General features: G+C 33.3%; 1 protein-coding gene across 1 annotated transcript; it reads left to right on the forward strand.

Moving 5' to 3' along the window:
* Positions 1–26,167: 26,167 nt before the first annotated feature.
* On the forward strand, positions 26,168–39,452 carry LOC148617795 (1,25-dihydroxyvitamin D(3) 24-hydroxylase, mitochondrial-like). The gene is made up of 10 exons (XM_088585357.1): positions 26,168–26,306; positions 29,106–29,447; positions 31,968–32,158; positions 32,636–32,832; positions 34,403–34,603; positions 34,817–34,995; positions 36,393–36,556; positions 36,879–36,957; positions 37,477–37,674; positions 38,052–39,452. Exons 2-10 carry the CDS (start codon positions 29,196–29,198, stop codon positions 38,151–38,153), a joined length of 1,563 nt encoding a protein of 520 aa, XP_088441483.1. The 5' UTR covers positions 26,168–26,306; positions 29,106–29,195; the 3' UTR covers positions 38,154–39,452.
* The last annotated feature ends 32,637 nt before the right edge of the window (positions 39,453–72,089 follow it).

A 72,089-nucleotide genomic window follows, 5' to 3' on the forward strand; every position in this document is an offset into this window, starting at 1 on the left:
TGCTCGTCTCGGTGTACAAAGTTCATGTATAGAGCATGTACCTGAAAGAGACAAAAAAATCGAAATCAATGGGATTAAAAAAAGACTAAAAGTATCTTTATTTTGTGTTATTAACAAGCGATAGAATTAACAAAAAAAAAAAAAAAAGAATAGAATAAATTCTTATAGTTTATAGGAATTCGATCGGAGTGGAATGTCTGAAACGCAAAATATAGTTGAGAGAACTTTAAAAATGTATAGGAAAGCATAATGCTAATAGATAAAATGAATGTAGAAAAGGAAGCCATAAATATTTTTTATTTCGGAAATCGCAAATGAGCAAATGAAATGAAAATCTTCATCAATGAGCGGCTTTCTAATGGGTGTTGATGAAAGCCCGATTTTCGGAAGAATAGAAAGTTCGAAATACAAAGTTGTGATATGTCCAAATTCTGCTATTGGTACATGTAACATAAAATCATACATGTATATCAAAATGCACATTTTGATTTATCGCAGGAGAAAGTTGCAATGTCCCCTCTCTAGACAGACGGAGTGTGCATATATGTTGTGGTTGCATTTCACGCTGCGGTGCACATGCATGTGCAAATTTAATTTACCGGTAGTACTGATAACCAAATGAATTAATCTTTTCGATTTTTCAAGAAATGTTCAAGATGTTTCAGTTGCTACCAATCAGAAATTATTGTTCATTTTGCTTTACTGTACCTGTGTTTCAATATGCAAGCAGGCCAATCAAGAAACGAAAAGTGTCGACAAAAGTCGAATTCCGACGTTACCAAATGTGCCGTAATAGCGCGCGTAACGTATATATTAATTATTATAAATGTTATTTAATTTTTCATGAACTTAAATTAAATGGCAAATTTCAAATATTAGTGGTAAGTCACAATATCATCCCTATCCCCCCCCCAAAAAAAAATACTTTACAAGAAATAAAAAAAAAATGGTTATCATACAATTTAGTGTTTAATAGGCGAAAAACATTGTACGAGTCCTTTTTGATTCGAATAATGGTGAAACGCAGTTAATGCACCAGACATGACCGTTCACATATCACCAATTCAGTACGAGTACACTTCTGTTCTGTATTCACAGACACTAAACTGTAACCTACTTTGTATATATTGTATCTTCTAATTTATACCATAACATTGTTTCAATTACACAGCTATTTTGAAAATATATGTGAAGTAATTATCCGAAACTATTACTGAAAAGAAAAGAAAAAAAAGTAATTGTATGATTCTCTTTCTGAACGTCCGCATACTTTTTTTTTCTGGATAGTGAAACACTGAGGAAACATCCAGTTCGAAACTTCCAATTAAGAACGGTATGTGATGGTCACGTGACTCACATTGGTTAATAATTATTGATTTATAATAAAAGAAAATATTGTCTTAAAGAAATACTGTTAAAAATATTCATATTGACCAACGACGATTTTTTTCAGTCTGCACGTGTAATTTATAAAAATGGTGTTCTACTGTCGACACCAGTAATGCTTCTTCATGAAGACATGAATTTGAAATGAAAATCTGTCTGCACGTGTAATTTATAAAGGTGGTGTTCTACTGCTTCTTCATAAAGACATAAATTTGAAATGAAAAATGCCTTACACTTTCAAAACACATATGATGGCAATTTTGACATTTATTTTATTCGTGGTATGTAGTCTAACTTGCAAGCAATAATCATCTCGTCATAATAATCATCTGCGTTACGATTTCGAAGTAATATAGCCTTTCGTGTTAAGTCGATGAACATGAGCGACATATACTTCAACAAGAATCGGCATGGTCAGAATAAAATAATTTTCTTGCGAAAGTGAATATTGAGCTTACACCACATATGCTCTTCGACAATCCCATAGTAAACACGAAAGGGTCTATAGCGGTGGTGATCCTAATCGGCGTACTTTTCCAAAACATATTGTTTAATTGAGACTATGATTTAACACCGACAACAAAAGTCTTAGAAAATCTCGGATACACCCTCAGATAGGATGACCGTGTCTCAACTGCGATGGATTCTTAGTATTAATTCGTTGATTGTTGAGCCCGTTTAGTTAAATCAGACGAAATTCAGACGAATGAAATGTCGGTCGGGCGGACAAGGTGATTCTAATATATCACCCGCTCTGTGAGTAGGGGTATACTGAACCCTTTATCTTATTCTACTATATAGTTTTAAAAGAAATATTCTGGTCCCCATATTGGTTAAGATGAAATTAATATTGATTTAGGCAATATCAAATATTCGACCAGTTAGTCAATAAAAATATGATTGCTTAAAGGATGTTCGCCGGGCATGCGTCAATTTTGTCAGATTTTCGCACTCCACTAGTTTTTTTTCCATTTCATAGCATTTATATTTTTCCAAAGACCCCAACTTTTTTTAATTCCATTAAACACATCTGTTGTAAATTCTGATAAATATTAACGTCGCATTTTGCGGCGCGGCCGCTTTGTTTGTGACGTGATTTATATATGTAATGTACACTGGAAAATTAAAATCTTGCAATGGTAAACGTCTCGTTTTTATCCCCTGCTGTAAAGTGACACAACGCGAAGTCTTGACTACGATACAACATCTTAAGATTTATATGGAAAATGTAGAGAAATCCTTTTCCCGGCAATATTTCAAATGCTTACATCATAAAGGAACACATTGACCCATCTAATTTGTTTTCTTATATTGTTCTAGCATATATAACTGTCTTAAAAGATTTCACAACCCTTTTAGATCAGTTATTCTGAAATACACCAGAGAGCATCCTCAAGTTGTCCATATTGGCCAAGTTATTTGTCCTCGACTAACTAATATGAAAACCTACATCATACATAGTATATAAATATTTGCAAGTAGTTTTCAATTCAAATTAAATCAAATCATAAATACAAAAAGACGTTTTTTTTTATTGTTTTGTAATTCGAAAAAAAAAATATTAAAAATTGTATCAAACAATTTTTCTGGCTACATTACCATGAAGAATTTTATTTCGCAATGAAAGGTATTTTTCAATCAAAAATATATTTTTGCACTATGAAGTCCATACAACAGCGTCAAATACTATTAGCAGCATTATAATAAAATATATGGGAAGAGCTAAATCAAAAAATTAATTGTATAGTAGTACAACAAGTACTCAAAACCAAATCGATCTAAATTCATCGCCGAGTGCAAGACAATAAGTAAAATGTATATTTTGCAATATGTAACACTTTAAATTTGATAAATATGATTGAGAAAATGTGAACTATCGCGACAAATAGAATCCATGAAATCGTACGGTGTCGACAAACGTTAAAGATAATTCGTTCAGCAATTGCCATGATGGTTTCTATAAACGCATGGTGATTAGATTTGATCGAATACTTACTTGGTATGAAATAGTCAGTTGATAAAAGTTCTTGAATCTTTTAATGGATTTGAGTACATGCAGTTTTCCTGCATTCCAAATAAACTCAATATCAAAGGACTGTTCACATCCTTCGAATAGTAATTTGTATACTCAAATGTAAAAGTAACTCCTTGCGTTCATCGTGGTTGACAACTTATGCCCTTCTTCTAGACTTCGAAACAAATTTAAGTGTTCGTTCCTGAAGTAGCAGTCTTTACAATATTAAAGGAGGTGATTCATGCATCTCACTTTTATTTTTTTAATTCAGAAACGGTCAAAAACCATATATCGTCTTGTTTTTTTTTTCGGGTGTGCTACTTTTGATTGAGATAAAAATTATGAGGATAATACATGACATTTGTAATTTGCAATAGTTGTCGTTCTTCATTTTGTTGAATTATCTAAACAAATTATATATACCAAAAGTGTGGCACATTTGATACACATTTAATACACATTTGATACATTTTATTTACTTCACCCTTTTGAGAAGAAAGTAAACTAGAAATAGAAACGACGAAAGAAATAAGTAATACATTTGAAATAACACTGGTCTACCCCGGACTTGACTTTTTATCAGCAACTCGGCGGATGTCTCTGGAAAAGCAGAGGACGCTTTACCCTACCGTTGCACCTGGTCCATGCTCCCGTTTTTTAGTGGAGTCCGAATTCTTCATTTATTTGTTTTTACTTTGTATGTATTATTTTAGTTACTCTATGGTCTTTGTTGTGTTTGTCTGTTTTCCATGTCTGGTCTTCTTCCCTGGATTATATTCTTTTGATTTGCGTCAGAATCGTGGTTCCCTTGATTATTCATGCAATATTTAGAAAAATGAATAGATATGATGTAACGCAACACCATCTTATACCTTGTATGAAAGTGGTAAAGACTACAGAGATCCCCCACCTTTAAGTAAGCTATGAAAGGCCCCGACAAAAAAGTAATAAACCCCAATAATACTTTTCTAAAATAAACTTATACGTCAAATAACGACACGAAGACACATCAATGACTGTGGACAGGCGCATGTCTGCGATTTGGTTAAAATAGTTGTATAAGGCCTTAACTAACCATCCTCCTTTAAATTTAAGGTCAAAAATAAACTGAAACAACAAATAAACACACCATAAAATTCACTCAGTAATATACCCAATACTCCTTCATGGAATACCTCAACATACAGACAACATGAGATATCCAATTAAAGAACGCTCCCAGTTACTAAAAGCTAGGTCAGAACATATTAAAGAATGACAATACAGTCAAAAGTTCCAGCATTAGAAATATTCGGTCACTAAAATTCCAGTAAACACAATTTAGAGTAGTAAATTTAAGTACTGAATAGGAAGGATTTGATGTAGTGCAATACTAGAAAATGACTTAGCTTTTTTTACATAGGATTGCAAATAAGGATTGTTATCTGTATTTGTAAATATAGGGTTCAAAGAATAGAAAATGATTGGAAAATCGTATCCATTACGAATAAATCTACTAAGGCAGTTGATAAATAATTGGGTTTCGTTTGACAGCTTGCTTAAAAGTCTATATTTCCATTTGAAAAACTGGAAGAGCAACACCATCTTAAATTAATTACCTGCAAGAGCTATCATATTTTTGTATCAAACTTTTGTAACGGTAAAAAAAAACTTAGTAAATGTTTTTAATAGTTTGTGAAATCGATATCCTTGGTACAAAAGTTTTTCTGTGAGGAATCTGTTGCGTTCATTGAAATCTGACACTTAATTACAAATACGAGCAAACCGCACCAGTTGTGAAATGTAAATACCATAGGAAGGCGCTTCGGGAATATCACTATATTGGAGTTAAAGTCGTCTTGTTTGTCATAAAAATTTGTATGAAGGATGCTATTTTTAAAAGTAACACACTTTTTGATTGGATAAAAAAATTGTGACCACCATCTAATAGACGAAGTTCATTTCAAGCATATATACATAAATACTTAAATAAGCCCTGTCACATACATTGGGTCTCATCTTATGTCCTAGTAGACTAGGGACGACTAATCTACGTGCTGAGTAGTTCCATAACTTCCGTATTTGTACAGCATTTCACTTCCTTCCTGTCAGAATTAGACCTTGGTGAATATAACGGTAAAGGATAAATTCATATAGATTACGGTTATATATTAGTGAATACCCTACATGGATCGGTGATTATTTGTATATGTACATATTCTTTTCTGTGAAATAAATGAAAAGAAAATATTACTTCTTTCGAATTTTGTTCATCTGAAATTTATAGTGACTATTAATGTCTGCATCTTCATTTATCTCTCAGATACAAATAAAATTAATTATAGAATAGAATGTTGTAAAACTCAGGAATATTTCATAGCTTCAATGCAATGAAATAAGCGAAACTTTTTATTGATGAAACACCTTTCAATATACAGAAATATGTTATATAGTGCAGATCAATGATGATAGAAATTAAATCATTTAAGAGTTCGTAAAAAAACACACATACTACAGTATTTACGCGCACTTTTTATTTCAACTAGTCTTTACCTTTTTCTAATCATGTTATCTTTGTATTATTTACAAATGCCTGATTCTTATGTTGTCTTTTAGATAAAACCAACTGTTACGACATAATCTACCTGAGGACCGAAAATCAATTTACCACAGTGATTTACTAGGGTAAATAGTTTCTGCGATCACTGTCACGTGACCTTTCAGAGGCCACTGAGTACATTATATGAAACGTTTAAAGGGACTTGATCGTTCTTACTATTATACAATCTTTCAAAGCACTCCATTAATATATTTGTGTACGAGAGTTCAGTTCGTTCGTCTTCGTAATATCTATAAAACAAAAAAAAAGTATTATTATGTCAAATCTTCTGATTAAGGATAAACCATTTAAGGCATATAATACAATAATGCAATCCATACTTAAAATCGAGGGCGTTCTCGTTATGTGGGCTTTAAACTTAGTTCATTCATACTGGAAAGCACATTATCCTCTAGAAAACATTTACAGTTGCCAAACATATGAATGAACCAGACTGAGTGCCATGGATTGCAGGTGCACTCATTTTTAGTGGAGTCTGGGTTACTCTGTTACTGTTGTTTCTTTGTACGTGTAATTTTGGTTTTTTCATGGTTTTGTTATATGTTTGTATATTTGCTGTCTAGTAGTTATTCTTGCTTTATAGACCGATTTCTCACTGGTTCCCTTGATTTCCCCTTGACAAGAGTAGGCTATTATTTAATAGTTTTCAATGTATAAGTGAAAGAGTAATCAAGGAACCAAGGTTACAGCGGTAATCAAAAGAATGTAACCCGAGGACAAAGACCAGACATGTAAAACAGACATACACAACAAAAAGTAACTAAAATCAAACATACAAAGTAACAAAAGCAAATGAGCAACTCGGACTCCACTAAAAACTAGGAGCATGGACCAGGTGCACCGGTAGGGCAAGGGTCCTTTGCTTAATATATATGAATTTCATATATTTCTTGGTGTTGTATGAATTAAAGAAATGCTATTACATTTTTAAATTTTTCAAGTATTCAGTTTATACAGAATAGAATAGAACGTTTTTTAAGCCGTCAGCGGAAAATGAAACGCAACCTGCACGATCATCTGATTCATTCCATATGTGTATCACAAGTAACCAGCTTTGTGATTGGATAAACAATTTGGTCCATCATCTCATAGACAAATTTTGTAATGTGACTATGACGTCGTCAACAGTTTTTTATATAATCGATTGTTTGCTTATTCAGTTTAACTTTATTTTATTTTTACTTTTAATTTTATTTTAAAGACGTTTGACTTTATTGCCAATATCCGTCTGTGCGTCCACATCCTTTACGATGACTCAAGAAAGTTATCTTTTCTTGATTTTTGCATTAGTACATTGAACCGGTATATACTTGAAAGAACTATTTTGTTTTTGTGTTAAATATATCGTGTCAGAATTTCATGTCTTAAACGCCAAAATCAAAGTGTCGATTCTTAGGCGGACGTCTGTTCAGTTATTTTTATCTGTCTTTAATTTCATATTCTTTTTAAACAAAGGACCTAACTTTTTAAATCTTTTAACAAAATTATTGATTTCTGGTTGCTATAACAATCTTTTCTATTTCAAACTCGGTAACCATTAGAACAGATCTGAAATTAAAACTTTCACCACCCACGTCATATATTTACATTTGAAATATTATCAACTTTTTGTTGTCAATTATGTATTTATACCATAAATATACCTGTAGACAAAGTAACGAAGTAAAAATACAAAACATAATTTAGAATGAGAAAGAAACTAACATTTTCTGAAAAATTAAAGCTTTTGAAATAAATGAACGATTCCTTAGTATAACATAGCAATAATCTGATTACTGGCTACCCGTTTAGCTATATTGTATCTAAGATAACAAGACTTTCAGAATATTTTGATTAATTACCCAAACTTACCACTTCAGTATACAAAATGCTACTTTTTACTTTTATATGTTTACAAATCAGTTGGCGAAAAATAAAAACACTAAAGAAACAAAATGCACTTTAAAACGTAGTGGGCGTATTGTAAGCATCCTAAAAATAATCATCAAAATAAAGAGCAGAAAAAAGTCCCCAATTAATGTTGCAGATTTACAACTTGAAACGTGCTCCACAAAGCAACATTTATTATTTATTTTTCGGTATCTATTTCCTTCTAATTAAAAGCATGTATACAAATCAGTTATTAATATTTGTTTATTTCAATTAGTATATTACATTTTCAATGTCATTTTGTACTTGAAAGCCTTGTACAATCTAACAATTGTCATAAATATAATGTTCAATATTCTAATGTGAATAGTAACTCTCACGAATTCATGTTTTGTTTATACGCTTGTACACATATCTGAAGCTATGAATCATTTCGGTAAATCACCAATGCCAGCATTAACACTACAAAGCTTGTCAGTGTCAATTTTGATTTCTTTAGACTTTATTTTTCCTACTTGCCAAGCAAGGCATGCTAGAAAACATGTATTTGGACTACGTGTTCAAGAAGCGAATATGCTTGATTAAAATAAATCTGATCGACTTTTAGAAAGTTCATGATTAAAGTTGTAATGGCGCGTGCGATTTCGAACTTCTACAAACACCATTAAAACAAATAAGAAGTATGTCATTTTGTGGAATGAATTATATTTATCCTATGAATATCAGTGAATTTTGGAATGTTTCTTGTGTAACTTAAATATTTCGATAATGCACACTTGAAATATGGACTTGGACCCACTTTCACCCCATCCCGGCCAATATGTCTTAAAACTCTTCTCGTGCACTGTGACCCTAACTTTTTTGACATAATATCAATTCGTCAATAACAAAATAAGCCAGGTAATGTCTTAAAACAAGTGCAAAAATTAGAAACATTCCATATAAGAGTTAACTTCTAATTGATTCAAAGCAAACTGGTTCGTTTTCAAAACTTTATTTTCTTTGGGATTATTTGAATCGTGGTGTGTGGACCAATCGACGTTAATGACGTTACAGCGCCAAAGTAAGTTGTACAAAATAACTTTGTTTTGCTCAAAAAAGAACCAACCAATCAGCAAGTTTGTTTCAAATCGAATTAAATTATTCGAAAATAACAATAATTGTTGAGAAGGCCTATTTAACAAACGTCATTATAGACTGATAAACTAAATAAAACTGAGCCGATAACGCTTAAAGATTCCGACTTCCGCACGCTTGCTAAATTTGTTTATGTCTTTCATCACTCGAAATCATATTTTGGTTATTCGGTATATATCTCTCATACAGAAAGCGGTATTGGTTTAATGAAGTATTTTATTGTGATCTCTTATGAAGGGCGATATGTTTTATATTTGGCGTTGTTATTTTGAAATTGCTAACTTTTGATATGTTCAATACTAAGATTTAGAGTTTAAAGTTGCATAGCCATGGATACATGTATGCTCAGCTTTTGTTGCTTCCATCACTATCACTACTGAACTTCACTGATCGTTATTACAATGTAACGGATGCCGCTGAATCAACAGACCACACTTACCCTTCAGGGGCACCTGATGTCACTCTCAATTTTTCGTTAGAATTCATATTGCAGATATTTTGGGTCTTTGTGTGTGCTTCATTATTTCCCTATCTTTTGTTTTAAACATATTAGTAATTGTATTTTATTATGTTGTCTTCATTGTGTATGTGGATCATCCCGGACAAAGTAACAAAAATAAATGACTCCAACTCGGACTCAACACAAAACTGGGAGCTTAGACCATGTGAACCGGTAGGGTAAGCAAAGACGCTTTTATGATTGAACATTGTACCTTAGTTTTTTTCATTCAAAATAGTAGGCTAATAACAGCATAAAATGCAATGAGTCTTAAACGAATACAATATTTGCTACGACCCGATCATGTCTCTTGAAATGGAAATATTTTTACAACTCTTGAATGGTATGAACTTCATATATCAATGAAAGACATTATTCAACTTCCGCATCCCCATTCCAAATATAATCTCCATTTGATTTTCAAACATTAAAACAATAAATCTTTTGACTAAATATAATTTATACGTGAATAAAAAATTGCTAAACCGGTTTCCCCATATTCCTCATCCTGATATCCAATGCTCCTATCTAAACGAAATATTCATTCGTTATCTCTATTTCCCATCCCCATATCATGTTTTCCCGAGACCTGGAAATATGTAGTAGAAAAAGGAATGGATAATGGTGAAATTGTATCAATCTGCGCCATGAAAACAGATTTGCTCAACGTGTCATAGTTTTTCTTTCCTCTTTTGTCTACCTCAGACGACTTTTTATGAGCAACTCGGTGGGTGTTTCTAGAAAAGCAGAGGACACTTACCCTACCGGTGCACCAAAAAGTTTTCAATAAATGTTGAAGTGACTTAAGCTATAAAAGTTAGATGAACAAGAGCAAATGCAACGTTTATAGTGCTATTACATAAGGTAAGGCTATCAGAAATAAGGTAAGGCTATCAGAAATAAGGTAAGGCTAACAGAAATCTATGTATTTTGAATTTTCTGCTAATCCATACCTGCCAAGTTATCAGTTGATTTTGTCATCAAAGACATAAAGATTAAGAAACAGGAATACTATATTTTGCAGTAAGAAAGCTAAAATTAGAAAAGACAATGGTTAAAACAAGACAAGCAAGTTAATAAGCACAGGCATCAATAATTTCATTAATTTCATAAAAATTCCTACCTTGCTTACTTGTCCGGAGCATCTTTTTTTGTGGGAGTTCATATTGTGAGTGCTTTAGATTTTTTCCTGTGATGTCTTTTTTCCCTTATCTTTAGTTTTATGTGTTCTTTTTTAGGTTCGTTTATGTAGAACGTCTCTGTTTCATATTATTACGTTTTTTACGTATTTGAATCATCACTTCAGTATTTTTTGCCGATATATATCTATTCATGTCAGACTAAATTATTAAAGATTATTTTAATCGGGTAATATTGACAATCCATTTTTGTAGATACAGGGCATTCAAAATACCGGTTACCTGGTTTTCTTTCCAAAATACACATAGATAAGGGGAACATGAATTTGTTAAAACGTTCGTTTAAATCTGTCCTGCATATTTTTATGTATATCACTTAAAATCCTAATAAAACATAAAAAAATACAAATTAAAAATATAACAACACATAATAAAACAAAAATCAAAACAAAGCTTAACTTTTCATGGTAACATTTATATGTATAAAAGATTCCAAGGACAAAGACTAGAGAGGAAAAATAGATACACACAACAAAAAGCATGAAATAACCACAATAACATGTACAAAGAAACAAAGGTAAATGAGCAACCTGGAATCCACTAAAAACTGGGAGCACCAGGTGCACCGGTAGGGTGATTGTTCTCATCTCTTCTGTTTAACATTTTACGTTGTAAAATTTTACGTTATGAGTAGTCGAAAAGAACATAAAAAAATCGGTTCTCAAACTAAAACTAGCATGTTCTTATATACCAAAATAAGCTTAATTGGTCAACAAACTGAAATAGATAAAGCAGGTCCATTACTGCGCTTTAACTTTTTTATTTATAATAAATAGAACCAGTATCGATTGACAAATTAGGGTCCGATAAGGTAGTTTTGTGTTTTTTTAAACTGATACCTTGAAACCTGGCAAAACTAATCCCTAAATAACCCGAAAACACTACAAAAGTTTCATCGTAGTCATCATGAACTCGTGGATCGTTACGGTGTACCCATCTGCGCCATTAAAACTGATTTGTTGAAGGTGTCATAGTTTTCTTTCCTCTGTCGTCTACCCGGGACTTGACTTTTTTATGAGCAACTCGGCGGTTGATTCTAGAAAAGCGGAGGACGCTTACCCTACCGGTGCACCTGGTCCATGCTCCCAGTTTTTAGTGGAGTCCGAGTTCTTCATTTGCTTTTGTTATTTTGGTTCCCTTGATTACTCTTCCAAGAAATATATTTTTCCGATGCAGTCGGTATAGTTTCGCTTTTTACCCTTTGACCTTAAAGACGCTCCTCTATGGAAATGCAAGTCACCTGATCGCAAATCTGTTTTTGGATAGGCCAAATACTGACAACTCAGTGACGTTCGAAAAAAAAACTGTATAACAATTTAAAATTGCGTGGCATGTGTTATTTCATTGAATGAAATGTTGAAAAATATTAGTAAAAAGAAAACATTTTACTGCGTCGGCTATCTTTTTTAAAGATAATAATTGTTTTATCTATAAATGCCATATTTTTAGTGAAACAACAATGTATAATGTTTTTAAGTCGAGTTTTAACTGCGCACTGGGAAAAGAAGTATACAATGTCGAAAAATCGTAGGTTTTAATGCTATTATATTCTGAAAAAAATCTTGAATTGAGGGTCTCCAGAAGATCTTTCGAATTTTTCTGGATCCACATTGAATTAACATCACTACGGGAGTAAGGAGTGTTGTGGTAGGACCGCAGACCCTCTTTGACAGCTGTGAGTATAGAACCTAAAAGTTTTTAAAGAGGTTTGTTGGTACATTTTGCAGATCCAGCTATATAACGTTGTTTGTATGAATTCTTGTGGAGTTTAAGAATCTAGTACATAGAAGGTAAATCACAATCATCGTCGTTGATAGAGACCGAAAGAGGATAACACAGATTTATGGGTTTCCACTATCTCTTCTTTGGAGAGTGTAGTGGCAATATAGGTCTTATCACTGCTATTATTTTCTACGTCTATAATTCTTTACAATCTTCAATTTTCAGCTCACTAAAATTTGTGATTTTTTTTTTAATTCTTGGACCAAGTCCATGAATATAACTACGATAGGTATGTGGTGAAAATGAGGAATCATTGATTGGAAGTGAAGGTAGATCACACTTAATTTTTCTAGTAGATAAATTTTCTTAGATTTTTCTGAATAAGCATACTTTAGAATTTAGGTCACCAAACTTGATTTTGAGATAATTGAGCCTTATTAAAGCCAATATTCTACTACATTGTTTTTGATTATGTAGGGAATTATTTAGCCAACTTCTAAAAAACTGGGAGATAGAATTTATTATAACTTTATATTAAGAACACTTAACTGACATTCTTTCATATTTCAAAATGAAAATTGGGTCAACGAACTCTATTTTTTGCAATATTAAAACACTACAATTCCCTATACATTTCAATAGAACATTTTCACACCAATTACCTCCCCTTTGAAAGAAAGTTCCCGTCAATTATCTTACCTTGAGGGAGGTTTTTAATTTTACCACTCCAATATTTTATTTTAAAAAAACAAAACATTTGAAATAATTTATACATATTATTTTACATCATTTCAAACACTATTAGTTAATTGAAAATACATGTATTTGTATGATTTTGCAAGATTATATAAATGAATGCTCCGTGTAATAGGTATGATCTACCTTAAATTTAATAGAGCATTGAATTCGCGTGGATGTTGAAGCAAGCCAAAATCAGAGGCGTGGAATATTTGAGGAGTTAGCGACTTTTAAGACTTCAGTCTTTGATTTAAAATAAGGAGAGAGCGTCAACGACGTCACATAGATGCCACGAAACATGAATGGCTCAAAAATATATATTACGTCGGAAGTGTCGTACCATTTCGGAAATGACGTATGCAGTAAGGAAGTGTTTGTTTGAACTTTTACGCAGAAGCACAGCATATGTTATAAGAAGTCTCACATGTTCTCGTTTTTCGCAAAGTTAAATGTTATTAGAGTGCAAATTACTTCGTCCTTCATACCTATTTATCATGCTAGGGACGGACCGTCATCGACTTTCTATATGCACTGTATGTAGACGCTCTGAAATACGATTTGCTCAAAGTGGTTCTGTCGGAAGTGACGTATTTCGAAGATGACGTAGTTAGGAAATTATTGTTTGAACTTTTAACGCACACGCTATTTATGTGTTATAGGCAGTCTCGCATATTCCATTTGGTGGAGACATATGCAATATAACAACACTGCGGTGCACTATGATCTTCTATGAGTACAAATAGCTCCGTCCCTCATAGGCAAAGCTTAAAATCACATTATGTTGACAATGATTCCAGGTGCAAAAATATATCACACCTTTGTACACCACTTCGTCAAAATAAACGCCCTTAATTAACTCTTTATCAATAAGCATGTACAAAAATGCAAACATGTTTTAACTTGACATGCACCGAAGAATTTTAGTTTATTACATGTACGATATGCCTGTAGTGTTTGGTGCCTATTTTAAAGTAAGTTAACCATGTGGATATCAAATTGTCATCTATAGCAGTTCTTGTCGTGTTCTGACGTCATAGACATTAATATAATGGTTACCTTAGTTCCTTTTTTTCTCACACGTCGCGACTTTTGCTACTCATTCATACCAGTAACTGATCTAGTGTTTTTGTTTGAATTTTTTTTCCAAAGAGTCAAAGATTCATTATGTATTATCATTAGCATTTAATTAAAAACATCGTCCTTTACCTTGATTTTGATTAGTTTTGTATTTTTGTTCTTTATTTCTTATAGAATATAAATTATGAACTTTGAAAGTACAATATACATGTACTGTATACATAATCATATATTAGGGCCTCATGAGTACATTATTGTTAAATAAAGTCGTTTACAATAGCTGTGACAAACTAAATATGGCCAGAAATCAATTTATGTCTATGTATCAAATAGGACTCCAGCAGAAAGCAACAGTGGCTGATCCAGAAGCGATGGTAAGGGTCTGTGGTCGGAACCCTTCTCTTGTCGGTAAATTTCGTTAAGTCCGTGCAAAATTATGGCTAAAATGAGGAAATAATAGACTGGAAGTCCCTTTTTCTGAAACCCCAATGGAATAAACTCCATTTGCGGAATTTCTTAGTCCGCCCTGATGAATCTTTAAGACGTCCTATTTAAAAAAAAAAAAAAATCTGATTCTTTTTTTCCACGAGACAATTTGTCTAAAAATATTTTTGGTAATGACTCGTTTCACTCTGGATTTTCTCTTCTTGCCCCTATAAGTGAATGTTTTGTTTACGTGACATGGTAACGAACAACAAACTTGTGTATCAGATACTGATACATATAGGGTATGTTCATCTTTTGTTAATATAATTAACATAAAACTATTATGGTCATAATCACAACTTAATTGATTGACATGCAGTTTCAATCCTATAAAATACATGATATTTTTACGTAAAATTCACATCTTACCGGTTTGACAACTCACCGAACTTGACACCGGATTTTACTTATTTACAGTAGGATGGTTGTCGCTGGTTGAACATGACATGCTTTCCTTCCGGAGCACTTCATGTCATTCCCTATTTTTGTGAGAATTCATAATGCAAGCACTTTAGTTTTTTTTCAAGCTCCGAACAGTGTCAGACCTAGACACTGCATCAGATAATGCAAGATTTTTGCAAAATCGGGACAAATAAATGATTTTACGCGACGCGGTTGTAAAACGACGTTTGATTTGGAAAATGTCAGAAAAATTCTAAAGGCCTGCTTGCAGCGGGTAGTAAGAGAGTAAATGAACGTTTGTCGATGCGTGGACCGTGCATGTTTTTTTGTGTGTGTACCAGCTTGGTTTCTTTTTCTTCTGTTTTTATTTGTAATTGTATTTTATTATGTCCGCTACATTGTGTATGCACTGTCTGCTCCCTCTTTATGCACTATAGTTTTGATGTCTCTGTTTTGTTCTTCTATTTTGATGTTTCAGTATATAACTTAACTGCTACATGTATCTTCCATTTAGCTTTTTTCATCAAAATATATTCGAGGACAGATTTTTAAACTATCCAAGAGATCTTGAGAAGGAATACTGTCTGGCTGGTTGACGTCATGCATACAGCTACGCCAACATATATTCAAATACAAATGTTCCTTTTCTTAGTGTGGTACAAATCAAATTTACTATATTTTATGTTTTGAATTATCACCTACTTCATAAACAAGACATCCGCAGAAACATGAAAATGCTGACGTAAAAAAACTACGTAAGAGGCTATCCGGGATGTATATGCTTAATGAGTTTCATTAAAAAAATTGGAGAGAGTAAATAACAAAAATATTATCACTTGTGCCAAGAGCGCTTGAGGATTTAACCCGTGCGCGGAACAAATTCCGTCATTAAATCTAGGCGTTCTTCGGCACTCGCGATAATATTTTGGTTATTCAATCTCTCCAATTAATTATCCTATAAAGTGGACCATCATACAGCCTTCTGTTCATCCGCTGATGATATCTCTACATACAGAAAAACAATACCGGTTCTAAGATTCATTTATAATTTTAAGGATGCTTGGAAATAAAATGATCTTTCAGTTAGGGTGCACTATACAGTTACATTAAGGCGCACTGTTTCGCACAAACTTAACACTTAAAATTAAAAGTTGAAATTTGGTGGATATATTATTTAAATTTAGATAAGCATTTATACCTAGAACAATGTAATACTATATGTTAATAAATATGTAATTTCATACTGGCCCTCTTATAGGTTTGAGGTCTGTCATATTGGTCGAGGCGGTCGTATTGGTCCCGAGGCATCGCCGAGGGCCAATACGGCTGTCGAGGCCAATATGATTGACCGAAACCTATAACAGGGCCAATATGAAATTACATATTTATTGACAATTTTATTAACCAACTCAACTAGATGATTGTAGAACAGTTGTTTTTGTGTTTTGTCAAGAACGTGTAGGTTTATTTGCATTAATCAGTCTTAAATATCTTTTTTGTATAAAACGGAAGATTTTTTTGTGTTTCTGCAGCTTTTAGTCCAGGTGATCAAAGTTCCTGAAATAACACAATTCTGAAAGAACATTTTAGATATACAATTGTGCAATTGAAATTATATTCTGTTCTTTTGATTTAGGCATTACAATAGGGTTGCCAACTGTAATAAATTATTGGTTTGCATATCATAGTTATGTTGGATTCCTTTTTGTTTTGTTTTCTATGTGCACATCCTTTGATTCTAGTTTGTCTGGTTTATGTTACATAATGTATGTTTTTATATTTGGTCTGAAGCTCTTTAGAGCTTGTGATTGTATTTGAATGATATGCCAAATCAAAATCAAGTTTTCTTACCTTATTCTAAGTTTTTTATTTGTTTGGTTAATTACATGTTTAGATACATATGTATAAATAATCCAGCAGGATAATGAAGTGATACTTTCTAATTTAAAATGGTAGTGTCAAATGACCGGAAGTTATGATGCCGTATTGGCCCTGGTTTGATCCATATTAGCCCTCTTTTGTCATATTGGCCCCGTACAGATGCCTGGTTTGAATTCATATCAATTGGTCAGTTTTAGACATATTTTAACGTATTTTGAGTAGTTGGTTAATAAATGTTATGATAAACAGGTGTAACTTAAATGAAGAATGGTATCCGGAACGTTTCAGTCCCCTGCCGTATTAGGTTCTCTCCTCTGCATCAGATGGCTGATTTTCAAAATACCTTATTTCGCACGATTTTTGGGACTAAAATTGTGAGAGAATGAATCGAAAAGGGTCTTATTATTTTTACCTTTTTTCCATCTACTCCATGCATGTTTTCATCCTGTGGTAGTGTATAAGTGCCTGATATTTTATATAACATAGTATTTGGCTGTTAATTTTGGAAAGGCACCCATAATTTGTACTAAATCTCAGTCATATTTTTTCAGTATGTTACCATGGCTACTGAATTTTATAACAATAATCACTAAATAACTTACAAATGACTTTATGTGACCTAACATGCTAGCACATGACAATACACCTAGCTACCCGAGAAACCTAATTACACCTTAAAACACGTGGAGTAGAATACGTATGTAAAAGTCGAAGAGCTTTTCTCAATTTGTTTCATTTACTTCATACTTTACTTTAATAGTGTTTATTATCAAATATACGTTCTTATATAATTATTCTGTTATTAAATCAGATATAGATTTTGTTTTAGCCACCTGTCCACATGATTGCATGCACTTTTCTTAACCGTGTCCTTGTCCGTATTTGTGCAGATTTTAAGTTTTTTTTTTCAATACTTGAATTAGGTCCCACTATATACATAGGTCACTGCAGATAAGTTTATGACAATTTGTGGAAATAAAGCTATATTGAGACACTTAAACAAGCAAATCCAACATTTTTTTCCTGTAAAAAGTATATATTTTTCAAAACCTTATATTACATGTATGGAGATCCATAAAAATAAGATAGATATTCTTTTCTACTTTGTTATGAAAATCTGTAGCCATGGTAACATAATGAAAATATACATCAGTTTTCATAACAAATTTTGGGTGCCTTCCCAAAATCAATTGTCAAAAAACAGGTTTTCTAAAATATCAGGCACTTAAAAACTGCCAGAAAAAGTAAGTTGGCATGGCAGTATTGCAAAAAAAAAAATAAAATAAAAGTATACTTTTTTTCCGCTCATTTGTTCATGATTTTAATTCTTAAAGTTTGTGTGAAATTTTGCATTTTTGAAAAACAGCCTGTTGGTGCAGGGTAGAGAAACCAATCCGGTGATGACCTGAATCTTTCCGGATAGCTTTAAGCATGCATTTTACAGGTCTTCACCTTCACAAGTATTGTATCTATTTATGTACGATTGCTATACTACTCACAATCAATATTTCCACCAAGTATCATCTCTTATTTTTAAGTTTTACAAAATTAGACCGGGTCAGTTTTGTGTAAAAAACGGTGCACCTAATATCCCATTTGTACAGTGCAACCTTGAGGAGAAGGATTTGTTTTAACATAGAAATATTTTGTATTTCTTGGAAAGCTCTGTATATGAGGATTACAGAAATACCAAATTTATTTATATTGAAGAATATATATTGAGTCAAGAGGCAATCTAATACTTGCCCACCTCCATCAGATTCAGTGCATTTCTACCTTACACTTAGCTGTATGCATGTAGGTCATGAAATTGGCTATTTTTTCAGAAATAGTTTGATTACAATAAATTACAAAACATAATAGTAAAAAGACAAGGATTCGCAAACAAGCATAGCTTAAAGTCCGTCTCCTGACAATTTGGTTAGCACATGTTCTATTGCACACTCACATGTTGTGGTACCAGTATCGTATTGCATATCCCTGAGCGGGTGTACGTCAAAACATGGATGCCATAAAAATATAGTGCATTTTCTTTTTGCCTCTCTACAAACTAATGTTTTGTCAAAAGACATGAACAATGACTTAAAAAATAGAGCAAACATCACACTGTAAGATGAAGAACTTTTTTAAAAGAAAATCTAACATAATATCATAAAAATGTTCCACTGAAAAGGTTGGTTTGGTGAGTGCAAAACGAAAGTGAAAGTAGGGAAAATGGCTATTTATAGTTCAAGACTACTTTTCTGTCCAATCTTCGTGGACTCACCCTATTTTCTTTGCGGGAAATTATTTTTTCACATGTCCTTAGAAATGCTACATAAGTGAGAGTTTTATTGAATCAATTTACATGTTTTTTAAAAAATCCTAAAAATATGCACTTCACTATAGAAGTCTATGGGAAAATTAATACGATACTGAGACCTTGTATACTAAACATTTTTAACATTCGTTCAGCGTGAACAAGATCCAACATACCTGTATTAGTTCGATCAGCTTTGAAACTCTCTGCCATACTTTGATTTGATTGTAATCTTCTGCTTCTTACAAACATTGTAAACAACAACTGGAAAACTTCGCGCTTTAAACTTAATCTTCCGTGCGCTTGCTTACCTTGTAAATGATAATAAGAATTACAAACACTTTTCTGATCACGATTAAAGAGCGCTTGTGGCGCCCTCTTTATCAACACGTTATTAATTCAGCCATTTATTGATATCAATAAATGTTTAATAACATGTTTATAAATATTTATTAACATGTTAATAAATTGAACAATTTATTGATATCAATAATTAATTATCAACATGTTGATAATCATTTATTGATATTAATATATATTTATTAGCAGGTTAATAAATATGTAAGATTTATTGATATCAATAAATGCCAATTTATTGATATCAATAATTTATCCTTTTTATTAATTATTCATTTATTAATATCAATAAATGAATTATTGATATCAATAAATGGGGAATAAATTCCACAACGGCTTGCCATACAAATGTGTCTGGGAAGATTTTATAATCCGATATTCATGATATCAAATTGTCATATATATATATATATATGAACAAAGTCACAAGAATAAAATTTGTAGCAAACGTACACATAATAAAGACAAAAGTACAATCACCACATCACTATAAATTCAAGCAATATCAAATAATATGAATAATTAAGTAGCTGTCTTTGTAAGAATCATGCAAAATCTTAAAAATGTGATACACCCAAACAAAGGCTACATATTTTTATTCTTGTAATTAGGTTGTTTTATGGGTCTATACTAAGGAATGTGTGATTATTCATTCAAATCTGCCTGCTCTTAGGAGATAATCCACATTGATAATCCAGTAGATTCTATTGTATTTGAGTGCAATTTACAGAATTATCTCGCTTAATTTTGAAATCTACAGTGCATTCTATATAATTTTTATCTCCTAAGAGCACAGGTTATATGAAAAACCACATGTTAATTTCTGTTTACTATGACATTTCAAACAAAATATTAAAAATAAAAATATGTAGCCTTTTTACCCATGAATCACATTTTGCATGGTCCTTAGGTGAAGTCCTACTTAATCAAAAATCGAAGTGCGGTAAGAAAAGTAAAGTTGAAAGTAACAAATACTACAGCGAAAACGACGGGTGGGATTTAGGGAGAGTTCCGAGGGATCTAACTTGCAAAAATTATTCAATCGACCGTTTTAATCTCACAACTGAAGAGTTCCAAAAGGGGGAACATCAAAGCTGGCGGATAGGACAGTAAATGTGCCACATTAAAATTAAACAAAACGACTATAGATACATTTTGATACATTACAGAATTACCGTGAGACTATACGTAAATATTGGGGGAAATAATATTAGGATATATATGTATTGGTTTTTCAGGCCATTGGATACTCATTGAGAATCACAAGAAAAGTCGTGCCTACATTGTGCGAAGCACAATTTGCTAAAGTTGATTTTAACCTTAAAGGCTGCATACTTTAGCTGCATGGCGAGCCTATGGCTTTCCCGTCACCGTCTGACATCGAATTCAGTCTTCTCTCTATAGCGCAACAAACCTCTAAATGACAGAACTATGTTTCCTTGTGCTCCTAGCTGTTGCCTATATATTGTTACAGATTGAAAACATTGATTTTGTAATGAGACAGCGACAACAATGAACCATTCCACAGAAGACATTGATTTCGCTCCTTATTCAGGCTAGATACCTTCGATCAGTATACTGTGCGTTTTTTTCCTGGTAGCCAATACCTTATTTCCCATTCATTGGTGGCCATTACCTTATTTCCCATTCATTGGTAGCCATTACCTTATTTCCCATTCATTGGTGTCCATTACCTTATTTCCCATTCATTGGTAGCCATTACCTTATTTCCCATTCACATGGCACTGACAACTATATAACACGATTCAATATTTTTCCTGCCTATTATTTTCTACTACCGTACATGTAGTAAGCTGATTCTCGGCTGTCTTAAACATCGTAAGCTGATTCTCGGCTGTTTAACAATCGTAAGATGATTCTCGGCTATCCAGAACATAAAGGAAACGCATACAATAATATGGAGCATTCTGGAGAGAATCAGCTTACTTCCGTCGCACTTAAAATATAGGACGGTAATTTTCCGATAGGAATTACGACGTCGTCAATAAAACGAGAGAACGTCAGTTTTTATGGTCTGACAGAATATTGCATCACGTCATGCACATTGAGATCGATTCAATATTTTCTGCTTCGACTAATTAAATAGAATCTTTTGTTGAGCTTTCCCGAAAATGTTATGTGATATGAGACTTGTTTGCCTACAAAAGATGGATCTCTCTAAATATGCATGCATTCCTAATACAGTGAATCCTTGCTATACCGAACCTCTTTTGGACTTTAAATTTGGTTCGGTATAGACAGGTGTGACATTGTCGTCAAACAGGCCGACAAAAACGATTTATACAGTACATCACAAAAATAAAATGCTTAATAATAATTTTCGAAAGATATCGTAAGATTCGGGCTTCAAGTTTTCCCAAATTGAGGGGTGACGTACATAAACTTGACCCAAAATGTAAAAGCCACCGAGTAAACTGGTACTATTAAATTATACTTTTCCTAATGTGCGTACTGCAAAACATGAAATTCTTCTTGAAATAGTTTTGATTCAATGAATTCCACTATTTATTATTTCCGATTGAATGAATGATTGATTGATTGTAATTCAACGTCCGCTGACTCACATATTACATGTGTTTTAGGAAGAAAGACATTTTTGTTAATAGAACAAACCCTGTTTGGACATGCTCAGTGCCGGCTCGCAAAAGCTTTAAAAGTATGTATGTCGCCAAACTCGGTCACATTATATTCCAATTCTGAATATTCTTGGCGAAAAAAAACAGAGACTACCAGCTTCAAAGCCTTTGGGATAATACGATCAAGAACTGAGCTGACGATTCCTGCTGTCGAGGTAAGTACAAGCACGCAACCATGGGTATATGCATGCCCGGCAAAAATGTCGCCCATTGGCCATGATAACTTGTGTGCGGTTGTTTCTAAAAAAGCAGAGGACGCTTACCCTATCGATGCACCTGAGTTCATTCTCCCAATTTTCAGTCTGGAGTCCGAGTTGCTCATTTACTTTTGTTTATTTTTATGTGATATTTTGGTTATTTTATGTTCTTTGTTGTGTGTGTCTGTTTTTCCTTTCCAGTCTTTATCCGTGGTTGAATTCTTTTTATTTCCGCTAGAATATTGGTTCCCTTTATTACTACTTAAACCCAACAGCGTGTGAACGTACGTTAACAGTCAGTGTCAATTCCATCCTTTAGAAATAGATCGCGCAAAACAATAAAGCTACCAATCTGGATTTATTTTGAAAAGTCATGAATTGTACATTTATAACATTGGATGAATTGCCAATGTAAATGCTAACAGAAATACAACCAAACTTTAATTTCTTTTGCATGATATGACAACAAAGTTTCGGTGAACTTCTTCCGCAACTATTTATGGTTGATTGAATATAAATACAGGTGTGCCAATATCCGGCCAGGATTTATTTCAGTCGTACCAAAGATGGTCGATCGAGTTTTTTTATATTTCCTACTGTCATATCTCACTTTGGGTTCAACGAGAAATTTGGTCAAAATCCAGCGTACGGTAATTAGGTGTAAAACAAAGCGAACTAGATGATATTTCCTGCTCTCCCCTAGAGAACATATGAAACCCCTGAAAAATTATTCTGATGAAAGTGCTAAATAGGAGGTACACAATGACATCATCTAAATGAAATGAAGAATGCGTGCAAATTTTATCGAATTCCATTCAGCGGTTTCACAGGCGTTGTGGATTGGCAATCCCCATGCATCGGTCGACGGGACTACGTCCATGTTTTGTATCAGAAAACCCCAAAAGGCCTCAAGATTGACACGGAAAATAGGAGGTACACATTGCTATCACTTAATAAACTTGTGTTAGATGGACAGTATACCTCTCGATTGTGATACAAAAAAATGGGGGTTAAAACAACAAAAGTCGTGGTCTATAGTGAATTACTTTTTAAGGAGGTAGACCTAAGGTAAGGGACACAACTCTTAAAAAACGTTAGGAAGGATTGTGCTCAGCATTTTACATCAATCTTATGTAAGCATATAATTAACTTGGATTCATTTTATTCTGCTTCAAACGAAAGCTTGAGAGACTTTGGTGAAATTGAATATAATACAAACATATCACTGATTTCATGAGTTATGCCCCTTACCCTGCGTCTACCTCCTTAAATGCATTCATTTTTGTTTTGTAGAGTACAGATCGAAGTATAAAACAACAACATTAACTTTGAGAGAAATACCGTAACGGCCAATGACCACAAAACCATTGTGATCAGACAATAGGAAGTCATGAACTCTTTTTAAAAAACATTATTAGCTTCAATTAATGAGCATCAACGCATTTACTGGAGTGGCGGAATCCAGGGATTTAAAAAAGGAAAGGGGCATGTTTTTTCCTTCAACCAAAAATGTGAAATGATGCAGGAATAAAACTCGCTATCGGATACAGTGTAATGTTTTACTAACAAAATTTGCATGATTATTAATTTTACAATGTAATAAATTGTATTATTGTTTGGTCCTTTTCATGTTTTGATATTATACAACTTTATGAAAATTTAAAAAAAAGTGCAATTTTTCGAAGGGGAAGGGAGCGGGCAACCCCCTCCTTTGATCCACCTATACATTGAATTACGAAGTAGCCCAGTATTCACTCGTTTTTTTTTTTTTATTTTAGTGCTCTTGTCATTGATGGTTATAAAGTCATTTTCCACAAAAAAAATATGTAATATCCTCATGCAATGTTTTTACAGTAAAGTTTGTCTCTGAGCTGCATCTTTCAAAAAATAAATCTTCATGTGTAGCTACTATAAATGTCAATATGATATTTCATGTAAATATTGGTGGAATAAAAAGTGGTATAGTGAAATCTCTCTGAACAAAACCCTGAAAAAATAGAAAACATGTCTAAACAAGACACTTAAAAAAGACCGTTACATGTGTAACGGTTTAAACCTTGGTAAACCATCACCGGTCTCCAACCAACCAATTTTAATTGTGTAAGTATTTGTAAGAATCAGGCAAAATGGCAGAAATCAGAAACTTGCACGTCAAAACCCCACCGATCTGACAATAAAATGTCACTCAAGGATTCTTTCTCTATTTGAAAAGACCTTTATTTGATCTCAGCATCATTGGAATTACTAAGAAATTTTTCAATAGAATCTTAGAAAAAGAAGGTTTTTGACAGAGCTATCTACCCTTGAAATGTTCATTTTCAGTGCATTTCAATAAAATTGTAACTCAATGATTCAGCATGATATGGAAAATCTTGTCGGTTTTCCTTGATTCTGTTGGTGCAAATAGTCAAATTACACTATCAAAATGATGTTTTTTTTCATACAATGTTTCACCTACTGCCTGATTCTTACAGGGACTGACACTTAAACCCAAAATCGGTTCGGTTTTAACAGTGTTCACTTGGTACATAAGGAATACAAAAGTAATTTGTAAACATAATAAATATAAGTCCATCTTTGTGAAATGTAGTTGAAGCACTCTGTTCATGGGTATCACTTTTTGCAGTTTTAGAAGCAATACAATACGTCGGAAAAAACTACAAATAGAAGGGATTAATAGAATATTAAGTGATACTCGCACGAAATGGGTAATAAAAAGGTGACAAAATATTCAAAGTGGTCTAACTGAAAAAAAAATACATTTTGGATTTTGCTGAAAATTTCATCTACTCTCAAGTTATCATACGGAAACTGCCGTGGGATGGACAGACGGACCAACGGACACGCAACTTGTCGGAATGTATCACATAGTACCTCGCTAATTCTTGTAGCGGGGTATAAAAACTTACTCTCAGTGTCTGGTTTTATACAATTAGCCTTTAGACTTTGCAACTGCCAATTTAATATTAAATACATAGAAAAGCCCCATTCGTTCATGTGCTTGCACATTGTACTGCAAGTGAGAAAATATAACTATAATCGTGAGTAAACTCAAAATAAAAACAAAACGTACGATTTAACCTTCAAATTCAACATACTTCAATGTAAATCAAATATTTACATAAACTTCTCTTGATTTAGGAATAATGCGTCCTTGTAATAAGGTCATTTTAAATAAACTAAGATTAACACGAATGTACCTTGTAAGATAGTTCATGTCAGTTTACTTTAAGCATATAAGTTTTAACTTGAAAGTTGTCTGTTTTGAAGAAAAAAAAAGAGTTAAAAAAGGAAATGAAAAATGTGTATATAATCCATGTGAAGAGAATTTTAAATTAAACAGTCATACCGAACTCGTATGTACAACTGAATTCTTTACCAGTGTACCGTAGTAAAGTTTAATACACGTGTAGATAATTTATTATAAGTATGAACTAGCATACATCTCGAACTTAACATCAATCAGTTTTGGTATTTGAGAGAAATAAAAGGCGTTTAAACTCCAAAGGTTAGCTTAGTACGTTTAGCCCAACCAATCAATTGGAAAAGCTAGTTAAGTTCTTTTACCTGACTCCGCCCATTTCAACAGTATTACTGAATGAGATTTCCTATATTATCAACGCCTCCTGTGCTATATATAGCGCTAGTATTCGTTCTTAACTCGCAATCAATTGCTGTTTAAGCGTCGAATTAACGTGCTAAAGATTATAGGATTTTTTAAAAGAAAAATTTGCGTTGAACTTGTGTGTTTATTAAATATTGTGAATCTATTTATTCTCATTTTGAGGTAAGCATGCTTATGTTGTTGATTTATAGAAACTTCAGGAGGTTAAGCCATGTAATACCTTTCATTGTAGCTACTTAACAGGAAAAGCATTGTTTTTTTTCCAAATAACATAACATTCAAAGTGCTTTATTATTTTTATTTATTTATATTTTGTATTTGATGTGGACAGCCTTTTACATACTTAAGCGAACTCTAGTGAAGTATCGGGCGTGCAGCGCTAAGACTATTACAAAATAACTTTAAGAATGACTGACCTTTGGAAAGTTTTCAAGTATTAATTTCATATTTATATGCAATAATATAAATCAAAGTCGGTTTTAACCCAATATGTAATTTATTTACAACGAGGTATAAACTACTCTTCGGTTGCACTATATAGCTCTTTCATACTTAATGTTATGATATATAACTGAGGAAAGAAAGATAGAAGCAATAAATAAAATTGTTTATGTGATTTTTATCTAGATAATATGTTTCTACCTTTAAAATTTTTGACGCCAATATTTCACAGTTTTTATGCACGCAGTTACTGCACTTGCAACATTTGATCTTATTCTGGTAACGTAAGACGGATTTTAGTGGGTTAAAAATATACCTACAATCGTTAACGTGACCGGTAAATAAAATTTAATGTCAAAAACAATTTTAGTTGTCTAAACATTTAATATACTCTAAGATTATTAGATTTACTGAACATCCGATGAAGGTAACCAGTGCATTGTAGACATCGTTCTACTTAAAATATTCCTTGTGTATCCTGGTATATGTCCTTGCACCTGCCAAGTGCGAAACTTGCTTTAAGCATCATTGATACAAGACAAAAATCAAATAGAAAGGACCAAAACCTAAACTGAATATAGGCTGCTCCAACGTTCTCTCTTATCTCCAATCGAAACATACTAGTGGCAGACCCAAAAGGAGGAGGATTCCGAAAGTTGGAACCCCTTTTTATAATTTTATGGATCCGCCTATGCGTACTGCCACTTGAAGACTTGAAGATTAATCTGAGAATGGAAATAACTATGCAATGATAAATTGAGGACTTGGTTAACTTTTTTAAATTTTACAGCCATTAATCATAATTTCCTGGAGACTGTGCAAAGTTGGCGTTTTGGTGTATACAAAGTTCATGAATCACTATGAAAAATACACAAAATGCTAAACCAGATTCGTGAGACTTTTTTTATTTTGAAGCTAAGATGCTTTGAGAGGACTTGCTTAGCTTCGTGGTATTGTGGCTTCAGTAAGGAAATATACAGGCATGCTATTACGAAAGTTCATTTTAAAGATGAATAACTCCATGTGAATGAGAAAGCATAAATTACAAATAAATGATTACACGCATTTCAATGTTATGGCTCGAGTAACGTATTTTCGTTTACGTTACATAAGTAGGCCGCTAATGTTACAGGAATTTAAAACTTTAATTGTATATATTGGCATCTTTTCAAAAACTACCTTCAGATTGTCACTTTACGAGTCTCGAATTGTAAAATTGTGTAACTGCTTAAACAGTTTTTGAATGCTTTGTTATCTGTTTTATTCATTGACTCCAAAAAGGTGGTTTATTAGGTCAAAATTAACGAACTTAACACCAAATTAATTCTCAAGCAGGTTGAACTGTACCTAGTTAATTTAGGAACATGTTTTTCAACTACAGTGCAGAATTAATACGTTACGAGCGGGTCAAAATAGGACAACCATTAATGAAAAACGGTAAATTTTGTTTTTAACTACTGCATTTCTCTTGAGCGCAATTATTCCTCAACAAAACTGACAAAGCTAATACTTTTAATTCCATAGAATAGAAGTAACAATATGTTGTCCAGGTTGTTGAACTATTTTACCCCCATTTGTTAACAGTACGAGTTATTTAAGGAATTTTGTACGTTACAGGGATCGAAATTGTAAAGTACATAATGGTCATGATCATTTAACGACCGTAAACTTTTATTTGTATGTTAGTAACCCTATGTAGATGGGACCAAATTTAACGCATTGTTTTGATCTAGTGAAATTTAAGGTTAACAAAAACAGATAAAAAGACTTGTGACAATTTCCTGCGTGCATAAATACAAAATGTTCGTTTGTAGAGTGACCTAAGTAACCCCAAGTGAAGAATGTACGTATATACAAGGATATTTTCAACAGCTGGAAATAACATATATAATCAATTTCATCCGAGCAAAAGTAAATAGGTTTTTTTTATTTTTCATTTAAAACGCTAAATTTTAGCATAACAAAGTTAAAAACTCATTAAGAACATGTGTTGCTGGTATAGTATTACGATATTCACGTAAAGGGCAATTATTTAGTATTGTCGCGAATGAACTTACGATTGAACCCTAAAATGTTCTCTCCATTGATTTTCTTATCCCTTGTAATAGCAGAAAAAACACTTTTCCGGTACATTGTAAACTTCATAGAGAATTAAACTTATTTATCGGCAAAGGTGAAAGATTCTCATTCATGAATTTTTCGTTGCAAAGATATAGATTGTATAGAACTGAGATTGTACAAACATGGCACGGGTGCAAATAGTTTGATTAAATAGCGCACGCACTGACCTATCTTACGCGCAGGTTATTTTGAGGTTGTACTAGAAGTACTACGCACGCGGGCGTATGAAGGCTTGGAAGCATACACGATTAACTTCTTGAATGATATTTTAGTTGAAATACAGAAGCAGGAATTATTTTCGTTAGAGCTATCGACTAAGAATGTGAACGGAGTATTGTTGGATTTTTATATTTTATTTGAGACTTCAAGTAATGAGAATTTTAATTCTTGTTTTTACAGAATGAGAAATTGATCAAATCAACAAGTTTTTAAAGTGGAAAAGTAAACAAACGGAACTTTGAACAAACTATAATTCAACAAATACTAAATATGGCGGAACACGTAGTGAAAAGAGTGCTTTCGACAGCCACGAACATTGCTTCAAAATCATCCAAAAGACTTCTGACCCACGACACAGCGTCTGCTCCTGCAAGTGCATCTTCTACAGTGTCTGCAGCTTTAAATGAGATACCACTAACGAAGACCATGGACGATCTACCAGGGCCGAAGGGGTACCCTTTGATTGGCACAGCTTCAGAATATTTTAGAGGAGAAAATAAAGGTCAAATGCACAAAGTTCAGGTATGTAATTACAAAGTACATGTAGTAAATGGAAGAAACATTTGAATTTTAAAGGAAAGGGGCTAGAACTAAATTTAAAATCAAAAGACTAAACATTGGTATGCCTCATAATAAAAATCTAAAGTTTAATTATGGGTAATAATAAACAGATAAATATACAGTGTAACGAAATTTAAATCCCGAAAATAAATATCATATCCCGTTTTTCCGACGTTTATCAAATGTGTGTTCCCTAATATTGTTTACATCTGAACAAAATTCTAAGTAAGTGTTTCGAAACTTTAGATGTCATTATATCTTTTTATTTTCTTTTAAATTTATGGTATTTAACGATAAACACGAAAACTTTGTAGTTGTACTTCATCGTGTATCCTTGACCAACTTTCGTGAATGTGCTTGATCATTTTTGTCATAACTTTATACTACCGTGAAATCTTATCTTTATGCAAAGCAAGGTGTCGTTTGGCGAACTGATATAGTTATGATTTCAATTACAAATAAAACATTGCACTGTACTACATTCTTATCGTACGAAACCACTCGGTGCATTTCGTTCAATAAATATATCCATTTCTGACCTAGAATTAAAAAAAAAGTTGTAGGTACAAGAAAAGATTTATGACAGAAATCTACACAAAACCAATCTGTTACAACTGTGTTTTAACTAGACTTTGTAACAACCAGGCAAATTCTGTTTTGAACATTTCAAAAATATTGGTGAAAAATCAAAATTTAAAAAAAAAAAAAAAATACACGACGCATTTTTTTGTATGATATCTTAAAGTCAAGAAAAAAAAAAACTAGTTGAATAGTGATGTTTAAAAATCTAATTAGGGAATATTTAAGAGCTCTTAAATACGTAAAGAATCTAAAGTGTGGCATATATATTTAGCTATCAGATATAAGAAGTCTTCTTATTGACAACCATTGAATTATTGGGTCAGATCAAATTTCTGCAAAACCAGTACATATCAATTGATTTATTCATCAAACACGTTTAAAAATTTAGTTCTTCTTGTATCAATTACTTAAGGAGGTATTAAGTGACTAATTTTGGCGAGATGTTTAAAGAAAATCTGAAGGCAACCTGTAACTTACCACCTGCACGCATCACATCGTGAAAAAAATGATGAGCTTTCAATATGTTGTTAATCTAAATCTGCGCTTGATATACTTGTATTTATATGAAATGTTCCGTATAATTAGGAATCAAGGTTTTGGAGAATTTTAGATGATAGAATGGGATGATACAAATTGGGTCTTTCAGGCGATTACGATCTAAAAATGACCTAGAAAAATATTTTACAACCTTGCTTCATTCTCCTCTAGTGCAAAAAATTTCATTTTGTTTACATCAAATATTTACCACTGAATGTTAAAATTTGTTATCGCGGTTGTATGGCGCGTACAATATACATGCACTCTGTTCGTTTGATGGAAGAAAAGATTTTTTGACATTATCGCTTTTCTCTGCACATGCAAGAATAGCTGAGATTTTTCCGGATTTAGCATCATTAATTTGGCATCTTTTAGCGTTCATTGAGTTCAATAGCATTCATCATGTTATCACAACTTTTGTTATCTATATAACAACCATGACAGCCAAATGCCTACAAACAACCTGCTACTAAAAAGATCTCGCATTGACCCAACGATCTTGGTTTTAATGACGCTTGTTTCACTTACATCTGCGCCAGTTGACCAATTCATTCTTAACGATAAAAAAATATATAATATATAATATTTTCTGATCTTATATTGAACCGCTTTTTATCCTATAATGGCTTAGTATTAATGATTAAAACAACTCTGCTTTCTTTTGTCAAAATTTCTACTGTTCGAAAATAAAACAGAGTGTCGGGCATTTTAACACGGGCATAATGTCACGGTAAACCCTAAATTATTTAGTAAAGTATAAGCTTTTGAATTTAAGACCATTAGTAAAAGCATTCAAAAATCTATTACGAATTCATCAAATTATCTGCTTCATACGCAAAACACATGGCAGCGAAGAAATATTTTGTACTTCATAAATCACGTTTGCTATGCTATAAGTACCACCATTACCTGTGGTGATTTACGATGATTTTTTACATTCCACATCAAACCGAACGCAATTAGCTTTAATTCATGGGCTACATTACTGGTATATCATGTTCCAAGAAGTTATAATGTTATTGGTGATAACGGCTGTACTCTTCTGTATGCATTAAACGGCGCGTTAAGAGTTGGTTTATATGTATTGATACTGTATTTATTAAAAGGGCAACCTTGCTATCAGAATGGATCAGATATTTAATGTACTAGTATTACTTCCTCACCTTTATAATATCAATGCAGTCACGTTGTTCTCTAATATGTATTTGATAATCAATGGTGGAGGGGTAGGAATAAAAGAATGACACACCCCTGTTTCCTAGAATTCGACTTTTATTCATATTTTTATTGATTGGTAAAAAATACTGTTTTTTATAATGCTATAAAAACAACGTCTGCATTATAAATATATTTCATTTGCAGAGAAGATTTCATGACAAATATGGACCTATGTTCAGAGAAAAATTAGGACCAGTGACAAATATTTCGGTAGCAGATCCTGATCTAGTCGAGGAGATTGTCCGAAGCGAAGGAAAGTTCCCTAACAGGCCACCCTATGCTTCTTGGACCATGTACAAAAAGATCAGAAAACAGGCAAATGGCCTCATGACTGCGTAAGTTCATAAAATCAAATATTTTTATATGATCTGTGTGTTTTCTATGAATTTCATTGCTATGATTAATTTTCAAGTTTTAGCAATTGCCTTTTCTGAATTTGATTCATCCTGAATGTTCTTGAGAATTTGTCTGTTTAGGAGTGTTCGTGAAATACCTTTAGATCATCTGCCATGAAATGCTATCATTGTTCTAATTCAATTTATTTTTAGCCTTAAACTTTGAGTTAAGCAGTATTAATGACTGTTTCCAGCCAAGCACGATCACATTTTGTGCTAGTGGTTTTGATATATGACATGACCTTTTCATCTGCCTAGTTATGCTATATGCGTTATATGTAGTTATAAAAGGGAACTTACATGGAAATTTAAAAAAATTATATTATTGACTGTACCATTCCAGTTTTTTCAAAGTGTGTTTGTGTGTCAATGGTACTAACAAATTTCTTTCAACATCTTTTCTATTTTTTATTTTAGGGCTAATGTTGACGAGTGGAAAAAGTGCCGAACTGCTATTAGCCGTCACATGCTTCGTCCCAAAACGGCTTTGTCCTATGTTGAATTGATGAACGAAGTTACCAACGATTTCATCGAACGCCTTGACCAAATACGAGATAACAAGACGAAGATTATTCCTAATCTACAGAATGAACTTTCTAAATGGGCAATCGAATGTAAGATTTAACAGGAAAAAATGGGGAAAAGGGCTATTGGGTTGGAATCCTTCCGACACGTAAGGAGCGAGAACTGGCATACATTTATAATTTTCTATTGTTATGTTACAAGTACATACGATGATTATGTGTTTATGTTTTGAGGGCATAAGCTTCAATATATTTATGTGTTTTATTTTATTTGTGTGTGTGTGTGTTCTGATCAATTTCACTTTCTTGGCCAACATACACTGTTCTTCGTCGTCTAATTTAAGATCCTGGTGAAAGTATTGTGAATCGAATGCACCAAACCCTACATAAGCCATCTTTTTTCTAGATTTAATTTTCATATAAATTGTTGAAAAATAAGACTGAAGTGTCAACTTCATGAATGAATTGGGGTTTTGTACTGTGAGTGATTGGGTGTATACAGAGCAGTCAATTTGCTAGTACAAAAGTAACTCAGAAACAATCCCGGGTTGAGATTCTCCCCTGCGGTGAAGTCAATAGCCAATCAGACGTATCTTTTCAATCATATACAGCCTTACTATACAGGGTCGATTGGGGGAGGAACGTGTCCCATAAATGCGTTTTCTGTATAGATATAGAACACTATTTACGATCGCTGATTCTAACACATGATATCTAAATTGTGAATTACTTGCTGCGAAAAAAAATCGTGAAACGGTCTATAAAATGTAGACAGTTACCGCATATTGTCGGTAATGTTTGACCCGTTGGAGTCCCCTAACAAGTACAGAGATTTAAATGTTCTGTTCGGTAGGATATCGTTGTATTGTATTGGCATGTCATAACATCAATCGTGCCGAGGTTGAGCCAGTATGGAATTTTAACAATTGCATTACCCAAATAATACAACTTTGATATGACTTTTAAGTGCAGAATGAATACGTGACATACAAAATTGTTTTTAAATTTGCTAGCTGGTTCCGATTTTTGTCTAAAAGGTGGGAATTGGAGATACTAGCTTTCTCCTGATATCATTAAATGTGAAGTTACTGAATATGATTTTATTCAGTTTTGTTAGTTGATTATAATACCGGTCAATGATGGCAAATTAAAACCTAAAATTAGTTGTCTTTACGACTATGACGAAATCTAAGAGGATAACATGATGCGTCAGATATTCATAATGGAGTGTACATGTTTGGCACTAATTTCATTCTTCATGGTAAACTTTGAAACGCTCACATTTCGTTCATAGTAATCGAAGCTTCATTTTTTTTCGACACAGTTGTTATATGTATTAAGTTCGCTTCGACATCACGTGACACTGATGGTGCTTAACTATGGTAACCTAACCAATGGAGACCTTACAACATCGCATTTCATTGGACAAAAGTTATGACAAACGTGAAAGTGCAGGATCTAGAGATGACCTTTTTTCAGTCAAAAACAGTTTTTGTCTTTACTTGTTGAACCAATTATAAATAAATTGAAATACGAAACAAAGCATTCCCCAAAATAAACCCAAATCGGATTTGGTATTATAATAATAATATCTACTGAAAAAAAACGAGAAAATGCGTCGTCTATCTTTTTTGAAGATAGTACTTGTTTATAATTGCAGCAATCTCGGCGGTCCTACTTGAATCCAGACTAGGATGTCTGACAGAGCATGTATCGGACGAAAATCAAGCCTTCATAAACGCTGTTAGTGACATGTTTCGGACTGGACATCAGTTGATGGTCTTTTGTGACATTCACAAGAAATTTAATACAAAAGTATGGAAAACACATGTGAACGCATGGGACACTATCAACCGAGTTGGTAAGTATCATTTTTAAAACAACTTGCGTGTTCATAAAGAAAAAAAATAGATTCACCTGCGGTTGCCTTCATTTCGGATGTGACTATTCCGTGCCACTATCTTTTATTTCCTTACTTGTATTTGTAAAACATTTTAGTTCTAATTATTCAAGTTTGTTGAAAGTTGTTAATATATGTGGTCAAAATTAATAAAATTTTGTTTTATCCTTAAAGGTGGCCAACATATCAATAGAAAAATGGCGGAATTATCAGCCAAGTACAACCGCCTTCAAGCAGGCGCTAACGATGGAGAAAGTGCTTCATTTCTGGAACATTTACTAGGGAATGAGAAAATATCTTTAGGCTCTGTTTATGCCAACACTACAGAGTTGCTTTTGTCTGGCCTTGATACGGTGAGTACATACTGGTTAAATTCATAATAACTCGCTTAATTGTTAACTCACCAACATGGTACTACCAAACGGGGAAAATTGCAAAAATAGTCTCTTTCGTCAACTGTTTCAAAATTGTCCAGGCAACAACTAATTGAAACTATATTCATATTTACTTCGATGTGCGATCAAAACCAGAAGTTGATACATTGGATATTGTCTTTATAACCATCTTTCGACCCATAAACCATGACAATAGACCATGTTTAATATGGTTTTGCTACCGTTAATATTCGCTAAATTACGGGTTCTGGGTTAAGTAACTATCATAGGCTTATTTACAATATCGATGTTTTCATTTTGGTCCTGATGTAAAATTTTATGGTGAAAATTCAGTCTTCTGCCCTTTTATCTCAACAAAGTTCATTTTAATGCTATAAAAAAAACATTCTAAACCTTTTTACTACAGTTTATTATCAAATTAATAACACATATGTCGTGGGGACTTGGTAGCATGGAATGTTATTTGTGTATTATTTACTCGCTTCTTAATTATTCAGGGACGTATTTCTCCTTAATTTCACGTTTTTTTGATATTTTTATGTTTACTTATTTTTAAATACCCAACTTTTATAACACAAACTCACCCGGAAATCTATCGCTTAGCATTTTATTACCGCGCTGAAATCATAAAAGTATCATAAATATATAAAGTATGTATTTTACTGGCAAGAATGAATGGGTTAAAATCATGAAGCAGAAAGAATCTTTTATGATGGAAATATTTACCCGCTCTCGTGCCATGCAACTTTACGAGGTGTCGAGTTACCCGAAGCCTTACCTAGGCATTCAATCGACAATAACCGGCAAACTCTCCATTGTTTCCAAGCGTTAAAGTATATGTTTTGTTGCGGTTTTTTATAGGTGGTGGTCCAATGCTTCGATTTTAATAGATAATCTGTATTCATAAAGAATAAATTGTTCTCCAGCTATGCTATCGCACAATTGATGGGTGTATATTACCCACTGAAACATTGTTGCACAAGGAAAAAAGCCCACCGCGTAGTTCAGTGGTTTTGCATCGAAATGTAATTCTATAGCTTTTGAATTATGTCCATTGAACCAAAGAAAACAAATACATGTATGTCATTTCTTCTTATGAGAAAATATAAACTAAAGGGTTTTATTTTTCGTAGTCTAATAAAGAGTTTACGCCCATCGGACATTCAGCGATCTAATGATTTTTTTCAGGACACGTCCAGATCACACAGTATATAACAGCGAACACATGTGTTCTTAATATACAAATTTGCTTATGGCTATTGCTATATGATTTTATTATTGATTTCTTATATTGTGTTAGCTTTTTTGTCGTTTTCTTTGAAATTTGAAAAATTTATTGTTTTTTTTTTTTTCAGACGTCGAATGCAATGGCCATAATATCATACCTTTTGTCGAAAAATCCAAGGGTCCAGAAGAAGTTCATACATGAGGTTGACTCAGTCCTTCAAAATCGATCATGTACAGCAGACGACTTGACGGAAATGACGTACACAAAGGCAATCGTCAAGGAAGCCTTAAGGTATGCACACTGACATAATACACACGTCACCGGTTTGCCAAGAAGGCATTGAACCTTTGAATACCGATCGATTCGAATTTAGGTTATGAATTCTGGACGAAAAATGATGCTCTTGGATACTGTTTATACCAGTTCATGAATTTATATATTGTGATCGATTAATTGTCGACTTGACCTTTGAATTTGGATGATTTTGATTTACTTCACACTGGCAGGATATTATCACCACCACAACACACACATTTAGTAATTTGAAGTGTTTGTAAATATATATGTCTGTTTCAAATTGAAATGTCTAATTCGGTTATTTTATTTTTGCCAGGTTATTTCCGGTTATTCCGATAAATGCCCGCGTCATGACAGAAGACACAGTTATAGGTGGCTACCTCATACCCAAAGGGGTAAGTCATTTATTATACAATGCAAGCTTTGCAATTATGGTGTCTGTCCGTCCGTTAACAACTTTTTTCGTTGTTTTTTCCCTGCACCTTATCACAGCCACAGGATATTTTGATAGCTTTATATTGATAATTCATATTTTAGGATTGAAATCCAGACGGAAATGATATCAACTTTCTGTTTGAGGGCTTTGTTTAAAATTTGACTGTATGGCTTGGTTGGGGAAACCGTTGTACACTTTCGTGAACTTTGCTCGGACTTATCTTGTTTTTTTTTTAAATCTTTTCGAAGCTGTCCACATATTACCAACTGAACAAGAAAATATGGGCATGACTGACTTGCTCCATCTTCAGTTCTTCTAAATAATTTCTGTTCTGTCTTTTTTCACAACAACTGTAACTTTTTTTGAAGATACCACAGTTAAATACACTTGATGAAAAAAAAGTTTTCCATATAAAAAATATTTTTATTTTGGTCCATCCTTGTCAATATTCTTATATGATTGAATGTTTCTTTTACAGACGTGTATTCTTTTAAACACATTCACTATGTCCAGGGATGCTAAATATTTTGTAAATCCTGACGACTTCATGCCTGAACGATGGGAAAGGGAAACAAACATATGGAATCCCTTCAGCAATTTACCATTTGGCTTCGGTGCTCGCAGTTGTGTTGGTAGAAGGATTGCCCAACAAGAACTGTATTTAGCAATGATAAAGGTATTTTTATATCTTTTTATAACTTTCAGCGGCGAAACAAACTCAATCAATGTTTTCAAGTACTTCTGTGTCTAAGAATCATGCAAAATGTTTAGAAGGCGTGGCACATGAAGAAAAATTACACAGAAATTATAATGCATCATCCAAGTATTTACAACTCTCAATCTTCAGAATTATCCATCGAATGATGCTTTAATGGAAAATATATTCAATTCAGTATGCTACTTCAAAACCATTTTTTTATCAGATTTTAATAAATACTTTCCTTAGCTACATGTAACTTACAAACAGGAGTTACAAAAATACAAAATTTGGGCAACACACTCGCTCATAGTAAACGAGCCTTTGTTTCAAGTTTATTTTGTATTTCTTTTCAGTTCGCTCAACGTTACTGGTTAGAGCCAACAAGAGATGTTGAACCAACACTAAGAACAGTCTTAACGTTTGACGATTTACCGATCCAATTTCAAGATCGGTAGTTCGATTAAGTACGTTTATTATCGGGCAGTTGCAATCTTATTTATTTAAGCAGGGAGCGAGTATAGACTGTTTCCAGTAGGAAAGATTATTAAAGGAAAACGGGTATAGACAGTGAGATGTTTGCGTGGTTTGATGGAACTTTAATTTTGGATTTCTGTAGCGTAATTTAATTGTATTTCACTTTATTGGCTGTTGTTAGTTTCTTTATGATTATGTGAAATCCCCTTCAAATACCTCTGCCTTACATGGCCAATAAACCAAAAAGATCAATCTTGCACAGACAAGAATTTCCAAGAGTAAAATCATTAACTCACGGTAAAATGTGTTCAAGATTTTGTCTTGGTGCAAAAGTGTACCAAGATTGACAAAAAACATCGATAACATTTGTGATTTCATTTATAACGGGTATTTTCATCATTTGTGATGACATTTAGTTTTTTTCTCGCCACTGTATCAATGCAATTATTTGACTTAACCTCTGTGCCTTATATGTTGACAAAATATTCCTTTTGTACGGAATGCGACTCATAACTGTATCCGTCAAGGATCAGTTATTAAGATAATATTATATGTATTTGGACACTATGAAAATAATTAGCGTTTGCTTTTAAATGCAACACATCAAACGTAAGCGGTATGGATCTTGTTATAAGCATAATAATTATATTTTTTGCATGTTTTTTATTATAACTTTGGACTTGCAACGATCTTTTAATTAGTTAATAATAAGTATTCACATTTTTGTACGTCCATTTTATTCTACAACGATGTTCGGTCAGTTTCTAGTTTTATTGACATTTATGTAGGAAGAGAGCCATTCATTGTTTCTGAACGAACAAACACAAATTTTCGAGTGTGATCAGAAAATTTTGAACGAAAAACAAAGTTTGAAATATCATAACCTAACTATTTTTATAGCTGTAAAATAACTTTAAAATGACTTACAGTATTCGAACAAAAGGGCCTTCTAGGTTTGAAATCAGATGATATGAGATAGAGTTTTATTGACAATTTATGAGATTAAGTTATTTATATCATTCAGACGGAAAGGCACGGGTTGGTACTGATAAGCAATTTCGTTGCCAAACTTTCATGGTATTTTTTTTTTCATTATTATATATGTTGTTTATTTTTTATCGGTAGTTTCGTCGCAATCGTCGTTACATGTTAATTTATTGTTATTTCATCATTGTTCCATATCATGTTGGTAAATGAATTCATCTAGAGCACACCACGTGACAACACGATACAGGAAATGTTATACAGATCTATGTTGTTAAATAAATACTTAAACTGTATTATCGTGTTTTACAATGCCCATGTCCCGCTTCTTTGTCGGACATTAACCAGGTGTCCCAGTTTCCAGACGTGCTGTCGTCTAAGTCGAAAACAGTATTAATACATCAGCAAAAATATGTATAAAAAAATTAGGTTTAAAAACAAGAATTGAACTCAGAGACATCAGAATACAGACATGGGAAACATGTGAACACAGAAAAAAAGGGACATTCCAATACACAAAGCACTGAACAGAATATATAGTTAAAGATAAAAGACAAAACAGCACAAAAACCCTTACTAATATGAACTTCCTAAGAACAACATAGAAATCAGGTAATCTGGAAGGGTAAGCAGCCATCCGGTGATTCGTCACATTATATGTGTGCAAAATCCAGTACATATGATGTACATTTTGTACATGTAACCATCAATCTTCGATCTTATATTACATTCATGTACCATTAATCAGGCTAGTGGCTTTCAAGATTCAAGAAATAAATTCAGAAAATAAAACATGCAAAGCAATTTAAAAAATAACACAAACACACAAAATAAACGACAAAATATAAGAATGAACAGGGAAACAACCAAATACTGTAGGATTACAATTACATCACTTTGTTTATGAATGTAAACATCCGTTATTACGGGAGTATATTGAACATTTAAATGCTTTTATGGTGAATATGTCAAAGAAATAACAAACCTACCGGGAGGAAAAATGTCAGCTGAAGGCCACCCATGGAACCTCGATGAATTAAGAGGAAATTCACACATCACAGGTCAGGCTGCAATTGGCCCGAAAACAAACAGCATTATACTCAAGTAGAGCGAAATAGTTACCCCCATATACTCCAGCAACTTAAAAGTAAACTGAAAGTGAAAACGAAACAATACACACAGAGGCCATAAAGTCCTGACTTGGGACAGTTGCTACAAATGCGGCGGGGTTAAAGAACATGTACTTTGGCGTGATCACAACCCCCCTTTTTATAAGTCATTACAAAAATGCACAAAGGACTAGTAGCAGTTAACTGACATACCAGCTCCAGGCCAATTTAAACCTACACAAAAGATGTGCCATCACCGTTCTGTCTATATATAAATGTAGATCATGTGATATGGGCGGCATGTAGTAAATTTTTTCCCGCCAATTGTTTTTGTTCCGATATATATACAATGCAAAGTTTAACTCGTTATGATGTCAGATAACAAGGGGTTGTTCTGTATTGAAAATAGATGCCCCAGAATATATGGTCAAGGTTCCCTAACAAATCAACTAAATTACATGTGTATAAACAGATCAAAGAGTCATTTCCCATTTATTTCAAATTTACAGCGCTTCCTAAGTTATCTATATCCTTTTTAACCTTTCAGTAAACAGGCATATATTAAACTATACGAAAACGTTGATCTCGAACGAATAAAAAAAAATGAAAAAAAAAATTTGCATGTGCCACCCACTGCCCTTGTCTTCCATGGACATCCTATTATTTGAAAGCATGTTTTGTGAAAATTAATCACGTCAAGGATAGCAAAGTTGACCATATAGCCGATGGATATGAAATGGACAAAGAAGTAAGTATACCGAGTGTATGTATACGGGAAACATACGAATTACATATGCATGTTAGAATATCTTGCTATCACAAAAATAATGTAGACCGAAACATATAAAAAAGATTCGACGTGACATATTATATTTTTTTCTATGTATAGAGATAAAATTATTCCAGTCTTTTCAAATCCTACTTAGAAAGAGATGTTTGTACCAAAATATACTGTGACCACAAATTCAAAATAAACTGTGACCACGAATTCAATATAAACTATGACCACAATTTACTGTATTATCACTTTTCTTATGAAAGGCATCTTAAAATATTAAGCGTCTTGTACTCTAAAAACACTCATGATGTCTGGTAGGTGCATGTACCAACCAGTTGTGAATCAAATGATGTATTATTTTGCTCTTCAAGCTCGGACCACTTACTAATTTGTTCATACAATGCTAGAAAGGAGCATATAAGGGAAAAAAACGCTGGTAAATAACCTGAAAAATTAAGAAGATCTTTCATCGTGAATATACTCTGTATGACTTTTTAGATCATGCTTGTATGGAATTTGAAAGAAGATTCCCATACAAACGGCTACAAATGATGATACACGCAGGTCAATACCTTTCACTAGGAAAATTTGACAGACGAACGCATATATCTATAAAATATAAGAAGTCGGATTTGCAAGGAGATTTTAAAAAGGAAATAGATAATGGGTATGTTCCCAGTACCGTTCATTAAGCTTTAAGAGAAGTCTTTGTAAGAAACATGCAAATTCTGTAATATGTGATACACCCCCCCCCCAAAAAAAAAAAATACTTTTATTTTTTGTTACTAAGTTACTTTATATATCTACATGACGAAATGTACAATTATTCAATCAAATCTGTCTGCTCTATTTAGAAAATCCACACTGAAAATGCAACAGCTTCTGTAGTTTTTTTCTATTTTAGTATCATTTGTCATCTACAAGATTGAAAAATCAATACAGGAAGTTTTAAAGTCGTCATCATGAACTTTTTATGAGCAACTCGGCGGGTCACAGTTTCTTGAAAAGTATAGGACGCCTACCCGACTGGCGCACCTGGTCTAAGTTCCTAGTCTGAAATTTGTTTACGTCATATGATATGTGTAAAATATTCCCATCATCCGTGGAGACCCTTAATATTTCCGGTGTCTGTACAAATTAATCTGACCGGCTAAAACTGAAAAGAATGTTGCTAGAGATGCCCTTAAGAGTAAAAAATTTTAAAGTATGGCGAAGTGCTATAAAGTTATCGACCATTTCTAAAGCGAGGGGAAAGAGAGAATGGGGTTGGGATTTTGTAAACATATTTTTTCAAGTTGCTCATTCATTGAAAAGAAATTTCCCAATTTTTTAACAAGGCAGATTTTCAAATAAAATATTGATTTCGCTTAAATATAAATAAAAATGTTGCACTTGCGAAACAAATATTTTCATCCGTCTCCCCATTTTTTGTAATGTCCTTTATTATTTTTATGAGTCTCGCACGCATGGTACACGTATGGTAAAGCTCACGGTGCTCGCTACTCCATATTAATAAGTATAGAAAAAAAACATCCTGAGTGCCCGCTTGTCTCAACGTCAAACATACGGGATTGTCTATTAATGCAAGATTTTACACTATTAATTCAGATGTTCTTCGACCCAGACCCCACCCCCTGCCGAATTTTATCGCCTCGTTCGGCTCGACCGTCATTTCTGCCTCACTAATTAAAATAGTACATATACCTATTTGAGGCCTTCCGGAATAATCACTTCTTAAGGAAGACATACGGGGTAGGTTTTCCCCATACATGTACATGTGCCATACAGTTACGTCCTTACGAAGTTAATAATTTACACTTTTTAGTGATAGAGATAGTTATGTAAACACATATCTCAGGTGTCGAAATTATGCTTCCGGTTTCGGAAATTGATCTTGATTTTGACCAATCAAGATCAAGATTTCAGAAGAATTTATCGAATAGAAAGATAAAAAAAATGATGTTCATAGTTTTTCCAAGTTAATTAATGTCATGATTCAAGTTATACTTTTCTATCAAAATTATTTATTAAGTCGTTAATGGACCCTTCTGTAGTAGGTTGGTGAGCATGCTCAATATACACTTCCGCGAGGTAGGGCTCGGGTAGAACAAAAGAATTTTCCTCGCGGAAGCGTATATTGAGCTTGCTCTACGCATTCTCATCGACTACCCCAACGTTAGCACAAAAGGGTCTATAGTGTTAGCGACTTCTTGCACTCGTAATTTCTGTATGAAATATTCGCATATGATTTGCATTAATGTGTAGTTATATACCACATAATCCAGTAGATCTTCGCCGTGTTCACCGCCACAGTGTCATAGTTCTAGCTTCATACGAGATAAAATGTACCTCTTAAATTTTATACACGTGTGTTCTACGCGTGTTTCTTGCTTGTATGAGAACGGGAAGTTTACATGAAATGATCAGTTAGCTTTGAACATTATCCGATTTCCGATTCAGGGTCTGAGTCTAGTTACAAGACTATATAGGTCATTTACATTGGCACGCCCCAATATTTATGAATATTCATTTTCAGCTGCTATATTAAATCTGATTCATAAACTGGTTCCCCGTTAATATCATAAGCGACCAAAAGATGGCTACAACGTATCTTTTTCAAAACATATCATACCGTTACACATGTCTATGCGTGTTTTTTTTTTTTTTTTTTTTTGCTTGCATTAGAACAGAAATTTACATTGAAAGATAAACTGACCGGTTATTATTGAATTTATGTAATATTACCCATTTTCCGATACAATTGATTATATTAAGGTCATATATATTTTACCAGGACACCGATATCTATAAATAACCATTCAGGTCTGACGGTTACGAAATATTAAGGTAACCAAGATTTTAGCGGAAGTCACCCGATTTTAGAGCATACCGCATTTGTACCATTTCGGATGTTTAAAATATATTAAAATCAGTGACAACGAATATTTGACGATTAGTGACTTTGAAGACTTCAGTCTTTGATTATTATGCTATACTGTATTTGTTTTACGGTGAGGTATAATCTTCCTATCACTTCAATATTAAGGTAATATTTCAAGGTCTGGAGTTGAAATGAGGGTATTTACTGGTAGTTTCCTCTGATTATTTTTGATTGATTTATGCGTGGTTTGTTACGCCCCTTTTTAATTTGAACTTGATTCTCTTTTTATATAATTGTGTATTTTATTCTGCAATTAGAAGAGAAGGGTTGAGCCTCAACAGTTGTCTCTCTGACATATTCACCATATCCCATCCACAGTCAGGAACCTCTAGCAATGCAAATGTCAGGCAAATGTGTGTTAAAATTTTCCATATATCCACCGTCGCATTAATGGACAATTTGGAGGTTTTCTTCTTCATTACCCCAAGGAAAAATACCTACCCTTCTTTTAAGGCATTCTTTCCTTTTGGTTTTCAGGTCAAACCATTGAGAAAACTTGTACCATCAACTTGAACGTTTATGTCAACTAAGTAATGTAGACAAGATGTACTAATATCGGAAGTCTTGCATTTTTACCGTATTAAGGAATTAAAATTGATCTTTGATTACGAGTAGTGATGATTACAATGTATCGAGTTTCAAAATGTTAATACCAAAAAAAGAAAAAAAGAAATACCAATCACATATGTTTCAAATTTCGATATGCTATACTCTTGTTTAAGGAGTAATATTTCATCATTATTTAATGACTTGAAATATTCAAATTATCTGCACCGTCTGTAGTGGAGTGTTAATCAATTATTTCTATTGCCGAAAATATTTAAAAATCGAATATTTTTTTACAGAGAAACCTGTCTAAACCGAACCCTGAATAATGTGATGACCTGTTCATATTAGATTTCTTCTGAAGTCCGTTCATATCAATTATGATATATATTGAACCTGAATTGTCTTTTGTATTCTTTTCCCCTGGGTATCGAGCTTTCGGTTATTATTCCCCTTTTTATCATTAATGTCATTTGCACTTTTGATACAGTTAGTCTAATTGTTTCTGCAAATAACAAGTAAAATAATCAGCAATCATAGCATCTTAGATGAGACTTTGGTGATAGAGGAATCATATATTTAAACTAGTGTCGTGAAGACTGCTGGAAACACAACACATAATATTGTAACGTAAGGTAGCGTCAAGACAACAACGTCGCATTAGAATTAGAATTACAAGTAAACGTAAAACTACACTGTCGTTGACCGCAAACTTATTAGCTATTCGAGAAGGACACAAGAGAACTGTTTCAAGACCATGCCAATAGTTCAACGACGCAAGATCTTCGAAATTAGATACAAACACTGAAGACATTGCAGCACAGTTTGGAGGTACTCAGCGAAAGAAGAATATACTACTGAATATCAACGACTAAGTTGTAGATGCAGTTTCTGAAGATGAAGTAGCTGTGTAAATTCAAAATTCAGATAAGTACATGTATGATTTAGATTCCATGATGCGGAAAGTGCAAATACGTCTTTCCTCTACATCGTCCGAGTTCTATACTGAATCTACAGTAACTCATTGTACCTCATACGAGGTCATAAGAGGTCGCTAATCAAGAAGTCAATAACACCGTTACTAAAAATTGATTTTAATTTGAAAAAAAAAAAAAACTTCGATTGCCTTAAAATTCATTCCAATGGAAGATTGAAATGTAGGATTTTAAGACATTTGGTCAATGGTCAAAATATCCATTGAATTTGGATTCGTCGATACCTTTCGCACTTGAAGTGTTTTTCGTTTTTTGTATATCTATAAACTGTGTAATATCCAATCATGTTGATGTCATACATTTTGATTATTGTTTTCATCATTTTAACAGTGTGATTGTAAAGCTGTGAAGCTGACATATTGACCCTACTCTCCTTCGATGTCAAGGAAATTGAAAGATTTATTTTTCTATAGTTCTTGGCTCAGTCTATTTCTGGATATACAGTGAGAAAAAGTGACATGTACGTCAATAGCAACCACGGTCAATATGATATTACATATTAGAAATTCTTGCATTTCAAAATCGAGAAAAGTGTTCTAAAACAACATCAAAAGCAAACAAAAACCTTAAAAATTAATATTTTATCACTGGTTAGACACACAGTACTAAGTACAGATTCCTCTAGGTTTGATAAAAAATAAACGATTCCATATCATCTTCTTATTATATCGCAGAAGATGTAATTAAAACACTAGAAACTTTTTTTTTTTATTGAAAACATATTTGCCAAGTGTAATGGACGCGTTTTTACACAAACGGTCGGTAGCCTTTGACTTGATAGTTTATGAGCAATTCGGTGGGCGTTTCTAATATAACAGAGGACGCTTGTCCTACCAGTGCACCTGCGCGGTCCATGCTTCCGGTATTTTGTGGAGTCTGGGTTATTCATTTGTTCTTATTTCTATGTACGTGTTATTTTATGTATTGTGGATGTCTGTTTTTCCTGTCTGGTCTTTATCCTTTGATTTCTGCTTGAATGTTTGTTATCTTGATTACTCTTGAATACGAACTTTCTAGCTTCAATAAACAATTAAACTTTCCGCATGACAAGAGAGCAGTAAGTTGTAAAATGTGAAAACGTTTTATGGTATCATTTAATAATGATATGCCTATGTTTTATTCTTTCTAAAAATCAAATATTCAAAATTCATGTCAATATTCCGGTGTTTTATATAATATTTCCATTGCATAATGTATTCGCAAATTATTTATGTCTTCTTTTCTTCTTTTTGTTGTATCATTTTTTTTTCAAATAATGCTTAGATATTAAATGGCACATGTAAAGGCATTAATTTTCAAATGTTATCACAAAGACAAATTTGTAGTGCTAAAGTTCTGCCTAATGCAGTTCCAAATAAAAAGTATAACAAGAAATACCTTGTTTTATTTACGTCAGTATACGTTATAACCATAAAATCAAAAACTTCTTAAATCCGACTTGTATAGTGTCTGAGCGGTTGATAGGGCAAAAAGGAACGGAATAATGAGGTATGTGGATATAGGGCATCAAGGAAACTATTTACTGAATAATTATTAATTTCGTTTTAAGTCGCTAATAGTGTTAAAAAGAAATTGAGGCTAGTGACATGACTTTATCGGGCATATGCATTAGCACGCCCCGATATTTATGAATATCCATTGCCAGCTGGTACATCAGGTCCATAAACTGGTTCCCTGTCAATATCATAAGCGACCCAAAGATCGCTACAACATACCTTTTTAAAAACATATCATACACATGTCTATTGGTGTTTTTGCTTGTATTAGAACGGGAAGTTTACATTAAACGATAAAATAATCGGTTAGCATTGAATTTATGTATTCAGAGAGAGTAATCAAGGGAACCAAGATTATAGCGAGAATCAAAAGTATGCAATCCAGGGACAAAGACCAGACATGGAAAACAGACATACACAACAAAGAGCATAAAGTCATAAAATCATACATACAAAGTAACAAAAGCAAATGAGCAACTCGGACTTCACTAAAAACTGGGAGGATGGACCAGGTGCACCGGTATGGTAAGCGTCCTTTGCTTTTCTAGAAACACTCGCCAAGTTGTTCATAAAAAAGTTAAGTCCGGAGTAGACAAACGAGGAAAGGAAAACTATGACCCGTTGAATAAATCAATTTTCATGGTGCAGATGGATACACCATAACGATCCACGAGTTCATGATGACGACCATAAAACGTTTGTAGTGATGACTTCAATCTTGTAGCAACATAACCCTGTTCCGGAAGCCTCTTTGTTAGAGTTCTAGCACGATACAAAAAGTCTGCGTAGTTTCGGCAAGCTCTGGCATAACGTATGAGTTGTGATATGAACACTCAATACGCAGGTGCTGAGGGATGTTGCCACAGACGAAAGGAAGGTTGACAATTCAGAACGAAAGTCATCACGTTTGTCGTAAAATGTGGTCAATAGTTTTCCTTTATCATCGATTTGTAAGTGTGGGGCAAGATATGAGGCTAACCTTACAGTGTCTGTAGTATCCTTTATTTCAAGTTCGTTGGGGTAGATGATCAAATCCTCCAAATTATGATTGTTTAAAGATAATACGTCATCTATATAGCGGAAACTGAGATTAAAAGATCTAGCCAAACGATATTCTTTCTTTCGGATCAAATCAGCTATAAAGTCAGCCTCATAAGAGTGAAGGAATAGGTCAGCAAGTGAAGGATCACAATTTGTTCCCATTGGAATGCCGACCGTTTGTTGAAAAACACGTCCACCACACTGGACAAATATGTTGTTGATTAAGACTTCCAGCATTTTGTAAACATCTGCCTCTGTATATTTGGATGATGATTTGGAATTATTTCTTACAAAGTATGAGGAATATCTACTAATAACTATATATTTTTATCTAGGTGTACCAACTTTTTTTGGAAAAACAACGACACAGGCGTTCGTTACAATTGATTATATAAAGGTCATATATATTATCCCCAATATCTACATACAGCCATTCGGGTCACAACAGTTACGAATAATATCAAGGGCAGAAGTCCCCCGATTTTAGAGTATATCGCATTTGTACCATTTAAGATGTTTAAAGTATGCCAAAATGAGTGACCGTGAATATTTGACGATTAGCGACTTTGAAGACTTCAGTCTTTGATTATCAATTCGAAGTCACCGAACTTTTTTCCTGTAGTATTAAAATACTAAAATTCTCATAACATTTCTTTAGTTCTTTAGAACATTTTTCAGCCAATTATATTCCCTTAAAACGCTTTATATGATTGATATTTGTAATTTATCATTCAATGTTTTATGTCAAATCTTCTTTTTTACATCCTTTTAAACATTACTAGTTCATTGAAAATATATATGTTTGTTTAAGTTTCTAAGATGACAGAAAAGAATGCTCAGTGTAATTGGCATGATTTACCTTACGTTAAAACTGGGAGAATTAGAATTAAGTAGCAGTCTTTTTTTTTTAAATCAGAAAGGTGATTCATGCATGTCAAAACCCCACTAAATTAAGTTTTATTTCTTGTTCAGAAACAGTTACTGGTCACATAACCAGTTTCGGTTTTTTATTTGGTTGTTGCGCTTTTGAAATAAAAGTTATATATTTGGAACATGAAATTGGCACTTTGCAAGAGTGTCGTTTTTGATTTGGTTCCATTTGGTTGATTTGAGTGAGATGAATGTGTGATTTTCTCAAAAATGAAGAACTGAATACAGAAATGATTATTATTAATATGTAAATATATAGCATGTGTAGACTAAAAAACCATCGTTTGTTCTGTGGGTTTTTCTGCACCATGAAAACTAATGGTATATTGATGTTGTAACAATGTAACGAAACAAATAAACTATCACTAGCCACATACTATCGCTTCTTTAAAGTTTGGAGTATACACGGAAACTGCTTCACCTGCACGTAACAACATATTTACTAAATTGTGTCCTTGGTATTAACACGCAAGCAAGACAAGGCCAAAGTCGATACGAATGGCGCTTACGCTATTAACTTTCGGTAACTGACAAATACTTTTATCTATAATTTATGAATTTTGTTTGTTTTTTTTCTGTTGCTGAAATTAGAATTAGATGAAAAATAATGTACATGTCAGCGCCCCGTGCAGGTCCGGGTGTTAAAAGAATAGGCCTGCATCAGCGCTAAGCTTGTCGTATAAGGCGACTAAATAGTGCTCAGAAACCTAGCCAGGGGCTAGGCGCTCTGCCCACAGAGTAACTGGGATGTGTGCCCCAGGTGGTGGAATTGGGTACCCCTGGCGTGTTGCATGCTGGGGTTGTCAGGATATAATTGGGAAAACCTGACCGCACACCATAGTGGTGCACCGTGTTGGGAAAGATGCCACGTTCATCGCACGTTAAAGAACCCTGCTGTGGTATTCGATAGGAGTAGGAACCTTTGCGCACCGCCACAGGAGGCTAAATTGCCCAACCTTACCCACCCCCCCTTTTTCCAGTGGCAATCAAAATTTGTCGACCCTATGATCCTTGTGACCCATCCTTTTTTTCTTCATTTCATGTTCATTTTATCATCCATTTCATGTTCATCGTCTGAATATAGCTGAAATATTGCTGCTCGGACGTTAAACCCAATAAACAACAAACAAAACATGTACATGTCAGCAGTTGAATAAAGAGCTGCTAATTTGAATTAATATTTTTTAAACGCGAAAATATGTATCTGCGAAAATGGAATTACCGTAAAATATATTGGCTATTCTGGTAATACAGATTTCAAAACCAAGGTCATAATAAAATGGCTGAATGTGTGTGTGTGCGCGGGGTATCACTACAAAGTGCCTAAATGTGTAGACTTGCAGGAACTAATTACAGAGTACCTGAATGTACATACCTACGATTACTACAACAAGTACAGTACCCGAGTTGGGCCATACTACCCATCTAACTGATATTAGGTCACTGTGACGGTCCAGTGTGTATGTCCAATAATGGTAAAACATCCAATGGTGCGCATTATTTCTGAAAAAAAAGCTTTAATCATTAAATGTAAATTATTTTTATTCATCACATGTCGCTCTTTAACGTCGTACGCCGCATATAAATGAAATGTGTTGCTACAAGATTTCAAGTCTTCACCTCAGAGTTTTATGATCGTCATCTTGGCTCGTGAATTATGGTGTATTTATCTGAGACATTTTGTTACCGTGTCAGGACATGACATTTTATAAGCAACTCGTTGGTCGTTTTTAGAAAAACGTAGGAGGGTTAACTTAGCAGTGCACTTGGTCCATCCTATCACTTTTTTAGATGAATCATTTTACTTGTGTTTCTTTTTACGTGTTGGTTATTTCATGTTCTTTGTTCTGTGTACCTATTTCTTTTGTCAAGTCTTTATCCTTGGAATATATTCTGTTGATCTTCACTCGAATTTTGGTTCCCAGAACTACTTTTTCAAACACGAACCAATTGATGACATTTCTCTAAACACCTTTTAGCAATTACAAGTTGAATGTGGTAAATATCACTTGAGATGCTTCGCAAGTAATTGAGTTAACCACAAAATGAGGTGACAAATATGTAAGTTTCTGTGCTATATATGTCTATTTTTACATATCGCCCAGCACGTCTTATGATGCTTATGGTCATGTAGTTATATATTTTTTTTTGAAACGTGCATCACATTGCACTAAACCGAAAATATCATTACCCTAGTTTATATGGGTCAATGTGCTCAATTTTTCATAATCATTACAATTAAGCTGTACATAAATTAATGAAGACTTCGACTGAATGATAAAGCACTGAAATTGCACTGACATACTTTATAATGTATTTCCGGTTTTGAGTGGGGTTTATAGTGAAGGGATTGTCCATACGTCAAGCAAAAAGAAGCATTTTATCAAATGGGAGAGTTGTAGTATTTGTAATCAGATGTTATATGTCCTTTATTAACTCCATGTGTGGGATATTTGCGAAAACACAATTGCAAAAGATTTTCAGAAACTCCTGTTTGATACAATTAAGCTGAGGCAAGAGACATAGGCATATCAAATTATCGCTCTGGAGCAATAACAGTCACATCTAATTTGGTTGTAATTATCTCGGCTCTCAATACATGGATTTAATTCAGTTTTTGTGACATCTCTTCATAGCGATCTTGTGAGTCGTCAGGTACGAACTAACTGTTTCCTGGGAATTTAATTTTTTTTAACTATATGGAATGATAGAGTAAATTTTGTCACAAAAATCTCGGCCACCAAATGATAGAGTGATTTCAAATTTGGTGTGTTGCTTTATATAGATAGAGTATACGCTGTAGGCTTTTTTGGGTGCTGCCCGATTTTAACTTCCTTTACGAACGGGAATATACCTTGTAAGAAAGCGTGTAACTTCATGTTGGATTATGATTTTATGGAAGAATCGATCGAACTTCTTTCCATACTGTACACAACAAACATTTTGGAGATATATCCGCCTTTGGAACTTAATTAGATGCTGAAAATACATTGAATTGTGCTGCTTTGTCCTCTGAAAAATTATAATGTAAAGTAGAAAAGATTTTTTTATTTTAATATATATGTATGTAGCAACAACTTTAACGAGGCCTGCTAATGTATGTGGTGTTAAATAGACTATTGAAGACTAATTTATTAACATATTTCAAATAAACGATTGTTAACAAATTCAATAATGGTCCCTTATGAAACTGTGTTCTTTTTTTTTTATTTTTGCACTCCGTTACTTGATCCCGGTTAACACTAAAGAAGTGTCTTGAATAATTTGCATAAAACAAGACTCATTCATCTTCATAAGTAATTTTAATTCGTTCTTTTTGTTATAAAGTATTATTTGTTGGGCGATAAGTGCAACTGATGGCTCAAAGAAAAATTGAAGGCAATGGATAAGAAATATATTATTGGAGTATTTTTGTGTTACGAGCTTGAAAGATTGTTTCAAAGTAAAGAGTAATGTTAATTTTCAAATTATAACAATGTTTTGTTATGTTATGTTTTGTTTGTATTGTTTTGTTTGTTTTTGTTTGTTTGTTTGTTTGTTTGTTTGTTTTTTTATTATTATTGCAAAATTGGAACAGGGTTGTAATCGCTTTATTGACTATCTTGATATAAATGAAGAAGTGTAATTTTGTTCCATAAGCAAAAATGACTATTTTGTTAAAATACAAAGCTACACAAATTACTATTACCAGTGTATGTACCCCATAGTTTCTGAATTTAAGGAAGTAGACCTAGGGTAAGGGACATAACTCTTAAAAATTATTGGAACGTTTGTATTCATCATTTTACATCAATTTTATGTAAGCATCTAATTAACTTGGATTCATTTTATTCTGCTTAAAACTAAAGCTTGAGAGGCTTTGGTGAAATTGAGTATGATGAAAACATATCACTGATTTCACGAGTTATGTCCCTTTACCTAGGTCTACCTCCTTAATGTATTCTGAGGATGAAAGTAACTACAGTACAGTTTAGATAAACTGAAGCACTTTAGAAGTGAATAAATATTTCAGTTTATGAGGCTCAAATGTACTGGAATTGATATGAAGGTGCAGATGAGATCAGTTCTAACCTCTAACAAAATCTCATAGAACTGTCAGAAGAACAGTTTGGCAGTTCTAGCCGTAGAGCTGGTTGTACTAATATAACTGTTACCGTAGAGCCGGCTTTGCTAGAGCTGTCAGAAGAGCTGACTCTAGAACAGTTCTGTAACACTTTTATCAATATCCTAGAGCTCTTCCGACAGTTCCCCTGAGAGGTTAGTATTGATCTTATCTGTACCTGAGGAGAAATCTGGTTTGGGCATATGAAGGATTTGTTTCAGACAGGTTTAAATGTAGCAATTTACCCAATAAAACGATTGATTAAGTGTCATTCCCTGTAAGAATCAGGCAGCAGGTGATCATGCTGGACCTTTGAGTTACAATTTCACTGAAAAGGAACATTTCAAGGAAAGATAACTCTGTCAAAAACCTCATTTTTCTAAGATTCTATCGAAAAATATCTGAGCAAAGCCAGTGATGCAGAGATTAAATAGTGTTTCAAATAGAGAAAATATCCTTGCGTAATATTGAATTGTCAGGTCGGAGTATTTTTGACATGCATATTTCTGATTTTTCCCATTTTGCCTGATTCTTGCAAACACTTACACTTAATTGATAGTTGATTTGCTTGTGATTTATTATTCACAGAATATATAACAAGAGGTAATCAAAAATTACACAAACATGCATCAGTTAATTGTCTTATATTACAAATATTTGTATGATGAAAATAAAAACGAACCATCATATATATATATATATATCAATCAAATTAATTTCACGAAGCATTTATGACAGTGATCTAATATTTTTTGGAATGGAATTGTAATAAGAAAATGACCATAAGCAGATAAGCTATATCCTAATGGCTCTCGGTTTAGATATTTAGATTAAGCTAGCTTAGATGTTCTAAAATATTGATCAATTGCTAGGGCGGATATTTAGCACGTGGAATATATTTAATGGCACTGGATACCATCCATACTTATTGATTATGTAAGAAACCACAAACAACTATTAAGTACCATTCTGGGTAAGAATCAGGCATTGAGTGGCACATCATTTTTCTCAGTTTGGTCTTTTTTGCCTCAAATATATTTAAATACATCTAGAAAACATTTGGAAAGCTATTTTACTTTATCCTGAAGCACTGGTGTCGCAGATATTTTTTGACTGCTTATATACGGAAAAACTTCGGTAAAATGTTCCCGCCATTTTTCCATAATGCATTTCAACTATCAATATCTTAAAAAGGAAAACTTTACTAACTCTTTGACAGTAATTTCCTGAAGTTGTGAGGTATAAATGCTTGAAAAATGCAGTAAATTCTCTGTGTATTTTTACTTCATGTGCCACACCTTGTACACATTTTGCCTGATTCTTAGACGGAGAAGTACTTAATAAAACCAACACAAATAAAGTGGTAAACACATAAGAAAAGAATGAAATAATAAAGCGATAACGAGTAGTTAAACCACACACACAAACACACATTTAGATATTGGTATTTATTCACAAAAATTCTCAATCACATATCATAGTGACAAGAATATATCGGTTGGAAACATTTATAAGAGATATTTGTCAACCAAAATTCGCCCACTAATGATATGATTTAAATGCTGCCCTGTCTTAAAACCAGACAAAAGCTTTTTTTGTTCGTGCATTTCTTAATTCAAAATTATATTTTTATTGGAAATCATTTAGTTGGCCTCATAGAAACTGCATTTGAAAAAAAGTGCTACAAAAGTTGCACATTGGAGATATGAACACTTAGAATTTAGATACGTTCTACTACAGAAAAAGTGTGCACGGGTAGGGTACGAATGATTTAATAATATTAAAATAATATTTCCATCTGCAGTGTCATTTTAAGCTGTATATTCTTTTTCTATACTTATAAGTACAATTTAAGTTATCTCATTGTTATTGATATGTCTTATTAGTAAAGATGGCAAAACATATGAAAAAATACTCGAGTACAAGGGCCACATTATTTGCTAGAACTTGGATAAAACTTCAACGTTGGTGAAAAATTTTGATATTTATTATTTATTATGTGGTATTTTTATGATTATTTTTTGTTTAAGTACTGGTTATCGGGTAAACAATAAAGTGAGTTTAATGAAAGTTCAATTAAGGTTACAGACCACCAATTCAATCAATGAGCATTTGGAACTTATGCAAAAATAGTCCTACGCAGAAATTACCCCTGTTCCTCATAGTGCTGTGAAAGAAGTTCTCAACTCATTTAAAAAATTTAAACAGTTTCTGAAAGGAAAAACATTTCTGTACATTTTATAGGTGCATTTTGTTTCTTGTGATGTGAAGCCTAATCTCCATAATGATTTCTAAATATACCCGTATCTTGTGAAAACACTGGGATTTTCCACACTTCACTTCCGGTGACCAGTACTGCACTGCAAGTCTGCTAACCCCACATGCCATTCTGAGGATTGTGAGCTGACATATGTAGAATTATGCTGATATATAGTCCTCTGCAGGTTAAAGTTAAGGTAAAGTCCAGAGAAGCCATTGTATATTGTGAAATTAGCATAAGTGTCTATGGGAAGTGGAATTAGTGGTTTCTAGCCTTAATGTAACGCCGATTCCGGATCGAGTTGTGTCCGATTTTCGACAAGCCTTTATAATGTTTACGTCAATAACCTGTTACGTCATTGTCAACGTTCATGAATGGCGAACGGGTCTCAAAAATGAAATTGTTGCAGTGATGGCCGGGCGGAATCTGGCAAGATGAGAGGAATCAGGATCCAATAATTCTGCGTTGTACCATATTATTTTATACCTTTCTGTGGTACCACGGGAAGGTGGGTTTAAATAAGGCGTTATCTGTTACCAGAGCGACCGGTTCACGAATGATGCCGGTCGGAATTTCTCGTCCTCTGTAACCAGGGTGACTTTTTACATGTGGCCTAACGTATGTAAGGATCAGGCTCCCTGTTCACTCAGTAATGCACGGAGAGGAACTTCCGTTATACTGGTTACCAGCGAAACGCCTACCTTAGCCAATTTACGTCTCGGCGGATTGTACCGTCTTGCCAGATCTCGTCTTTCCGCTTTCTGCAGCCGTTTTGCCAGCACAACATTTCACATCCTTTGAACTTTTATTGAACCACTAAAGTTAAAATTTATGACAAAGCTTCATATCTGAACTAAAGACAAACTTAGGCATATGTATCAATTGACATTTTTGTGTCAATTATACACTTGACAACCGTTTCTATAAATAACCTTCATATTAGCAATTATTATTTGTGTATTTATTTAACAAATCATAGACATGTAAAAAAAAACTCCATAAGTTAATAAAGTCCCGACTTGATAGAGGAAATATATATAACGTGTTTTATGAAGTTAGTATTTTTGATTCCGCTTTGTTCTACAATTTGTCAACAACAAAAATAGATTTCATTGATTATTGTACTAAATAATAATTTATCAAGAGTGGAGTAAGATAACAATGAAGCTCATTTCTCACTAAACACGTTGATTAATTTTATGGCGTATGAATGAATTTTTCATGTATGTGTTGATCAGTGTGCAAAAACCTTTACAAATCAGTTGCGAGATCTGTTTGTACGTTGTTAATTTATATGTATTAGAACTACAGAGAGACATTTTGGGAACTTCATTTGGGAATGTACAATCTATACAGATATTGAGAACGTAAACGAGTATCCTATCCAAGTACTTTTGAAAATAGTACTCGAGTATTTGTTGCCATCACTATTTATCAGTCTTGTTCTGTGGAGCAGAATGCTGGAGATGGATACAAAATAACAGCAAGAGACTATCTAGCGTCTACACTAAATGTCTCCGAGATATGCAAAACAAAAAGCCTAGAAAAATCACCAACCAAAATATTATCAACAAATGTGGGCAAATGATATCTTCATCACAACTAAACGAAGCCAAATAAGATTGCTATAAAATGTTATTCGAAAATATTCCATATCAAAACAGTACTAATGTAGACAGTAGCAGAAAGAATGTCTACATAGAACTAGGTATATTCGGAGAGGAAGTCCAGGTAGAATTAGGGAATGAAGAAGAAGAGGTAGACATTGGAAAATAACATGTGAGGAGTAAGTAGAGGTAGAACTAGGGAAATGTGAGGCAGTAGACGTAGAATAAGGGAATCTATCAGAAGAACTATAACTGACGGAGCTGGTTGGAGCCGATTGTGCCACCGGTCACGAATAGAATATGTATGTATTCTGATAAAATTAATAAGAAATACTGAGTGGACCATATTTTAACCAATATACAAATTAGTTTTGTATTTGTATATTGGTTAATACAGTATTCAAAAGTCATTTTTCATGCATTGAAAATTGATAAATAAGGCATTTATCTAATTTGTTTCATCTAAAATTAAAAAAAAATCCAGATTCTTTATAGTGGATACGCAGGTTATTTAGTGCTGGTATGCAGCACGTGATTGAAGTTCTTTCTTCATAGAACAAAACAAATGAACAGCCATTCCTTTATAGATATGGTAACTCGAACATTTTCTCCTGTCACATGAGGTTTGACTATTTGAAGTTGAGTCAACGTAAAGCTTGATCTTGATTTTCTAAAATAATTCCTTGAAACCCACAGGAAGAAATTAAAACAAATCAATGGTGGGAAATTCAGAAATTGGCTTTTAAATATTTTCTATTGATTTTTTACTGAACAAATGAGATTACTCTTGCTAAAATCCTTGTTTTTCTCATTGTACAAAAATGTTCTGCCTCTGATGTAAACTGGTTAGGGACGCCTCAGTGGTTAGGGGAGAGTAGTTCTGGCCTCGATTGCGGGAGGTCGTGGGTTCAAACCCCGACTTAGTCACACCTTAAAATTGGTAGTCACTGATTCTCCACCAATCACCGGGTATGTAAGGATTGGAGTCTGAATGTGTCCGAGTGGGGCGACATGACTACGTGTCGGACTTCAGCATTGCAGGGTCTTTTCGACCGGTCAATCGTTCTCGGCCTGAAATGCATACATGGAATATTTGCTATAAGACGTTAAAAAGTAATCAACCAATCAATCAATCAATCAATCTGCTGTGAAGGAAGATAATTACACACACTATACTGTATCAATATTATGAAACAATACTTGTTGCTTGTCTTGAAACAAGTTAAATAGTAATTCTTGTTTTCGTTTTATTTCATCAAACCATTGTTGGGTAAGAACAGTGGATTATTTTTTATGAATGAACGGTGGCCAGCAAGTTGACAAGACTTGACAAAACAAGTCATTGAGTAATTTTTAGAAAGTGTAAGCTGTTGTTCGATTTATCAGTACGCCACTAATTACCACTAGCCTCATAAAAACTAAGGAAATTAAAAAAGTTCAATAAGTTTTATTAACGTTGACTTTTGAGTGCATGTCTTCAAATCTGTGTCGGGTAGTCTCTTCGCCAGTTTTATTGTATTTTGTTTGTTTGGATTTTTTTTCTGCTCCCCCTTCTCGCATCGTAGTGTTGACATATATGATTCCGGACTGAAAATCAAGAAATCAATGCTAACAATATATCATGTCATGGTAAATTTAATCATGAAAAATAATTTAAGTTAATGACTTTTTCGAGAGAAACCATGACAGATTTTTGAAACATATACAAATCTTTTAAACCCTTGATGACAGACGAACAACCGACCGACCGACCGGTCATGCTTACAAACCATAATTCTTTTGATACGAAAAAGGCATAATACACTCATGTGCAAATAAAGGCCTAACGACAATGATAATTATAATACAAGTAAAAAAAAAAACACACACACACACACACACCTTCATAGTCTGGTCATTACACAAACACTTACAAGTACATGCAACCATGCATCTATGAATAAACATAGTTTTCGTTAAATATTTTTAATTTTGACATTTGAATGCCCAACTACAACAAAAAAATCTGTTCAATGTGTTATTTTTGTAATAAAGCTACACGTGAAAATAGAGTACATGTACTTAACTTTGCACAATACGATAGCTACTGTTACATTTGTAAGTTCCGCGTATGCGTATATATAAACAATACTAGTACGATTTATTTTCTAAGTTGGAAACAAATGGAGACATATCGTTTTCATCGGACAATAGTATAGTAATAACCTTTTGCTGACCGAAAGCAATAATGTTGAAAATACCCAATAGACCATGTTGTGGTAAGTTAATGAGCACGCTCAATATACACTTCCGTGAGGTACAGCATGGGTAGAACAAAAGAATTTTCCTCGGGGTATGTATATTGAGCATACTTCACGCATGCTCATCATCTACCCCACATTTAGCACAAAAGGCTCTATATATATCCGAAGGAAATATAACTCACTTGAGTTTCACAAAAGGCCAGATTCAAAACTCGGGGACGTTTAAACAATATTTCATGTAACAGAAACAAATAAATGCTGTTAATTCGTAAAAGTAGAGTCACACGCTCTTCGTGTGTTTTTTTGTTTTTGTTTGTTTGCTTGTTTTTTTGTTTTTTTTGACAATGCAATGGCATATCATTGTATCTATGATACTTAACGAATTTAATATAACAGAAAATGTCAATTTTGTACACGTTATAACTTAGAGAATTCAAAAATCCCTTTTTATTATGTCAATTATTTCCTCTGATTAAATGAAATTAAAACGCGTTATTTAACGTTAATTTGTTGTTTTTGTGTGAATTTTTCTGATTTAATTTTTGGGTGGCAATGAAGTATAAAATATCCCACAATAGCGAATTCCAAAAATTTCTGTTGCAAAAATATCGAAGGAATGTTCATTTTGTGCTTAGACTAATGCATACCCTTAAGTTCGATACCAAATAAAAACAAACTTGTTACAATCCAGTATGTATGTCCAACTTCTATATAAAGTTAAATGCATTTGATGTGTAATGCAGTTGCTAATGCTGCATATGGCTGTTACTTTAGAACATGAAACATGGTCAAGGAATAACCAAAATATTTTTAGATCGTCGATGGGGGACGGGGTGGGGGGGGGGTGGGGTAAGGAATTTTGTTCCCTTCGTTGTAGTTATTTACATTTTGTAAAAGGTACAATTTCTTGCCTAGTATTTATCATGGATTTCCTGTTTTGTCTGCTTTCTTGGTCCAATCTCTATCCCTCCCGGATCATGGATATCCAGTTTTGTCTGCTTTCTTGGTCCAATCTCTATCCCTCCCGGATCATGGATATCTGGTTTTGCCTGATTTCTTGGCCCAATCTCTATCCCTCCCGGATCATGGATATCCAGTTTTGTCTGCTTCCTTGGTCTAGTCTCTGTACTATCCAGTTTTTTTCTGATTCCTCGATCTTGCCTCTGTCACTCCCTGATTATGGATATCTTGTTTTGTCAGGTTTCTTGGTCATGCCTCTGTCACTCCCTGATTATGGATATCTTGTTTTGTCAGATTTCGTGGTCAAGTCTCTGTCACTCCCTGATTATGGATATCTTGTTTTGTCAGATTTCTTGGTCATGTCTCTTTCACTCTCTGATTATGGATATCTTGTTTTGTCAGGTTTCTTGGTCATGTCTCTGTCACTCCCTGATTATGGATATCTTGTTTTGTCAGGTTTCTTGGTCATGTCTCTGTCACTCCCTGATTATAGATGTCCTTTTTTGTTTGTTTTCTTAATCTAGTCTCTGTTCCTCCCGCATCATGGATATTCTCGTTCTGTTCATGGTCTCTTTTAATTTTCTGTCTGACTTTCCGCAAAAAGTAAAGTCATGTTGTGGTAACATGTTACCGCAACACATCAATAAACATCGTTTGTGATTATTAATTTTTCAAGATAAAAGGTCAGTGCCTCGGTAAAGCATTTGTTAATTGTCAACCATTATTGTTGGACTTAAGGCTGAGGTTATTAAGTATGATCGCCAGATGGCTTTATACCCTCGACTAACGATCAATTTATAAAACAATTTAACGTTTTTAAGTTGCTTGTAAGTTATTTCCTGTATCAAACATCTTTTGATTCGTTTTCTTTGATCTAATACGATATTCCTTCGGCCACTGCCAAATTGATAACTATCCAAGTCATGCTTTTTGTTTCTTTTGCCAGATGGTATGTGTCTTTAAAAAAGAGGAATACACGTAACTGTTAACATCAGGAACAGACTTGGGTTCAGTTCAAGTACCAGTCTTAATAAATATCAGATTGTTGGATTGCATTTTCAAAATATATGACAAGAGTTATTGATCTTGTTAAGGTTTTATTCAAAAATGAAGATTAATGTATTGTATTCTCCAAAATACAGATCCGCATAACTAAAAGACGATAGTAACATACTACAAAAATGACGTACGTATGTAAATTGCCAAAGCATTGTGAACCTGGAATCACCCCTATCATTGGCAGTGTTAATTTCATATAGATGGGTCCTCACGTAACACGTTACTTTAAGCACGAGGCAAAGCCTAAAGTTCAAGGTAATGTTATTTTGAGGCTAGATGTCAGTACTGACTTCATCAGTTAAAATAAAACACACTTAACTAAGATGTGTTTTAATATATAAAATATTTAAAACAAAAAGCAAAATTGATATTATAACTAGAATGGATATGCTGAATATGTAAAAGAGACAAAAAACCAACGGGATAAAAAATGGATCTTCAATGAACGACGAAACCCTCATATCACTGGGAGCCTGAAGCAGGTCCCAAAACAACAAATATTCACATGCACAGCAAAATAGTTGTCTCTATACTCTCCAGCAACATAAACTGAGAAAACGAAAAAAGACAAAAAGAGACCACACATTCCTGACTTGGCACTGGCGAAAACAATGCAGAGGGGTTAAAGTACTTTGGCGTAATCGCAACCCTCCCCTTTATGAAAAGGGTTACTGAGAAAAAAAAATACTACACAATTAAACATACCTAAAAGTTAGTTCAAAATGGTCAGAGTCCTTGTTAAAACCGAAAAGAAGAAACTGATTATACGTCACACAAAGACGCAATCCAAAAATTACTAGCAGTTAAGTGACATGCAAGCTTGTTTGTCTATTTTAAAAGTAAAACTTGACAAAAGATCACAATTATTACAGATTTGCAGGAGTAATCCAGAGAACCAAGATTCTAGCGGAAATCAAAAGAATCTAATCCAGGCACAGAGACCAGACATGGAAAACAGACATACACAACAAAGAACATAATCCAAAATAAAACATACAAAGTAACACAAGTAAAAAATTAGAGCATGAATTCATGTTTTCATTTTTATATCAAAATTCAAGTTTTTGTTCTTTTTGTCTAGTAATGATTTACGTTTCTATATTTCATTTATCTTATTTACAAATGACTGGTGTCAGCGGAATAATCCGGATACCTATGTAAACAAGATGTCTTAATAAGTTCATTCATATCAGTTGGAAGGTGATGAACCAGTGTAACCCGAATATCTGCCTTAACCGAATACATGCATAATATTACTTCCGAATTGTTCAATGATCTATAAAAACCATTTTATCCTGTCACTCCTACTAATTGTCATGAGTATAGAGTGTGATATTAATCTTTAGCTCCTCCCATGTGTAACATACAAGGAAGTTCTATATTCCTACATTTCAAATGAAAATAAGAGTGAATCGCAATGTTTTTGTTTTATACTTTAAGTTTTTTTTGTTCTTGAAGAATTACTGATTTTGCAGGTTTAAAAATAAGTTGCATGAGACCTCTTTCAGGTATATTTCATATTGATCAGCAGATGAAACCAATATTGATGAGCAACGAATTCTGATTCATGAGAGATGTTTCCAGAATTCGAAATTTCGAAAAAGGTGAAACTAATCTTATACTATATTATAATTGATTCGTTAGGTTATTAACGCCAACCTGACTTTTTCTGCCTGAAGTTTTCAATAAAACTACTGTGTTTTGAATTTGTTTTCATCCCTGCAGATTTCCGAGGACTACGGCCTTTTAATCAGAATGCAAGGTTCATTAGAGGAAGTTGTTAACAAAGTTGATTTTTTTTTCAAACTATCTAGTATTTCTTTGCTCATTTTGCAGGAGACAAATACAATCAGTCTAGTGTAAACAAATATATAGGTTTATATGCACTCAGTGCAGAACGTATGAAAATACGTTACTAAGCCATGCATTTTCTCCCTAATTAATTTTCCTCATTCAAATATTTTCCATATTTTTTCTATTGTATATATATATGTCCCCGATTTTTATGCTAACAATAGCTCAGTTTTGCCGTCTAGCGTGATGTCTTCATGTGTTTTTAGCATAAAATGAATACGGTGAATTAAGGGCACACAACACCTAAGGGAAATAACTCTGTAAAAATCAGCAAATTGTTTTATTTTGAAACATTCTGATATCAAACTCAAAGCATCTAAGTGATCAAAAGTTTTGTTGATTAAGCTACTATAGTTTCACTTAAGTTATTCCCATGTAATATATGGTTAAAATTCTTGAAATTATTTGCTTTTTTATCATTGTAAAATACTGAATAAAATTTCAAGGAATTTGAAATACCCATATAATTTTAGAGACGATGTTAATACCCTTAAATTAGTTAAACTAATAGAAAATTAAATCTAGGTGTAAGAGGTCCACTGTTGGATTAACACGTGAACGTATTGCTCACCTTTTTTGAATTATAAACTTAAAATGGTAATATGGTAAAAAATTATTTTCCAGTCACATTGTAAATACCGGGACAAAATGCAAAGCGTAGAAAAGTAAGATATTTCAGAGATATCGAATCCAAGGCCAAGGTCAACAATCTATATGAACAATGTAAATGTAGGGAATATTATAAAAATAAATACATAAATGTATACAAAACTGAAAAGGGAAAGCAAGACATCACTCAAAATAAAAACATTTGCACACTGAACACCCACACCAGAATGGTTAACATGAATATGTTAACAACGATGGTGCTATTGACATAAGGTTTATGTTAACACATATACTTTAGCAATTTTTAGTTACAAAACATAAAAAAAAAAAAAAAAAACAATTTAAATTTATCTATACAATGATTTGTTTCTCAAATATTAAGGTTTTGAATATTTTCAAGTTATTAACAAAAACAATTGAAAACACATCACGGTGGTGTAAGGTTAATCAGGTTTCAAAACATGAACATCTACAGAAACAGACAGGAAAGAAAGTGGACTGTAAAAAAATAACACACAGAGGCTTTTTGAACGAAAACAAACATTCCAGCACTCGTTAACATATTAAATATCAATTACACAGCACGGATTTAGCAAGTCAATCAAATCATGCAAAATATAGAATGAAAAGTCTAGGTTCATATGTACTTGTCGAAAAATTCTTCTGGCACAGAGTTGCTCATAAAAATTCAAGTCCAGGGTAGATGAGAGCGGAAAGGAAGACTATGACACCTTGAATAAATCAGTTTTCATAGCGCAAATGGATACGCCGTAACGATCCACAAGTTCATGATGACGACCATAAAACTTCTGTAGGGATGACTTCAATCTTGTAGCAACATAACCCTGTTCCAGAAGACTATTTGTTATAGTTCTAGAGTGACGGGATAGGTCAGCGAGTAAAGGAGCACAATTTGTTCCCATTGGAATGCCGACCGTTTGTTGAAAAACACGTCCATCTCACTGGACAAATATGTTGTCGATTAAAAATTCCAGCATTTTGTAAACATCTTCCTCTGTATATTTGGAAGATGATTTGGAACTATTTCTTACAAAGTATGAGGAATCTCTACCAAGAACTATATATTTGTATCTAGGTGTACCATCTTTTTGGAAAAACAACGATGTATAATGTTTTTAAGTCGGGATTTTAACTGAGTATGGGGAATAGAAGTATACATTGTTGAAAAATCATAGATTTTAATGCTATTATATTCAGATAATAGTCTTGAACTGATTGTCTCCAAAAGATCTTTCGAATATTTCAGGATCCACATTGAATTAGATGTTGTGGTAGAATTGCAGACTCTCTTTGACAGTTGTGAGTATAGAAGTTAAAAGTTTCGAAAGAGGTTTGGTGGTACATTTTGCAGATCCAGCTATGAAAAGTTGTTTGTATGGATTCTAGTGAAGTTTAGGAATCCAGTACATAGACAGTAAATCACAATCATCGTCCTTGGTAGAGAGACCAAAAGAGGATATCACAGATTTATGGTTTTCCAGTCTCTTCTTTGGAAAGTGTGGTAGCAGTATAGGTCTTATCACTGCTTTTATTTTCTACGTCTACTACTGATAATAAACATTGAATGTAAGACGTTTTGCAGACAAAAACAATGTTGTTTTGGGCTTTGTCTACTGGTACGACAACATACTTGTTATGTATAGTAGACAATGTTTTTGCTACATCGGGGTCTTTGAAAACTGATGTAGCCATGGCACTCATTGACCTACTTAAAACTTTCATTCGTTTCAAAATTAAAGACCTCACGGCCTTTAATCACTCTGACAGAGAATCAATGTCTTCTTGTTCTCGTTTTATCCGTTTTCTTGCATAGTCCTCGACGGCATCCATAAGAACTTTATAATTCCATTTTATGGAGAGTGGTTCACGGTACTTGGGACCTTTAGAAAGGATATTACGCAGAGATTCGTTTTCGATGTTGGTTAAATCTCCCGTAACGACGTGATCAGAAGGACCATATTTGAATGGAGAGGTTTTGCAAGAACAGTCAGGTGGTTTATCCCTGAAGTCCGCAATATCGAGGTTCTGCAATAGCCTTTTATAATTGAAAATTTTGGATGCAATGGGTGAAGTATAGGAATATGAAATAATTGATATGGATTTGTCTTTGAAATATAGGGGAATTTTGTTGGTACGTGGTAACGTTTTTGTGATGGAGGATGTTGGCCAAATAAATTGCACCTTTGTTTACAAACGGTAGTGGAAGAAATGATCGTTTTTCTTCATCTAGTCTTTAACTTTAACTTTAACTGGTTTAAAGAGTCTGTGGAAACAAATATCCAAAATTATGGCAACAAGTCTGTATAATGATGAGATGGGGTCAGAAACAGGAGTGTCAAGACTTGTTTTGTAAAGGGAGTGTAGTAGAGTGAGAGGTATAGAAAAAAGTTTGGTTCTAATGTGATGAAGTCCAAGAGGTTTTTGTATGAAAGGAAGGAGACCATCTATGGAGATATCATGTAACTTAGGTGACGTATAGTGGCGATGGCCGTAACTCCTTTCCCGTCTTGCATTTTTGTCAAATAAATTCATCATATTTATGCTATTGTTATATTGGCTTGAAAGGTTTCCTATACTTTTGATGTTGTCATTGCATCGATAAGTTATTGCAGTACCTACTCTGCGTATCCAATACTCCTCACTTTCCCTACGATAGTTTTTACTTAGAACGGTACTGTTCGTAAGATGGTAATTTTTTTTCTAAAATACGAACTTTTATAGAGAGGATTGAATGATCTTGTTGATTAAAGTATTGATAAACTGTCGGGAATTTGGTGGTGTTAATTCCCGAACGTTGACCGCACATTCTTTTGTTTAATCGTTTCTTTTTCTTCGACATATACTAAACCACATAAGTTGCATTCTAATCCATATATTAAGTTTGTTGATTTGCAACTTAAGTCATCGTGACTTCTTGTATGGAAGGTTTTGTTTGTAAGAGAACTGGAGAAGTAAGAGTCGGTTATAAGAATGTTGCATGTTTTGCAATTTGTAATACCACATTTTGATATGGTACAAAATGGTTCGTCATCATTGTAGTCAAATATATCATTTAAAGTGATGCAACATGGTTTGATTATTTTGAAATAGTCAAAATTTTTGTATTGGAATAGATGGTCTGCAAACTGAACGTGTGATTGGTATTTGTAGTTGAATTGGTAAAACACACTTAAGAATTGGCTAAATTTTCCATGTGCATGTTTTGTTTATTGCACTTCGCGCAATTAACAATATGCATATGGAAAATTTATGTTATTTGTCAATAGACAAAATGTTTATCATAGCCACTTCTTATAAATTAATTTTAAAACATATTTTGATCTTTAAACATGAGAACAGTAGCTGTGAATTTAACTGAATAAGGGCGTGTCAATATTTTTTTTTATCCATTGAGATATAACAAAATTATTTTAACCAGATTACAGTATTTATCTCAAATTAATTTATACGAAAATGAACAAGAAATAACTGCAGTAACGTGCAAATAGATAAAAAATAAACGAATGGTCCGGACTGCACTAAAATCTTGGGAGCATGGTCCAGATGTACTAGTAGGGTAATCATCCTCTGCATTTCTGGAAACACCAGCAGAATTAATTACTCATAATATATCAGGTACGAGGTAGACGAAAGATGAAAACTATAACACGGTAAACAAGCCGGTTCTCATGGTGCAGCTTGATACACCATAACGATCATCGAGGTCGTTAACACGCCCAAGAACTTTTGTATTGATGACTTCAATGTATTATAGCCCTGTTCTTAGGCACAAGAGTTTTTTTTTACAAGCTCTCGTTACTTGTATGAGTTTGGATATGAAAACTATACGCAGGTGCTGGAAGGACATTGCCCTTGCATTTGTCATATAGTATATTTGTGAGTTTCTTTATGATCCTAATAGCTTCGGGGTTCACAAAAACATAACATGAACTTCACCATTTTACATTTACCATTTAGGGGTACCCTTTTATACCAACAATACCTTCCATGTACACCATCTGACTGATTTCAATGAAACTTTCAATAATGATTAATAGGAAATACAAATGTGTATAAACTTGATATTTGAAAACATCAAAATATTGGAAAATCCTTACTAAACCTTAAAGCCTGCTCTTCTATTAGAACGACTGGTTTTGCCCCGTGCAGGCCCGGGTGTTAAAAGAATAGGCCTGCAGCAGCGCTAAGCTTGTCGTATAAGGCGACTAAATAGTGCTCAGAAACCTAGCCGGGGGCTAGGCGCTCTGCCCACAGAGCAACTGGGATGTGTGCCCCAGGTGGTGGAATGGGGTACCCCTGGCGTGTTGCATGCTGGGGTTGTCAGGCTATAATACGGAAAACCTGACCGCAAACCATAGTGGTGCACCGTGTTGGGAAAGATGCCACGTTCCTCGCACGTTAAAGAACCCTGCTGTGGTATTCGATAGGAGTAGGAACCTTTGCGCTCCGCCACAGGAGGCTAAATTGCCCGACCTTACCCATCCCCCCTTTTTTCTAGTGGCAATCAAAATTTGTCGACCCTATTATCCTTGTGACCCATCCTTTTTTTATCATTTCATGTTCATTTTATCATCCATTTCATGTTCATTGTCTGAATATAGCTGAAATATTGCTGCTCGGACGTTAAACCCCAACAAACAAACAAACAAATCGTACTTGTTAACCACTAAATAATTGGTTTTGTGTCGAGATATTACAGTCTTTTCCAAAAGTTGGAATACCCTGATTGGATTGGATTAAAAACCTGATTTATCTGATGCAACATGTCAGTATGCTAAAACTATTGACAACATATCAGCATATGTATAAATGTTGGAACAAACTTTTGTGTACGCATGTTTGTACATGTTACAAAACAAAATATCGGTCTTATCAACTTTTCCGATTAAGAAATCTAGACAATGAATTACAACCTACTTTTCCGACATATTATACACCAATAAAATTAATAGGTATAGACAATGGGGTCTATATTTTACACGTTTAGTATACAATAAACAAAACAATGCAGATGTTCTAATTAATAACTTATTCCTACGCACTCAATACACATCTACAGCATGTTAGCTTAACAACTTTATAGTGAAACCTGTGTTAACATAACTTCCTTAGGATGAATGAATTGTTTGGTCTATGAAGGTTTTCGATTTATACCGGTTCAAATTATTGAAATTGCCATGTAGGGACTTCAGAAGAAATCGGATTTGAACAGGTTACCAGTTTCTGCAGGGTTCGGGAAAGATAGGTTTCGTTTACTGTTTAATGCTCGAATAAAAATAACCAGCCTATTTACATAAGTGTATTTCATGAGTAGCGGATAATTTTCATAGAAATAGTTGATAGCATACACTGCATGTGCATTTATATATGCAACAATTATGCTGAAAAAAAAATCACATGTGCATATTTTTTTTGCATCCCTAAAGGGGTTTAAGTCATAACTTACAACAAATTCTTCACTTATGATTTTTGTGAAATTGATTTGCTTTGCTTGTTCTAATAGAATGATCGGTATAAATGTTCGTAGCAAGTTTTTTGGTTTTTTTTTTTGTTTTTTGTTTTTTGTTTTTGTTTTTTATTTTTGTTTTTTGTTTGTTTCTTGTTATTGTTGTTTTAATTTTTTTGCTTAAGTGTAAGTTTTTGTAAGAATCAGGCAAAATGAAAGACCATTATTTGATCTCTGCATCACTAGATTTGCTCAATTTTTTTTCAATAGAATGTTAGAACAATTAAGTTTTTGACAGAATTATATGCCCTTGAAAATTTAATATTCATTACATGCTTATACATATACATGCAGTATATTGTTTTGTGAAACCGAGTTGTCGCTTATCAAAGAGGAACTTGAACAATCCAGTCTGAACTGTGTGAAGATAATGTACAATTCTTGTAGACGACTGTTAGCTAGGTTAAAGTGATTTACAAGTTCATATTTCATAATTTGTTTTTTTTATCCTCTTTTTCCTCTACTGAATTTGATAATTAATTTCTCCTAACAGGTTTGGAAAAAAGGAAACTGAACTGACAAAAGGAAACTGAACTGACAATTTAGATAAATCTTTGATTAATACTTACTGTCATGTAAAAATATATATACTTTCTTTTAATTTCGTATTTAATTTGCATCGCAAATTTGAGTTCTAACATCGTTGGGAATATTTCTGGGACGTTATATATATATATATATATATATATATATATATGGATTTTGACGTCTGAATTGTTATTTTAATATTACATGCTTCAAAGCTCTTAAGACCAAAGCCATGGTAAAAAAGTGATATACACAAGACTAACATTTCGTACAACACATAGGCTTTTTTTATTCCTAAATATGAAGAAACTAGTCCTATTAGCATTGAAATAAATTACAAAAATTCTTTTTTTTTCATTGTTTTACCCCGTGACGATTCGGTATTTTGGTCGATAATTTTTCTAGTTCTCCATGGTTTCGACCAGTCTATAATTGAAAAATTTCATAAAAATAATTTTTCATGGTCTGTGGAACAATGAATTACATTTCATTTATTTAAACTCTATGAATGTTGATTGTAATCGTACGATTCAAATGTTTCAATATTAAACTCAACATTCGTGAAAAATGCAATATTTATTCAAACAGGTCAACAAATTCGAGGTGACATGAAAGAAATCCGTGACAAGTGACTGACAAATCTGGTAAAAATTGACAAAAAGTACACTCGTGTTAACATTAATATTTTATAGCAATTGAGCTGAGAACTCTACCCTGCAGTATTGATTTGTAGTGGGTTTTCAACGAAAATTGGCAAACAAAACATGTCGCTGCAGAACACCCCTTTAAGAAATTGCAAGAATAGTTAAGTAACTGTCTTTGTAAGAATCATGCAAAATCTGAAAAATGATACACCCCAAAAAAGGCTACATATTTTTATTTTTGTAATTAAGTTGTTTTATGGATCTATACTATGAAATGCGTAATTATTCATTCAAATCTTCCTGCTCTTAGGAGATAATCAACATTGAAAATCCAACAGATTCTATTGTATTTGGGTGCCATTTACAGAGTTATCTCCCTTAATTTTGAAATCTACAGTGCATTCTATATAATTTTTTTCTCCTAAGAACACGGGTTATATGACAAACTAAATGTTAATTTCTGTTTACTATGGCAATTCAAACAAAATATCAAAAATGGAAATATGTAGGCTTTTTTACCCATGAATCACATTTTGCATTATTCTTAGCTGGAGTGCTACTTAAATGTGTGAAAATAAAGGACTTTATCTGAGTGTCAAAGGATGTGTTATTTATTCGAATACTACCGAGAAATCCGATAGGCTTGTTGTCGCAATAAGTAAGAGGAAATGAAAGTTAGCTGTAGCACGAAGCTTGTCAATATATATTAACTGATGGCAAGCACTTGGAAAACTTAACTGTAATGAGCAATTCAATTCTGTCCATTCGTGTGAGTTTTAGTTGCTGAACTACTTTATAATTTTGTCTGATATCATAATTGGATGTATTCATTCTACTTTTGGTATCCGTATTTTTGATATGTGAGCATTAGTCTATTTGCGGGTTTTATGATTTCACAGATGACAAAAGATGTAGTTTGAGATGTTAAATTAGCAGTACATTGTGATTCTGCAAAACAAATATGATATACATTTACCCAATTTAGAACTATCAATTCTATAAGTAGAAATTGTATTCTATGATAATGCTTAATTTCCTTCTATAATTCTACCATTTATGACGTATTGTTGCATTATCTCCAATACAAGTCCACAATATAATATATTAGTTTTCAAAGAATGTTAAACATGTATGGAGGAAAAAAAATGTTGGGTTGCTTTTCTTGTGGCAAAGCTATTATATCGTCTCATGACGGAACAGTTTGTCTTCAAAGGCAAAATTTATAAATATATATATATATATATATATATATATATATATATATATATATATATATATATATAAATATATATATATATATATATATTCAAAAGTAAAATATTCCAGCCTCAAAACTTTAAAAAAAAAGTATTCCTTTAGATCAACTCTGTCATAGCTATTGACGTGTGTCACAAAGCCATTGAAAACGAAATAAATGAACTAAAAAGCACTCAGGTGGGCATTTATGAGTGTATCTAGTTCGTTTAGTTGAAAAGCAGTGTAGTTAATGTCATATCTTTCTAAGCCCATGGCTACTTAATTAAGTATTCTGTACAAAGCTTGTTGTGTTGGTGGACTAAAACCTTTCAGTCATATAGTGTCAAAGTATTCATTTAGGCAGTGTTTTGATGGTTTTTACATTTATAATACAGAATGTTATATTAAGTATGGTTCTGTCTAAAAATCAGGCGGTGGGTGATTCATCATTCTCAAGATGATCAATGA

The sequence above is a fragment of the Perna viridis genome, chromosome 5, assembly GCF_037379345.1.
Source record: "Perna viridis isolate PV_CMFRI_1.1 ecotype Kerala chromosome 5, ASM3737934v1, whole genome shotgun sequence".
Classification (NCBI taxonomy): Eukaryota; Metazoa; Mollusca; class Bivalvia; order Mytilida; family Mytilidae; genus Perna; species Perna viridis.

What these genes read in the sequence shown, in the direction of transcription:
- LOC148617795 (XM_088585357.1), top strand. Translation starts at nt 29,196, where the DNA reads ATGGCGGAACACGTAGTGAAAAGAGTGCTTTCGACAGCCACGAACATT. An exon ending in TTCTAAATGGGCAATCGAAT is followed by an intron (nt 32,833 to 34,402) that starts GTAAGATTTAAC and finishes TTATAATTGCAG; the next exon opens with CAATCTCGGCGGTCCTACTT. An exon ending in GCTACCTCATACCCAAAGGG is followed by an intron (nt 36,958 to 37,476) that starts GTAAGTCATTTA and finishes TTTCTTTTACAG; the next exon opens with ACGTGTATTCTTTTAAACAC.